Consider the following 64,484-nt stretch of genomic DNA (forward strand, 5'->3'; position numbering starts at 1 on the left):
CGACCCCAAGGACTGCAGCACACCAGGCTTCCGTGTCCTCCACCATCTCCCAGAGCTTGCTCAAACTCATGTCCATTGAGTCAGTGATGCCATCCAACCATCTCATCCTCTGTCATGCCCTTCTCCTCCTGCCTTCAATCTTTCCCAGCCTCAGGGTGTTTTCGGCTCTTCACATCAAGTGACCAAATTATTGCATCTTCAGTTACAGCATCAGTCCTTCCAGTGAATATTCAGGACTGATTTCCCTTAGGATGGACTGGTTTGCTCTCCTTGCAGTCCAAAGGACTCTCAAGAGTCTTTTCCAACACCACAGTTCAAAAGCATCAATTTTTCAGTGCTCAGCCTTCTTCATGCTCCAGCTCTCACATCTGAACACGACTACCAGAAAAACCATAGCTTTGACCTGAACTATACTTGACATATAACATTGTGTATGTTTAAGGTATTCGACATGATGATTTGAAATACGTATATATTGCAAAATGATTACCACAATAATGTTAGTCAACACATCCATTACCTCACACAGTTACCATCGTGTGTGTGTGTGTGTGTGAATGTGTGTGTGGTGAGAACATTTAAGACTTACTCTTTTAGCAACTTTCAAGTTTCAATACAATACAATTTCAATACAATACAGTATTGCTAACGACAGTCACCATGTTGTACATTAGGTCCCAGAAACTTAATGTATCTTATAACTGAAAGTTTGGACCCTTTGACCAACATCATCTATTTGCCTTACTCCCTAGCTCCTGGCAACCATCAATACACACTCTATTAATCCTTTTTTGTTGTTTATTTTAAGATTCCACGTGTAAGTGAAATCGTGTGGTATTTGTCTTTTTCTCTTGAGTGTATTTCACTTAGCATAATGCCCTTAAGTTTCATTCATGTGGTTGCAAATGGCAGGATTTCTTCCTACTTATGGCTAAATAATATTCCACTGTATAAATCCATGTAGGACTACCCCAGTGGCTCAGCAGTAAAGAACCTACCTGTAATACAAGAGACACAGTAGGATCCATGGGTTTGATTCCTGGGTCAGGAAGATCCCCCGGAGAAGGAATTACAACCCACTCCAGTATTCTTGCCTGGAAAATCCCATGGACAGCCCATAGAGTAGAAAAAGAATCAGACACAACTTAGTGACACACGCACACACACATATATACATTTTCTTCATTCATCATTGACAGGTTGTTGACATGTGTTATGAATTTGCAAATTAACATTTATAAAGTAGATCACATAGACATGCATGTGCATGCTCAGTCTTGTCCGACTCTTTGGTTCTTCTGTCTCTGGGATGTTCCAAGCAAGAATAGTGGAGTGGGTTGTCATTTCCTCCTCCAGGGGATCTTCCCAACACAGTAATTGAACCTGCATCTCCAGTGTCTCCTGCATTGCAGGTGGATTCTTTACCACTGAACCACCAGGGAAGCCCATCACATAAGATGTGGAATCAACCAATATGGTAACACAAGATACTGCTGAACTCCACACAGACACAACAGATGTACAGCAATTTTCTTTAAAAGAAATTCAGAAACTATCTGAGTGATTCCTAAACATCGGACAAGTGGGAAAATACCCATGCTGAAACTGGTAGGAAAGGCTGAGACACACTTTCACTATAAACTCCACCTCCATCACAGTACCGAACAACCAAGAGGAAACTCGCAAACACCAGCTTCTTCCTGAAGAAGGAAGGGTTTGGACTTCACATTTAGCACCCCCTCTTTTAAGACTCCCGCCCAAGAAATGGGCCCCCAAAACACCCAACTCTGAGAGCCCATCGGGCTTGCATACCTCAGACCCAAAGACTGTAGCAAACAGAAAAGAAATTGTTAACGGGCAGGTGAGCACTTGCCAACCCTATTCCCTCAGGACCCAGTGCAGAGGAAGCTGGCAAAACAGCCTTCTCACAGTTTCTCCCTGGAAGCAGTTAAACTACTTTCTTTACCAGCTGCTGCTTGAGAGTCCAATCTTGGTAAGATACATGTTTCTAGGAATTTATCCACTTCTAGGCTATTCTATTCATTGGACTATAACTTTTCATAGCAGCTTCTTACAGTCCTTCGTATTTTTGTGGCGTCAGTTGTAATGCCTCCTATTTCATTTATAATTTTATTTGAGTCCTCTCAAATTTCTTGGTTAGTCAAAAGTTTTCCAGTTTTGCTTATTTTTTAAAAAACCAACTCTTTGGTGATGGACAGGGAAGCCTGAAGTCCATGGTGTATTAAAGAGTCAGACACGACTGAGCCAAAAAAAAAAAAACCAACTCTTAGTTTCACTGATATTTTCCCTGCTGTCTTTCTAGTCTCTTTCATTTATTTCTGTTTTAATATTTATTATTTCCTTCTTTCTGTTATCTTAGGGCTTAGTTTGTTCTTTTCTCTAATTCTTTGAATTTAGGTTGTTTGAGATCTTTCTCTTAATGTATATGTTTATCACTATAAAATTCCCTCTTAGAACTGCTTTTGCTATGCTCCATAAGTTTCAGTAAGTTGTGTTTCCATTTTCATTTGTCTTGACATATTTTTTATGTCCAGGGGTGTGTTAATTTCCACATATGTGTGAATTTTCCCATTTTCCTCCTGCTATTAACTTCCAGTTTTATACCACTGTGGAGAGAACAAATGCTTGACATGATATCAATATTCTTAAATTTGTTAAGGCTTGCTTTGTGACCCAGCATATGATCTCTGCTGGAGAATGTTCCATGTGTGCTTGAGAAGAATGTGTATTTTTGTGGTCTTGGGTGGAATATTCTATATTTTGTTAGGTCCATTTGGTCTACAGTGTTATTCAGGTATGCTCTTTCCTTATTGATTTTCTGTCTGATTGATCTATCTGGGGTGATTATAGCATATGGATAACTGAAATGACTGACAGCATTATCACAAGGGATGGCAAGACTGACTTGAGAATATACTCTTATAAAGTGGAGCAGTATAGTGTTATTTGAAGGTGGACTTAGATTATTTTTAAATGTATATTATAATTCCTAGGGCAACAATGGAAAATGTGTTTTTTAAATATTGAGATCAAGAGGAAATAAAATGGAATCAATCAAAATTCTCAAACTCATGAAAATCAGAAAAAGATGGGTGGGATAACAATGAACAAATGTAATGAATAGAAAACAGTTTACAAAGATGATATATTTTAATACAACTATATCAATAATCACTTTAAATATGAGTGGTCTACACACCAGTTCTGGAGAAGAAAATGGCAACCTACTCCAGTATTCTTGCCTGGGAAGCCCATGGACAGAGGGGCCTGGCAGGTTATAGTTCATGGGGTCACAAAGAGGTGGACATGACTGAGCACACATGCGCACATTTTAGTTAAAAGACAGAGACCTTCAGACTGGATTAAAGAAAACTAGACCTAACTTTATGCTGTCTACCAGAAACATACTTTAAATATGTGGTTTTTAGCAGCTAAGCCATGTCCAACACTTGTGACCCCATAGACTATAGCCCGCCAATCTCCTCTGTCCATGGGATTTCCCAGGCAAGAATACTGGAGTGGGTTGCCATTTCCTTCTCCAGGGGATCTTCCCAACCCAGGAATTGAATCCGGGTCTCCTGCATTGCAGGCAGACTCCTGCACCGTAGGCGGATTCTTTACCAACTGAGCTGCAAGGGAAGCCCCCACTCAAAATATAATGACTCAGAGAAGCTGAAAGTAATGAGATGGAAAAGAAACACCATGCTAACACTAATCGAATGATAATATCATATACTGTACCACTTGTCTATTGCTGTATTCTGAACTACTTCAAAATGTGTTTGCTTAAAGCAGCCATCATTTAATTTCTCACAGTTCTTTGGGTCAGCAGCTTGAGCAGAGCACAGTATGGTTGCGCTTCTGGTCTCTCCCGGGCTCACTCTTGTGGTTGCAGCCTGGTGGCTAGAATGACTGAATGATCCAAGCTAGTTTCACTCACATCTGGCAACAGCCAGATGAGCAACTATCAGCAAAGTAACTTAATCCGTTAGGACTATTTACTTTTCTTCAATTCTACAATGGAGCATTTAACCTATTAAAGATATCACTATAGTCCCTGAAGATAAAAAGACAAATAAGACATCAGTTCACCACCTAGGCTGGTTGATAGATACAGGAGAATGAAATGAGAGATGAGTCTGGAGTGGTAAATAAAGAGAACCAAATCAAACATGGCCTTGTAAGTTACATTAAGGAATTTCTGTTTTTTTTTTCTCTAAGACTAAAGGTAGAGAGATGTCCTTAAAGATCTTGAAGTAGGAAAAACTTTTTAGGTGAAGGTGCAATTTGTCCTGGGCCTTAAAGACTGTGGAAATGTATTAGATGTCAAAGGATAACATGAGAGAAATGGGATTTAGAGAAAAGAAGAGGCTCACTGTGTACATGACCTAGAGAATCTAGAAGGAAATGGTGAGAAATGAGACCAGAAATCTAGGATCAAATTGGGGGTGACCTTTAAAAGAAAATAGTTGAGGCTTGTGTTGACTTGGAAATGCCCGAAGTTATTCCAAGTCAATCTATTGTACTACCAGCTGTTTGTCTACTTAGCGCTTGTGGTTCTCTTTGTAAAAACTTACAGTGACTCAGGGGACTTCCCTGGTGGTCCAGTGGTTAAGAATCCACCCGCCAATGCAGGGGACACAGGTTTTAACTCTGGTCAGGGAAGATTCCACATGTTGAGGGGCAACTAAGCCCTTTTGCCACAACTGCTGAGCCCATGAGCTGCAGGTACTAAGCCCATGCATCCTAAGCCCATGCACTGTGCTTTGCAACAAGTGAAGCCACCACAATGAGAAGCCCACGCACCACAACTAGAGAGTAACCCCACTTGCAGCAACTAGAGAAAGCCTGCACAACAACGAAGACAGAGCACAGCCAAAAATAAAAACAAAAAGACTTACAGTGACTCACAGCTGCCCACAGGAACACTTCCCAGTCCAAGTGTGATAGTTTTCTATATCCTTCCTGCTCTTCTACCCTGATGCAGAATCGGCAGAGAGCCAAAATTAACCTTCCTCTCCTTACTCCACCTGTGCCCATTTTTCTCTTGAAGTTCATTCTTCCTTCATAGCCCTGAGTATTTATTTGGGTGTTCAGGGCTTCCCTGGTGGCTCAGATGGTAAAGAATCTGCCTACGATGCGGGAGACTCAGGTTTGATTCCTGACTCAGAAAGATTCCCTGGAGAAGGAAATGGCTACCCACTCCAGTATTCTTGCCTGGAGAATTCCATGAACAGAGGAGCCTGGTGGGCTCCAGTCCATGGGGTCACAAAGGGTCAGACAGGACTGAGCAACTAACAGTTATGTTTAAGGTCAGAAGGCCAATCTGTTCTGTGGGCATTGTATGATATCAGCTTGGTAATTCAGAGGATGTTGAGATGGGCCAAGCAGATCATCTTGAGAATGAAGGACTTATTGCTGGGAGTATTGTCAGCAGATGAACCTCAGCTGTCAGCCCTCTTAAGTGCTGCTTCAGCTTAAAAGAGAGTTGCTTCACCCAAGGTCACCTCTTCTAAAGGGTAGCCCATATCCAATGACTGGATGGACTCAGAGGATAAAAGTTCTCTCCCATCCCCCTTTCTCCAACAAGAGACAGCACTAGTGGGCCATGCTAGCTTCAGAGCTCCCTGCGGGGAAAGCGGATGTCTTTGTTGAGAATGCATAGCAGTCCATCTTCTCCCTCTGCCCAATCCTCTCAAGATCACTTCCCTGTAAGCCTCCTGGACACTCCTCTCCCTCTCAGAGCCTGCTCCTCAACTGGGACATTGGGAAATACTTCCTGAATGAGCAAATGAATGAATACACAGAAGGATAAACCCTATACCAATTTGGGAGGGGAACTAGAGAGGGGGATTCCTGTTGCCCGAATTGTTAAATATTTCCTAATTAGTTAAAGGGTTGTAGGTGAGTTCGATGGACAAGAACTTGGGCAAACTCCGGGAGATAATGAGGCACGGGGGGGCCTGCTGTCCTGCAGCCCATGGGGTCACAGAGTCAGACACGACTGAGCGCCTGACCAACAACAATATGAAGTCTAAATAACACTGTTACAACTCTCTAGTGTCTGGTCTTTTATTTGTTTTCTACATACTGACCCAAATTGCTTTCTCCAAGTGGAAAAGTTTTCGTTAGGAATGTCACCTTTGATGACCCGCTGCTCTTGTTTGCCTGAACAGGTTAGAGAAGTTCTACCGCTAAAAATATATGAAAGAATTCTGGTTTGTGTTCATTTCATTGATATTGTTCTGTTTTTTTTAATTGGGTAAATTTTTATATTTTTTTTAAAGTTTTATTGGAGTATAGTTGATTGATGATGTTGTGTTAGTTTCCGGTATACAGTATAGTGAATCAGTTACACATTTACGGGTGTATGTGTTCAGTCACTCAGGAATATTCGACTCTTTGCAACCCTACGGACTGTAGTCCACCAGGCTCCTCTGTCCATGGGATTCTCCAGGCAAGAATACCAGAGGGGGTTGCCATTTCCTCTTCCAGGGGATGTTCCAGACCAAGGGGTAGAATCCGCACCTACTGCATTGCAGGCAGATTCTTTACCGCTGAGCCACTGGGAAAGACCCACATAAACATGTATCCACTCTTTTTTAGATTCTTTCCCATATAGGTCATTACAGAGTATTGAGTAGAGTTCCCTGTGCTATACAGTAGGTCCTTATTAGTGATCTCTTTTATATATAGTAGTGTGTATATGTCAATCCCAATCTTCCAATTTATACTTCCCCCTATCCCTTGCCCCTGGTAACTATAAGATTGCTTTCTATATCTGTGACTCTATTTCTGTTTTATAAATAAGTTCATTTGTACCATTTTTTAAGATTCCACATACAAGTGATATTATTGATGATATACTTAATTCAGGATTATTTCATGCTGTATTACTAAATTTCTCCCAAAATATAAACACTAAGTAGATTCAATATTAAGTATTTGTATGCTGAGGAAACCCAATATTCAAAAAACTGAAATCACGGAACCCAGTCCCATCATTTCGTGGCAAATAGATGGAGAAACAATGGAAACAGTGACAGACTTTATTTTCTTGGGCTCCAAAACACTGCAGATGGTGACTGCAGCCATGAAATTAAAAGACGCTTACTCCTTGGAAGAAAAATTATGACCAACCTAGACAGCATATTAAAAAGCAGAGACATTACTTTACCAACAAAGGTCCATCTGGTCAAAGCTATGGTTTTTCCAGTAGTCATGTATGGATGTGAGAGTTGGACAATAAAGAAGGCTGAGCACCGAAGAATTGATGCTTTTGAACTGTGGTGTTGGAGAAGACTCTTGAGAGTCCCTTGGACTGCAAGGAGATCCAGCCAGTCCATCCTAAAGGAAATCAGTCCTGAATATTCATTGGAAGGACTGATGCTGAAGCTGAAACTCCAATACTTTGGCCACCTGATGTGAAGAACTGACTCATTGGAAAAGACCCTGATTGTAGGTGGGAGGAGAAGAGGACGACAGAGGATGAGATGGTTGGATGGTATCACCGATTTGATGGACGTGAGTTTGAGCAAGCTCTGGGAATTGGTGATGGGCAGGGAAGCCTGGTGTGCGGCAGTGCATAGGGTCTCAAAGAGTCAGGCACGACTGAGCGACTGAACTGAACTGACGCTGAGGAAAATGTACACATTTTTAAAATCTCAGTGATAGCTCAGTTGGTAAAGAATTTGCCTGTGATGCAGGAGACCTCAATTCGATTCCTGGATTGGGAAGATTCCCTGAAGAAGGGAAAGGCTGCCAACTCCAGTATTCTGGCCTGGAGAATTCAGTCCACGGAGTCGCAGAGTCAGACACGACCGAGCGACTTTCACTCACTAGTCAACATTTGGCCACTAGGTGTCATCACAGTTCTAGCTTTAAAAAAATATATATTTTATATATATGATATATATCTGTGTGTGTATATATATAAATTATCTCCTTAATTTCTCTTCATGACGGTTCATTTTTAGTGTATAGAAATGCAAGAAATTTCTCTGTGTTAATGTCATATTCTGCAACTTAATCAGATTCATTTATGAGCTCTAGTAGGTTTCTGGTAGCATCTTTAGGATTTTCATGTCATCTGCAAACAGGGAGAGTTGTTTTTTTTTTTTTTTTTCCAACTTGGATTCCTTTTATTTCTTTGCTAGGACTTCCAAAACTATGTTGAATAAAAATCATGAGAGTGACATCTTTGTCTTGTTCCTGACCTTAAAGGAGATACTTTCAGCTTTTCACTGTTGAGTGTCATGCTAGCTGAAGGTTTGTCATATATGGACTTTATTAAGATTAAGGTAGTTTTCTTTTATGTTCACTTTCTGGAGAGTTTCTTTTTTCTTTTTATTTTTTTAGTATTATTTCTAATTATATTTGTGTTTTAAATGGATCATGTATTCAAAGGGTTCAAAATACAAAAGTTATTTAAAAGATACAGAAAGTCTCCCTCCCATTCAGTTACAAGATAATATTGTATCATTTAGCATCCTGTATTGCAAGTAAGTTTAAGGCCATTTTGATTCCTATTCCTCTGCAAATGGCTTATATATATATATATATTTTTTTTTTCTTTCCTTTCTTTTTCTTTTCTCTCTGAAAGCTTTAGGATCTTTACTTTGTCTCTATTTTCTGGAATTTCATAATGCTATGCCTTCATGTGGGTCTATTTTCTTCCACTGTGGTAAATATTCAGTGGGCCCTTTCAATCTGGCAACTCATATCTTTCAGTACTGAGGTGTTTTCTTTTTAAGTAATTTCATTGATCATTTATCCCTTTCTGCTTTCTCTCTCATCTCTTTCAAGATCATCCACTATTCAGATTGGTCCTCAAAGTTTCTTGCCTTTTCTCTTTTTTCTTTCTACCTTTGTCTCTACTCTAATTTGGGGAAATTTCCCCCATCTTCATCTTCCAGTGCTTTTGTTGCCATTTTTCATTTCTGACTTCATATTTTTAATTTCTAAGAGGCTTTTATTTTCTTTGTATCCCCCAGTTCTTATACCATGGATGGAACATATTCTTTTTCAGCTGTGAGGATATTAATAATGCTTATTTGTTAAATCTTCTCCTTGCAGAGTTTTTGATTCTTCCAGATTAATTCTTTTCACTCCATTTTAGAGGGTTTCCTCAAGTATCTGCTAATTCTTGGTTGAAAGTGAAAGTGAAGTCGCTCAGTTGTGTCCGACTCTTTGCGACCCCATGGACTGTAGCCTCCTCTGTCCATGGGATTTTCCAGGCAAAAGTACTGGAGTGGGTTGCCATTTCCTTCTCTGAGAGTTTCTTTTTTAATCCTAAATGAATGTTGAATTTTGTCAAGAGCTTTCTTCTGCATCTATTGAAATGATCATATGGTTTTTAATCCTTCAGTTTGTTGATGTGGTTACCACACTGATTGATTTGCGGATATTGAAAAGTCCTTGCATCCTTGGAATAAATCCTACTTGATCATTGCATATGATCTTTTAAACGTATTTTTGGATTCAGGGTGCTAATTTTCATCACTTATATTGGACTGTAATTGTCTTCTTTTTGTGGTATCTTTAACTTGTTTTTATATCAGGGTGATGGTAGCCTCATAGAATAAGTATTCCTTCCTCTGAAAATTTTTGGAATAGTTTCAGAAGAATAGGTGTTAACTCTTCTCTAAATGTTTGCTAGAATTCATCTGTGAAGCCAACTCTTTCTGGACTTTTGTTGCATGGGATTTTTAAATCAAAATTTCAATTTCAGCTGTTCATATTTTCTATTTTTTCCTGGTTCAGTCTTTTACTTTTCTAGGAATTTGTCTGTTTCTTCCAGGTTATCCATTTTATTGGTATATATTTGCTTGTAGTAATTCTCTTATGAGGGCTTCCCAGGGGCTCAGTGATAAAGAATCTGCCTGCCAATGCAGGAGATGTGGATTAAATCCTGGGTCAGGAAGATCTCCTGGAGGAGGAAATGGCAACACACTCCAGTGTTCTTGCTTGGAGAATCCCATGAGCAGAGGAGCTTGGCAGACTACAGTCACGGTGTTGCAAAGAGTTGGACACAGCGACTGAGCATGCACACACTGTCTCTTATGATCCTTTGTATTTCTGTGGTGTCCATTGTAACTTCTCATTTTTCATTTCTAATTTTATGGACTTGAGCACTCTCTCCTTTTTTCTTGATCAGTCTGGCTAAATGTTTATCAATTTTGTTTATCTTTTCAAAGATAAATTGGGTTTTACATTTACATTACATTACAGTTTTACATTTTAAAAAGATGGAATTAACCAACTGACTGGAAGTAACTAATAAAGTATTTGTTCAGTTCAGTTCAGTCGCTCAGTTGTGTCCGACTCTTTGAGACCCCATGCACTGCAGCACACCAGGCTTCCCTGGTTCATCACCAACTCCCAGAGCCTGCTCAAACTCATGTCCATCGAGTCAGTGATGACATCCAACCATCTCACCCTCTGTTATCCCCTTCTCCTCCTGCCTTCAATCTTTCCCAGCATCATGGGCTTTTCCAATGAGTCAGTTCTTCACATCAAGTGGCCAAAGTAGTGGAGTTTCAGCTTCAGCATCAGTCCTTCCAATGAATATACAGGACTGATTTCCTTTAGGATTGACTGGTTAGATCACCTTGCAGTCCAAGGGGCTCTCAAGAGTCTTCTCCAGCGGCACAGTTCAAAAGCATCAATTCTTCAGTGCTCAGCTTTCTTTATTGTCCAACTCTCACATCCATACGTGACTACTAGAAAAACCATAGCTTTGACTAGACGGACCTTTGCTGGCAAAGTAATGTCTCTACTTTTTAATATGCTGTCTAGGTTGGTCTAACTTTTCTTCCAAGGGGCAAGCGTCTTTTAATTTCATGGCTGCAGTCACCAGCTGAGGTGACTTTGGAGCCCCCCCAAAATGAAGTCTCTCACTGTCTCCACTGTTTCCCCACCTATTTGCCATGAAGTAATCGGATCAGATGCCATGATCTTAGTTTTCTGAATGTTGAGCTTTAAGCCAACTTTCTCATTCTCATCTTTCACTTTCATCAAGAGGCTCTTTAGTTCTTCTTCGCTTTCTGCCATAAAGGTGGTGTCATCTGTGCATCTGAGGTTATTGATATTTCTCCCGGCAATCTTGATTCTAGTTTGTGCTTCCTCCAGCCCAGCGTTTCTCATGATGTACTCTGCATATAAGTTAAATAAGCAGGGTGACAATATACAGCCTTGATGTACTCCTTTTCCTATTTGGAACCAGTCTGTTGTTGCATGTCCAGTTCTAACTGTTGCTTCCTGACCTGCATACAGGTTTCTCAAGAGGCAGGTCAGGTGGTCTGGTAGTCCCATCTCTTTAAGAATTTTCCAGAGTTTGTTGTGGCCCACACAGTCATAGGCTTTGGCATAGTCAATAAACAGAAGTAGGTGTTTTTCTGGAACTCTCTTAATTAATAAGCAATTAATGTTAAATCTAATGAGTTTATTAAATCTCATGATTTTTCATTTCATTAGAGATTTAATAATGTATTTTCATTGTTAAACTGTCATACATTAAGCATTCATATCAACTAGAGGAAATTCTTTGTAAAATACAATTTTAGGACATTTAGTTTTTCTTCACAGCAGATCACATGGAGAGGAAGTTTCTTCTAACCATGACTGGAGAATCTTGTGCTAAGTCACTTCAGTTGTGTCTGACTCTTTGTGACCCTATGGACCATAAGCCACCAGGCTCTGCTGTCCATGGGATTCTCCAGGCAAGAAATACTGGAGTGGGTTGCCATTTCCTTCTCCAGGGGATCTTCCTAACCTAGGGATTGAACCTACGAATCTTATGTCTCCTACCTTAGCATGTGGATTCTTTACCACTAGTGCCACCTGGGAAGCCTTGGCAAATGGAATGGGAGGCTAAGGCTGAAAGAGGACACAAAAGCAGTTGAATTATTGCCTTTTTAGAGGCCTAGAGCCAACTATAGAGATTCCCAAGATTTGGATTTAGATATAGGATTCCCAAGAATCCCAAGGTCATTTTTATGACCTCTCTCTGTCTTAAATTCTTTTAATTCTCACAACTTCTATAAAGGAAGTACTTTTATTTCCTCCATTTTACAGATGGAGAAGCTGAGACACTGAGAGGTCAAAGCTACTCAAGATCATACATGAGCTGGCAGAACCAGAATTCAAGACAGAGCACATCCCCGAGGGTAGCATACTATATCTTTGATGAAAGCCTAGGCAGTGTTTTCAAAATGTCATGGTACCTTAATTCCTTCGTCAAAGTTGTTTATAATCTTTTTTTTTTTTTTTTAGTGAAAATCACTCAGTCAAGTCCGACCCTTTGTGACCATATGGACTGTGGCATGGACTGTAGCCTGCCAGGTTCCTCTGTCCATGGAATTCTCCAGGCAAGAATAGTGGAGTGGATAGCTGTTCCCTTCTCCAGGGGATCTTCCCAACCCAGAACCTGTGTCTCTTGCGTCTCCTGCATTGGCAGGCAGGTTCTTTACCACTGTGCCATCTAGGAAGCCCAGACAGTCTATGGGACCCCTTTAAGGACCCCATTCCTGAGCTCACACACAGAGATTCAGTCCTGCAGAGCTCTGCCACTGGGCTTTTTAATCATCACCCTCCATTTCTGGCCATAAGCACTGAAGAAGCAATATCTTCTGGCTTATTCACCTATACTTTCTAGCACAGCACCTGGAATTCATTCTAAGGGATTCTCGATCTTTCTTCCATCACCTGTAAAAATAAGAAAGCCGGAAGTAGTGGCAGGAAGAAAGCAACACAGACTGAAGTAGGAGTAAAGACACGGCCGAATGTGGCTGGGGAAATGACAACACATTTCTGTCCTGCTTTTTCCACCCTCTATCTGCACCTGGCACCCACATGCCTCATCCTTGCCATTCCTTAGGGGAGGAGGTGGGAAGAGAGAGACCCTGAGGGGGATGGTTTAGGGCATGAGGAAGATGCTGAGTTACATGGCCCCTCAGGGGTCTCTTTGTCTCATTTTATAGAAATAAATACCACTGCCCAAGTTCTCTTTCTTTGAATTTCAGATTTCTCATTTCATAGCAGGGACCCAGGCCTGGGCCAGACTTGAAGAGCCAACACCTCTACATCTGCATCTCTATTCCTACCCAACGGACCTGAGGACACAAAGCGGGAAGGAGATGGTGGGATGAATTGAGAGAGTCGCGCTGACATATATACACTATCGTCTGCAAAGTAGATAACTAGTGGGAAGCTGCTGCATAACACACGGAGCCCCACCCAGCTCTCTGTGATGATCTAGAGGGGTGGGGGGGAAGGGGGAGGGGGGGCAGGGGTGGGGGAGGGGTGGGGGACGGGTGGGGGAGGGGTGGGAGGGAGGCTCAATAGGGAGTGGGGGGTATATATATATATCAGATATATATATTTATCAGCCAGAACAATATATATATACACATATGTATGATTTGTATTATTGTACAGCAGAAATCAACTGCCCAGCTGGGCTTCCCAGGTAGCTCAGTGGGTAAAGAATTCACCTGCAATGCAGGAGGCACAAGAGACGTGGGTTTGATCCCTGGATCAGGAAAATCCCCTGGAGAAGGTCCTGGCAATCCACTCAAGTATTCTTGCCTGGAGAATCCCTTGGAGAGAGGAGTCAGACAAGCTACAGTCTGTGGGGTCACAAAGAGTCAAACAAGACTAAGCAACTAACGCGCACAGCAGAAATCAGCGCAACATTGTAAAGCAATTATCCTGGAATTTAAGAGAGAGAGCGAGCCAGCACTTCCGGCTGAAGCCAGGAGCTTAACAGTCTAGGTATCAAACAAGGCCTGGCCAGTGAGCTTGTCAGCTGTCCTTCCTGTGACCCTGGGCCCTTTGGTTTGATTGGCATCATAGAAAGAGCACTGTGACAGTCCTGTCACTGCAGCTCAGCCCCCTTGGGCCTTGATTTTATTTGCCCTCTAAAGAAGGCTCAAGGAATTCCTACATCAGCTTTGTGAACATCAGGGTGGAAACGGTATTTTACCTATTATTGCCTACAGAAGCCTTATAACCTTAGTTATGAAACAGAAGCTGAAATCTCACAAAACAGGATACAGTTGACCTTTACCATTTGAGAAAAAGAAGAATGAAACAAGACATTGATTGGACTGGTTTGAACTGACTTTTGGAGCAAATGTAATATTAACAGTATTGATTTTTGTGTTTACCAGATGGCTTTTAAATATTTGTCAGGAGTGAATAAACTGCTCTGTGTCATTTTTTAACTCAGCTATCTACTACCTGGTCAGATTTAGTTGCTCACGTTTATTTTAGTTAAAATTTCCTTTGGGCCAATTACTTAGAAATATGCCCTCTCTCCCTAACCAGGCTGGTTATCACAACTCTGTTCTCCCTCTCTGTGCCTGCCTGAACCTGTCATCAGGGTCCTTAGCACAGATCCTGGTGGACTATGAAATTCCACAAAATGAAGGTGCAGTCTAAATAACTGAGAACATTCAAAGACCTACATTTTCTCATTTCTATTAAATTTGATAATGTAAATTAATATAAGCCATTGAAATAAATAGCAAATTTGAATTGAGCGAAATCATACTTTTAGAAAAGTATATATCCAAGTCTTTGGTGTATATGCTCAGTTGTTCAGTTCAGTTTTCAGTTCAGTCACTCAGTCGTGTCTGACTCTTTTCGACCCCATGGACTATAGCCCACCAGGCTACTCTGGCCATGGAATTTCTCAGACAAGAATACTGGAGTGAGTTGCCATTTCCTTCTCTAGGGGATCTTCCCAACCCAGGGATCGAACCCACATCTCCTGCATCTCCTGCTTTGGCAGGTGGATTCTTTACCTCTGTGCCACCTAGGAAACCCACTATGATATATGATATTGATGATGAAATATCATCATCAACATCATATCTATATTCTGTAGACATAGACTGGCTCATATTTCTACTTCTGTTATTAATTACAGTTTGAGATCCTCCTTTACCGTCCAGGGATAATGATCATAGAGCCAGTCAACAATTAAAGATTAGTAAACCCTCCCAGTTACATACCAATAGTCATGAAGATTTTGAACTACTAAATGATTGTATTGTAAATAAACTGGAAAAAAATGCCCAAGTTTATTTACCCAATTCTGTTATAGTGGTTATAGTGTAGATTACTTCACACTTCAGATGGGTAATAAAGAGAACTGTGCTTATCCAAATAGGACACAACCGCCAAGTAACCCTACAGGCTTTAATTAGTTTTCAGATTGGCTGCTGTTGGTGGGGAGGGGTGATGATTAGGTGGATTGAAGACTCCTGAGCTATTGATGTTTTATGTAGGTTTTCATCCAAAGTAACCACTGGGCCATTTCCTACTTCTTCCTCTGCTAACTCTTTAGAAAATTCCATTGAGGTCTGTACTTGTGCATTTAGATAAAGGATCAAGATTCTTTTAATAAATCAATGTCAATATTATAGTTAAAGGTTACAGAATTCCTCTTTGACACTGATTTTCAATTACCTGACTTTAATTGATATTTTATTAATGTGTGAAAGAGCTGCTAATGACAAAAGTATTTCTTGTCTTACACATGACAAGGAAAAATTGCAAAAAATAAAAAACAAGGAAATGCTAAAAGCACACACATTGTCTGTATCTCCACAGACCTCTCCAGGAGATTTAGTTACCCTGTAGGTGGTAAGCTGTTCTTATCATTTATAACTTATCTTTGTTTATTTAATGTTTGAGGGAAGATTGACAAAGTCTTTCATTGCATGCAGAATAGATTAAGAGAGACTGAAAAGCAAGAATCAATAGTATTTTTTGACTGATTTGAGGTGGAAGGTGGTGGAAAAGCAAAGAATTAAATATGACTCTAAGCATTTATGCCTACTGCTGAGCAGGTAGATAGACAGGAATGTGTTTTCACTCCTTAAATCATTCATTCACTAATTCATTCAAACCACCCTTACTGAATAATTTCTGAGATCAACACTGCATCGGTTACTGAAGAAGCTTTTGACAAGCTCTTTGTAAGTCTGCTATAAAATTGAGAAGGAAAGACTTACCTAATGTGAAACACTTAAGTAATAATTGAAGGAAATAGGTATAAACAAAATTGACTAATGCAAGCATGAAGTAATAGGAGAATACAAAAATAGGACCAAAGTGGATAACGGTACTGTAACTGAATTTCTCAGAAGATGTAAAACTAAACTGGTCCATAAACCCAATTGACAACCAACATTAGTTACACCTTTATGATGAGCGATGTCACGGGCTAGGTATGGTAGAGGATACAAAAATGGACAGGCCATGGACTCTAACTGGCAGGAACCTTATAAACTACAATATAATTTACCTGGTAATACAAAGCTTCAATTATTAAGTGTGGGGAGTAATATGTAAGTAAAGGGTCACTGAAGAGCCAATGAGGAAGAAAGGAAAAACAATGGGGCAGGAAAGGGGAATTTCAGAGTTTCTCAGAGCTGGTGTTAAACCAATAATGGAGTGAAAAGCCTTTAAGGCACAAACAAATACATGGAAATGAGACAGTGCCTCCTAATGAACCTGTTGTTGTTCAGTTGCTAGGTCATGTTCAACCCTTTGTGACCCCATGGACTGCAGCAGGCCAGGCTTCCCTGTCCTTCACCATCTCCTGGAGCTTGCTCAAACTCATGTCCATTGAGTCAGTGATGACATCCAACAATCTCATCCTCTGTCTCCCCCCTCTCCTCCTGCCCTCTCAGTCTTTCCCAGCATCTTTCCCAGGGTCTTTTCCAATGAAACCTGAGAAAGATCATTAGGATCCAGCAGTGATGTGTTAATTACAGAGAAGAAAGGGTAGAGCAGAGAAATGGAGGAAAAAGAGCAAAAAATTAAAAACATAATAAAAGACAAAGGAATCCATAAGGGAGTAGTGGGGAGCAATTTGGATGAGGAAATGGATATAAGTTGTTTTGTCAGATTCAAGGAAGTAAAGAAGCAATGAGCTGTGGGTCAGAGTTCAGGGGGAGAGGTCCAGAACTTATCTCTGAAATGGTGAACCCCCTAGTGGCAATTAGCCTACAGTCCATCTCCATCAATATCCATCATCATGCAGACGCTCATTTACGAGATGCTCTGTATATCTTCTAAATGGGCCCAAACTTCCATGCTTCCCACCTTCTTCTTTTTTTTTTTTTTACAATGCTTTTATTTTACAGTTTTATCAGATAGAGCCTTTCACAAAGTATTTTGAGGGAGCGGCAGAAGAGGAGGAAGGACATGGCGGGGGGGGGGGGAAGCTCAGCTCACTTGTCTGCTCCACTAGCACACGTTCAGTGGGACCAGGGTTTGGGTTTTATTTTCACATTCACTTAAATGGTATATTTGAAACTGAAAGTGCTGTCACAAGATAGGCATTTGCCTTTGCATCTCCCACACAAATCTGGACGGTGGGATTTTTCCCCACCTTCTTAAATCACCCAATTGGCCCCTGGGAACAGCACCACAATCATCAGAGAGATTTTCTTTACTGTTGCTACTCAATCATGTCCAACTCATTGAGACCCCATGGACTGCAGCATGCCAGGTTTCCCTGTCCTTCACCATCTCCCGGAGCTTGCTCAAACTTATGTCCATCGAGTCGGTTATACCATTCAACCATCTCATCCTCTGTCATCCGTTTCTCCTCCTGCCTTCAATCTTTCCCAGCATCAGGGTCTTTTCTAATGAGTCAGTTCTTTGCATCAGGTGGCCAAAGTATTGTAGCTTCAACTTCAGCATCAGTCTCTTCAATGAATATTCAGGACTGATTTCCTTTAGGATGGACAGGTTAGATCTCCTTGCCGTCCAAGGGACTCTCAAAGAGTCTTCTCCAACACCACACTTCAAAAGCATCAGTTCTTTGGTGCTCAGCCTTCTTTATGGTCCAACACTCACATCCATACATAACTACTGGAAAGACCATCGCTTTGACTAGATGGACCTTTGTCAGCAAAGTAATGTCTCTGCTTTTTAATAAGCTGTCTAGGTTTGTCATTGCTTTTCTTCCAAGGAGCGAGTGTCTTTTAATTTCATACCATATCCTGCCAGTTACCTGGTATCTAATAGACATTTCCAACAGCATGGTCCAAGCAGAGGTCTTGATCCTTAGCTCCCCCATTGCCACCACCAAAATCATGCTGCTATCAAACCTTCATCTAAATAAAAAGTTCCTCATATACTCAGCTGGTTAGCCAAAAATCTAGGCTTCATCTTATATTCCTTTCTGTCTTTTATTTCTATAACAGGTGAGCTATTTCAATGCCCATGTTATGTCCTAAAATTGACCATATCTCACCATTCCCACTGCTACATTATCCATGAGTCCCTCTTCCCTGACCTACACCCCTACACCCCTACTAGGCATTTGTACCTGCCTCTTACCTTGACCCTAGTTCCATCCTCCATCTAGTCATCAGATTGATCTTGTGAAAGGGTCCATCAGGATGTTTCACTCCTCTATGGGAAATCTCCAATCTAGCACAAAATACAATTCCCTGCCATGCCGCCAAGCCCAGGGAGCCCCACTCATCACTCGCATTGAATCTCCTACATCGCCTCCTTGGGGTCCTCAACCCAACATGCAGCTTAGGCCTCTCTGCAGTCACTGTTTGCTACATTGCCTCATTTTATTGCCTTTAGAGAACATATTGGTACCTGGCATATCTCAAATGTTTACTTTTTAAAAAAAATTATGTATTTATTCTAACTAGAATGTAAGCATCTTGAGAGCTTTTTCAAGTTCATCATGTGTCCCTATAGTCTACAATAAGGCCTGGAACATAGAGTATGCTCCAAAAACTTTTTTTGCCTGACTGATAGTGATGAACGAATCAAGGCTCTTGGTTATAACTTTAAATAATTGATCTTAAACAATTTCCTACCAAAACTGGATTACAATGATCCCAAACATATCAAATAAAGTCCTATTTCAGTTCTTTCCATCTCAATGATGGGTTTTTTTGTTTGTTTGTTTTGTTTTGCTTTTTTGATGTGGACCATTGTTAAAGTCTTTATTGAATTTGTTGCAATACTGCTTCTGTTTTACGTTTTTGGTTTTTTGGCTACAAGGCATATGGGATCTTAGCTTCCTGACCAGGGATCGAACCTGCACCTTCTGCATTGGAAGCTGAAGTCTTAATCATTGGACTTCCAGGGAAGTCCCCCAGTGACTATCTCAACGTGAGAAGATGATACAGCCTCATGGAATTTGGTGCCTTGAATACCACAGTCATTGTCTTCTCCTCTTGCCAGTCTCATTAGATTTTCTTTGCCTTATTCCGATGACTTAGTCATTCTCTGTACATTAACATCAGGGAAAGTTAAGTATGAATTTAGTTCTAACATGAAGATAAAGACTTGACCAAAATCATACCTGATTGCCTTTCTCATTCACTAACCTTATTTATTTAGGAAAGGGAGTTGTTGAAGTAGATTTCTGTGAGTGTTTAATTTTGAAAAAAAAAAATCTGAATTGCATAAAGTCCAAAGGAATACATTTTATTCATAACAAGTATGTCTATAGAGAAGACTGATCAAAATCTAATGGTTACTGAATTGTGATAAACTTGCCACAAAGACTCCAAAAGTTACCAAAAATGATTAACAATACATTGAGATACACAATCAAAGTGTTTGAATTAACTAACTCAATCCCTGGCTTTGCATTTATAGCTCAGAGTCATATACAGTACACAGTTTTGATTTTCCATTTAGCCTTGAATTAGATAATACGGCCAAGGTGTAAACAACATACCATAGATATTCAAAACTTGTCTTTTGTCATTTAGGTAATAATCCTAAAATAAGTTCACTGAAATTTCATTAGAATGTCCTCTAGGCTAAACCTACAGAATAATATTCATTACAGGAGAAAATTATGGAAATTGTATTAATGCTAGAAATGCTTCTGGGAGAAAGCCTACATATTCAAAATACTGTAAAAAATCATAAATAATTCAAGGAAACATACTTTTCAAAATTGAAAAGTAAGACATTTTGTAATTTGACTTTATTAAAGATAAAGAAAGTACTGGAATGTCAAGCCAGTGTGAATTTAAAGGTAAAGAATATTTCTTCATTCTTGATCCTCACTAATATACCAGACTATCATTTAATATAATCTATTAGGAGTTCTCTCCTTAATAAAATGATGTCTGTCATTGTATGACACTGGAGAATATTTTTACACAGACACTGGGGAATGTTGAAATAAAAAATGTTTGTCTAGAGGTCATGATGGTCTAAATAGGCAGAAAATAATTTCTTGTCAGACATTTGTTATTTTGGTTAACCCCACACCTCTTTTGCTGTACATTAATGCAGATTATAGGACACCCACAGTAATATTCTATCTCTAAATAAAAGCAATCTCCTTGTCTTATGAACAGCCTGAAAGCAGACATATAATTCAGCCATGCAAAACTGTATGCTTCCTTTTATTACTAATTATCTATCCCCAAATAGGCTAATAATTGTCTCTCACACATGACACTTTTTCATAAGGTGTCTGTTTTTTCACTGCAAGAAATATCTGCTTTCCACACTGGTGAAAAATATTTATGTATTCCCCAAGCACTGCCTTGCATAAAATGGAAATTGGTTTCATTTCCCATTTATATTAAGAGTAATCTCCAAAGTGTTTTGCTAGTTCACTATGCTTCATTTTCTCTGTGAATAGTTCATCAAATACTCTCTTCTGCTTTGAAGTGAAGTAGTTTATCCAATCACCCACTGCCCCTGAAAGAAATCAGACAAGAACCAATTTAAATGTATAGCATGTACAAAAGGAAGCTGTCAGATTTATAAGAAAATGTGAATAATTTTATCTCTTGCTGCTAAGATGGTGGGGGAACTATTCTTTTCTTCACTTGCTTATCTGTTGTTTCTAACTTCTTCAGTAATTGCATATTAATTTGTATAGCTTAAAAAGTTATTTTTTAGAAAGGAAAATAAAAATATATAAATATCCTAGGTTATACTATAGCAGGCAAAGAAGGATCTCACCTAAATTTAATACAAACAGAAAGCAGACAAAGTGGACACAATGATGTTTCATTTATTTTTCTACCTTTTCACCTCTGCAATCATAACAGGGCTGATAACATACTATAGGGGTGGTTCACTGGTCTCATTTTAGGAAATTTTCTTTTACAAAATTGGTTACAGAGAGTTAAAAACACAAATACCAAGTTACTTGTATGACACCCTTACTTTCAATATAAGATGTCCTGAAATTGAAATAAGACATACACGTCACATGGTCTTTCGGCCTATCCTGATTGTTGGAGTCACCCTCAAAGCCTTGGCCACCGCATCAACCCCATAAGACTGTCCTTCTCACCTCCATCACACACACGACACCAAACCTCCACCCTTGACCTGGTGGATCACCGTCCTTTGTTACTTTGGCCCCAGGCTTCATCCCTGGGGTCTAGTCTAGGTGCACTGGAGCTCAAAAACACATCATTTTATCCCTTCATTACAGATTGTCATGGGCTTCCCAGGTGGTGTTATTGGTAAAGAAGCTGCCTGCCACTGCAGGTGAGATAAGAGGCATGGGTTTGATCCCTGGGTTGGGAAGATCCCCTGGAGGAGGGCATAGTAACCCACTCCAGTATTCTTGCCTGGAGAATCCCATGGACAGAGGAGCCTGGCAGGCTACAGTCCATAGGGCCGCACAGAGTCAAACACAACCGAAGTGACTTAGCATGCATGTACACAGACTGTCTTATACTATTCTCTATAATCTTTTCTCTCCAACTAGCTTATACACTCGGTCAAGTTAGGGACGGTAACGCATTGTTCATGTGTAACCCTGCAGTACTGATGTTGATCACAGGGTGGGTGTCCAAAACCCACGGCTTGACTGAATGTCAGACAGTGTCACCTACAGCAAAGAAACAGGTAACAACCTAAGGAATTTTTGGTGTTCTTCATTCCTGGTTCAGAAGATTGAGTTTAAGAAGTAAAGCGGAACTCTTCTGTTTGGGGGAGAGGAAAAAGGAAAGAGAGTCGTATCAGAGATAGAAGATCCCAGAGTCAGGAAATGGTACTGCTTCTGAAACACATCATCAGTTGGGGCACTGGGTCAGCTTCATGAGATCAAGGTGCCTGGCCCTTAGAAGAGCAGTGCTATCAATTTACTTAATATCCTTTCATCCTTCTTGGCTCTCCTTTCTGGCTTCTTATATTAATTCACCTGAACCATTATTGTCTTTCTTTTTACATTTGACCTGATTTCTGTGTGCTTGGTTTCTGATCTATTCTTTTACTCTTTCTTCTACTTAAAAAAAAAATATTTAAAGAATAATATATAGGTTTCAGAAAATACATACCTATAAGCAAAAGAAGATGAAAATAAAGAAAATACACCCGCTCACATGGCTGATAGACTGGTTAGCATGCATTCTTCTAGATGCTTTTTTTTGCAAACATATATAAGCATATAAACTGCATTTAAAATCATACAATTATAATCTACTTTTCTCATTATGCTTTGACCATCTTCCAATATTACTATTTGTACACCTACAATGAAAGTTATCCTGAGTAGAAGAATACCGTTTGGATGCTAATCCTGACTCTGCCAAGCACTAGTGGTGTGATACTGGATAAGTTATTCAGATGCCTGGTGTCTCAATAAAATCACATGAACAGCATTCTAAAAGTCTGTTGCCAAGTTTTATATAAATCAAATAATGTTCCTGGCATAGAATAAGTGCTCAGTAAACACTGGCTATTCTTCATCTAGCATTTCTAGTTTTGGTGACTCCATCATAAACCCCTATATGAATGTAACTTAGTAGATTTAAATTTTTGATTAAATATATTAAGTGCCATTTAAGTGCATCCAAGGTTTTCATTGTTATAAGCAATATTGCAACATGCATCCTGTCCATACATATTTCTATATTCCTGTAATAGTCCCCCTATGTTTTAGTTTGTATGGGCCTTTGGACTTCTGACACTTATGTGAACAACTCTGTACCCTTCCTTGTCACCTTATCGCTGTGGCCACCATAGTAATTTTCTAGAATATCAGCTCCATTTCCGACTTCAAAGACAACTGCAGACACAAATTCTCCTCTGAAAAGTAAGGAATGGCTCTGTTAACCATGGAGTCCGAATCAATAACTTCAGTCATTTGGTTGAAATGATTATTTTCAGAGGATGGATTTCCCACTCACACCCACTCCATCCAGCCATTCAAGGAAAGAAGTGAGTGGTCTCTATTGACCCATCCTTGTGTATAATTCCTCATATAATCCTAGTTTACTAGTTGGCCTTCAGGGGAACTAGTCTCAGAGAGGCTCTTTCCACTGTTACCTGTAGTTTTTTTTAGATACAAAATAAGGAAACCACTTTTGGGAGAATTTAAAGGTGTTAGAATTACTGGTGCTAGCTACAGTTATGTTGATATGGTTTCACCTGGTGATATTTGCTAGGGTCACTAGTTGGCAAGTTAGAGATTAACTCATTAGAGTAAAACTTCTCAAGTTTTCAGGATAAGCCATGTGAATATTGAGTACTGCTAATCAGATCTCAAAGGGCAAAGATAAAAGACGTCAACAGAAGTACTGGACTAAGGATCAGAACTTCCTCATTTTTCAGCATTCTCTTTACCATGGTCCCTCCGAGTGATTTCCTGTTTCTCTCTACTCTTTTCTTCACGCATCCCTTTCTATCTTCTGTCTTCCCTTTATCATCTCTTCCTCTCTCCTTCTAACTCTTCTCCCCAACCTGCTTTGATATCTTTCTAATACTGTCCTCCATTCTTCCGCTTCTTAAGAGTGGTCCTTCACTTCTGCTCCTCTTATTTAATCTCTTATCTCTTTAACCTCCACCTCAGTGTGGTTTGCATCTCCACTGCTATAGAAACTGCATTCTCAGAATTCACAAACGGTAAACAAATGGTCATGTTTGACCCTGGTTTTTCTTTCTACTAATTCTGGCTGATCTCTGTTCTTGGCTTGTCTTGGGCTGTTGATGTCAGGGTTCTTAGGATTTCCCCCTTCTACCCATTCTTCACTAGTTCCTCCGACTCACCCTGAACGATTTTTACCTAATTCCACAGTCTGGTGCTGGCTCCTAAACTGACTTCTCAGCCGAGCAGCACCGATCAGTGGCTCACTGCCACCATCCAAATTGTGACCCTCAATGTTTCTTACCTGCACTGTTACCACAACCTCTTAATTGCACTTTCTGCTTCTGCTTTCACTCTATTCTAATCAATTTTCTACTCTGGTTCTATTTAATTTTCTAGCAAACAGGTCTGACTATGTCAGGTCCATCCTTAAAACAGCAAACAGACCTCATAGTGTCCATCAGAGATTTTACTCTCTGGCCATATTTCTCTCTCTCATTCTGCTTTATGTATCATCTACCACTTCAGAGTCCTTTGGACAGCAAGGAGATCAAACCAGTCAATCTTAAAGGAAATCTACCCGGAACTTTCGTTGAAAGGACTGATGCTGAAGCTGAAGCTCCAATGCTTTTGCCACCTGATGCAAAGAGCCAACTCATTGGAAAAGACCCTGATGCTGGGAAAGATTGAAGGCAGAAGGAGAGGGGAATGACAGAGGATGAGATGGTTGGATGGCGTCACTGACTCAATGAACATAAGTTTGACCAAAGTCCGGGAGCAGATGAAGGACAGGGGAGTTTGGGTGCATGGGGTCACAAAGAGAGGGACACCACTGAGCAAGTGAACAACCACCCCCACTTTAGCACATGGCACTACCTGCTCCTTCTAGGAGATACCACCTAATTCCATGGTGGTTCTGAGATTTTCTTCTGGCCATTAGCTCTTGATGCAATGTATTTCCTCCTGGCATTTTCCTCATAAAATCTTGCATATGCTCCCAGTTTCAGATCTGATCTCTTCACCTACTCTGCTAGGCAAACACTTTCTTCTTTACCCAGATAGATTCACATTTGCTGATATTTTACTAGCATAGTTGTCATTACCTTATATTACTATCTAGATTATGATCTACTGAATGACAGATCTGTATTTTATTCAATTTTTGAAACCTATTCAATTAATAAACCTAATAGTTTATTAATAAATATTGGGTAAAATTTTTAGAAAATAGTTTATTAATAAACATTTGGTAAACATTCGAACATAGTTTATAAGTAATAAATATTCCTTCCTCCTAACCCTCATTTTTGCAACTCTAAGGAAATTTTTAAATGAACCACCCAAGAGGACAAAAGTAATCTGCAAAGTTAAAACAGTATCTGGTCTATCAACACATGAGTTGGCCAGTATTTTCTTTGGGAGTAATTATAGGCTTGGTGGTAAAAGAATTTGCCTGCAATTCAGGAGACCCGGTTTCAATCTCTGGGTCAGGATGATCTCCTGGAGAAGGAAATGGCAACTCACTCAGTATTCTTGCCAGGGAAATCCCATGGACAGAGGAGCCTGGCAGGCTACAGTCCATTAGGTTGCAAAGAATCGGACACGACTTAGTGACTAAACAACATACACAGTTGAGGCAAAGAACAAATAAATGTGTGTGTTTTAGTAAGAAACCTGAATATACAGATGCAAAGAATTTTGTTTTTGTAAGTTATGAAAAATATGAAAAACGTTAAAACATTTTCTTCCCAGATCTGGATTAAAACACACAAAGATTTCAAAACAATTCCATATCCAGATGTACCCAAACTGTTTCTAAGTAAAATGTTAGGAATTCACAGATGTTTATGTCCTTCTCTCTCTGTTTCTGGCTTCCCAGGTGGCTCTGTGGTAAAGAATCCACCTACCAATGCAGGAGACACAAGAGATGAGGGTTCGACTCCTGGGTCAAGGAGATCCCCTGGAGTAGAAATGGCAACACACTCCAGTATTCTTGCCTGGAAAATTCCGTGGACAGAGGGGCCTAGTGGGCCACAGTCCATGGGGTCGCCAAGAATCAGACACGACTGAGCGCATGTGCACTCTGTGTTTCCAGGCAGAAGAATATCCCCAGATAACAATCCCAGCTTTTCTCTCCACCTCTTCCTTACTTCTGCAGGGCAAGTTGTTTGATTGGTGAGGTTGGAAAAATGCCCTGGTCACATCCATCAGCTCTTTTTTCTCTCCTGGAGAAAACATGTGTCCGGTACTGCTCTGTAGCACGCTCTGAGTATTCTGCACCAGCAGGGGTCAGGACTACCTTGGACTGGCTATGACCAAGTGAGCATGTTTGTAAACTTCAGGCTCCATCATGAGCAGTCACACTAGGCTGCAGACCTGAAGCACATTCTTCAAGTTGCTTTATCATTTCCATCTGTTTGACACCTGTGTCTCTTTCTCTCAGTTGGTTCTTAACTGGGCCTGGGAATCTCAACATCTGGAAAGAATGTAACTCAAGAATTTCACTTAATAAACCTCCACTGAGGGATAACAATGCACAATCCGCTGTGCAAGGTATGGGGTGAACAAAGGTGAAATGAGACATTAAAAATGGCAAAATGTAACTACTTCCAAATAGAAATCCAGGCAAAGCATTTCATCTCTGACTTACCTTTCCTAAATACCAGGTTCCTGTTAGAAGTAAGGGCGCAGATGGTGTGATTTGGATCACAATTTTCTTTGGCTGTGTTATTTTTCATTTCAGTGAATGATGTTTTCCAAACAATTTGATTAATCTCACTGTCAGTCACGTTTAAACCGAGGAAAGTAGTTATTTTCTTTATGTTTTTAGAAGGATCCTGAGCAAACAGCAAATAAATAAGTATACACAAAGTGTAACTCGTCAAAATATCAAATTCATTCTCTGAAATCTGAAAATGGAATTCATTGATTGATTTCCTGTTTCAATTTTACTTAAATTTTCATTGTTGAAATGGCAGAAAAGACTTACTTTCTTCATCTCTTCATAGGATATAATTAAAATGTTCTTAGCATTTTTGTGTTCTTCCCAGCTTAAAACATGATCAAACCAGGATCCATATACAACTAGGAGAAAAGTGAGTTGTTGTGTTAATATTAAATGTGTTAAAAAGCTTTCATTAAACATTATAGCTTTGCATCCCTGGGTTCTTCCCACTTCAGTGAAGTAGTCAATGTAAGGTACACACATACTAGACTCTGCAGTGAAAGAGTTTTCCTTCAGAGAGCTCAGTTTCACTATTTTAACTATTAATAAACACACTATTGTGAAATGAAGCTGGGTGGTCACCTATTTTAATTAAGCTGTGGTGTTTTTTTCTTATTTCTAGTAAATATTCTTTTACCATCAGAAGTGACAGCAGAACTAGAAAGATACATTTTTTCCCAAGAATTGTGTTCTGATACTTAATTTGGATCTTGGGAGAAATAGGGGAAAAAAATGAGGATTTATCATTTTATTCTTGTAAGGTGACATGCGTTTCATAATGATAAATTCTTAATACAAAAACTTTACAAACTTTCTCAAAAAATTCTATTCACAGTTCAAGGCTGAAAAATACAGTCTTAGGGATTTCTCTGTAGCTGATATGCTCTCTTTATTGTTTTGTTAAATTGACAGCCTTAAAAATCTCTAACGCTTGAAAGTAAAATACTATCATGCAAAATAAGCTCTAAGTGATGATGACTGAAAACAAACAGTGAGCAACTTCTCACCACAGAAAAGTTGACTAGCTTGACAATCTAAAGCATAAAATATAGTCATTTAAAATCCTACATATGGGACTTCCCTGGTGGTTCAGTAGTTAGGAATATGCCTTGCAATGCGGGGGGCAGGGGTTTGATCACTGGTTGGGGAACTAAGATTCCTCATGCCTTGGAGCAACTAAACCTGCACACCACTCCTACTGAACCCACACTCCACTAGTAGAGAGTTTGGGTGGGGCAATGTAAGATCCTGCACGATGACAGAACAAAGATTCCATGTGCCTCAACTAAACCTGATGCAGTCAAATAAATTAATAAATATTAAAAATAAGTGACTATGTGCTCAGTCATGTTCGACTCTGTAACCCCATGGACTGTAGCCCGCCAGGCTCCTCTCGTCCATGGACTATTTGAGGCAAGAATACTGGAGTGGATTGCCATTTCTTACTCTAGGGGATCTTCCTGACCCAGGGATAGAACCCACATCTCTTACGTCTCCTGCATTGGCAAGAAGATTCTTTACTACTAGCGCCAGCAAATGAATATTTAAAATAAATAAATTGACAAAATACTACATATACATATTTCCATGCCTCTGATGAAATAAAATTCAGTTTTTATGACAAGACAAAAATTTTAACATAAAATGCTTTCTCTGTCCATTCGGTTCTCCTCCCTTCCCTTTAGAATACATTGTGCTTCTCCATTCACCTGGCCTCCTTAGGTGGTAACATTCCTTCTTAAACATAAAGGGTCACAACTCCTTAGGAAATAATTTTCCTCCTTAATCTTTTAAGGGGTTATGATGACTCATAACCCACCACTCATATTGTACCTGTAGATCTGGATCGTGTCAACTGTCAATAATACCTAATTTGACATATAATCCTTGATTTCAAAACTGTGCTTTGACCTCTAAGGGGCAGAATAGTCATCAGAGCTTTCTGAAATAACTGTCTCATCAGTGATAATCTTCAGGCTGGCTTGAATGAAAATTTCCACTTCTTAGATTGACTGTTGATCAACATTTCATCAATATGCATGGTGTAGCTGGCAGGACACCAGAAAGTACCTGGAATCTACCTGAACCTGTACTTGGTATCGATGTGTATGCATTGAGCCCCTCTGGCTTCTTGGTACAGTTCAAATGTTCCGGTGCATTCTCCTGCTATTCAGATCTCATTGCTTTTAAGTGGCAATCCTAAAAATGTTATTGGAGTTGTTTTTTGCTTCACTGAGACTTGGAATCTTAAGGCATACCAGTGCATTTTTGGGGAAGGGACCAGAGGGGGCTTTGAGCAGGGAGCTCAGGAAAATGTAGGTGGCTGGGTTTTTGTTATATTTTATTTAAACTGATAAAAACAAAAACAAACAAGGTGGTGATGTATGTTTTAAACAAACCATTTGCTGGTAAAATGAGAGACAGAATTATTCAGCTCCGAAGAGCAAGGGACCTCTACTACAACCATTAAGTAAATATTATTCTTCCAGGGACACAGGACAAAAAGATGGGTCATCTTGTAGATGGTGATTTTATACTATTGAAAAGAAAACTGAGACACATATAAAAGTTGAACTGACCCACTTTGGAGAGCTAGACTCAGAAGCAGCATGCATCCAATGCATCACATTGTCCTCAGAAAATTAACCAGATCATATGTCATAAATAAATTAGGGTATCAAGTTGATAACGGGAAATTGTGCCTCAAAAGCCAAATAGCTCCCAAATGGACAGCCACCTGTAGGGATACCAGCTTGCAAGTATTTATTTAATTGTGAATTAAAGGAAAACCTGCCCTGAAATGGTCAAGATGGGGCTCTATTTGTCATTCCAAAACTGAGTTTTGTGGGCACAATTAGGAAAAGCCTGTAAAACATCAGTTTTTATCATGTCAGTCAGTCTTCTGGATCCCTACCTGCAAGGTTTACTTTCTCTTTTCTAAAAATTAGGTTAGCAGGGGGAAATATTTGTAGGGTTAGGGCTAATTTCTTGGATCCTCTGAATTGTAAAGACTTAGAGAGCTCCCATCTTATCCTTTGAATTGTAAAGACCTCCCTTGGAGGAGAGCATGACAATCCACTCCTATATTCTTGCCTGGATAATCCCATAGTCTAGGATAGGCCCCTGGACAGAAGGGGCTTGCAAAAAGTCAGACATGACTGAAGCAACTTAGCACAGAGAGCTCCCATCCTAAAATATCGCACCTATTTTAATTGATATGCAGAAGTCCCCAAAGGATTCACAATTCCAAAATAGCTTCAACTTGAGATTCTTTATAAAGAGTTCTAGGAGAGTCACCTTAAAAGGACTTGTATGATCAATTACACTTATGTAAATAATCAGGCCAAGTTTATCAAAACAGACTTATTTTGCAAATAATTGTGTCTTAATTTGGCTATGTTTGGTAGAAATGAGGGTAATTACTTTAGTAGAGATAAAAAAATATCATGTTTAATGGGCCATTAATATCTACTGTTGTTGTCATTAAGGTTTTTTTGTATTTACTACCTCTGAGATTTACTTCTCAGAGGGCTCCTTCTTGCTATATTACCATAAAGATTGTTTCTGAAACTTACTATCACAGTAATCCATTTTAGGATGAAGAACAGATACCCCATGACTTGTAACCAGGACATTATGCATACTGGAAAAGTCAGGTAAAGGAACATTGATAGTCATGATGGAAGGGGCCCAATCAGCCCTTCTCTCCCGAAAGAACTGCAGATCCTATTTCTGACACCTGCCTAAGACCATCACTACCAGACCAGGATGAGAAGACAACATCTGAAGTAGGCAGCTGAACCAAGATGCCACACCAGGTTGGTATACTAATTACTTTGATAGTTGTTCATACTTTTACTTATGAACCAAATATATTTCTTCCTTGGACTCAACTGTTTGCAAGTTTCAAAGAAATCAATCCAGTTGCTGGGTTTGTGGCCAACTGCCTATGTCCAATACTCCTATTTACCCTGGTGGCTTTCTCTTCTCCAAGGTTCTACCTGGATGGCTCTTACAAATTTTACTTTAGGAGGAAGAGACTCTATGCAAGCTAATGCTACTGCCAATATCACTGAGTGAGGCTCTCCTACCTGGCCAATTAATGACACTTGTTCTGAATCTGGTTGTAAGTACTCCTTTACACTAGATGTTAAATGTTGGGTAGCAGTGGATTTATGGAACACGTTTGGGCTTGGCCTTCCCCTGGTTAATTAGGAAGATGCACAGTTGATTTCCCCTGGGCTCAAGGTCACCTATAGGAAGCCTTGGAAATAGCCCCTGCCAATCTGCCTTTAATGCAAGCATGCTGGCATTAAAGCATCAATCAGCTTTCCAATGGTATGACCATTTGGCTGTGATACTCTTTCCTTCACTTGGAAGGGAAGATATGATTAATCACATAGAGGCTTTAACAAAATTTACTCAGCAAGCTCTGAATGATAGTAATCAAATCATTAGCTTGCTCAGTTTGGAAGTTTCCACGATAAGAAAAGTGGTCTTACAGGATTGCATGGTCCTGGATATTCTAACTCCTTCTCAGGGGGAAATGTGCTATAATACTGAATATTGGGTTTATACCTGATAAGTCTTATGTGACTTGTCTTATGACACCTGAAGAATCAATTTTCCCCTATAAAAGATCCTTTTCCTGATCTAAGGAAAATACTAGGAAAACGGTATGGTTTAGGAGGGTTTTGGCTTCAGTCTTTACTAATGACATTGTTACTCCTATTGGCAATTTTGACTACTGTTTGTGTAACTTATAAAGTTATCACCAGCTCCTATAAAGTTAATAATATCTAAACAACTTGAAACTGTTTTTCATATCTACAGCTCTTTATAAAGTAATGAACATACACATGGATGCACATGCAAGGCAAAAATTGGCATTAAGTACTATGGACAACTGGGAACTGACTATTACCCTTTGCCATTTATGTTACAAGTACAACCTCCTAAAAGGAAAAATAGGACCAGGCTATTAAGATTTGATATCAAGGGACACAGTGGACTCAGGCTAGGTAAGCAACTACCCTGGCATCAAGGGACCAAATATTTGGTCACCTAATGCTTTCTATAAAAAAATTAATGGTCAAGACTCACAGACTTAGAGAATGAACTTATGGTGGTCAGGGGGAAGGGATAGTTAGGGAACTTGAGATGGTCACGTATACACAGCTATGTTTAAAATGGATAACCAGCAAGGGCCTACTGTATAATACATGGAACGCTGGTCTATGTTATGTGGCAGCCTGGATGGCAGGGGGTTTGGGGGAGAATGGATACATGTGTATGTATGGCTGAGTTCTCTCACTGTTCACTTCAAACTATCACAACATTAATTGGCTATATTACAAAATTTAGCAATACAAACTTTAAAAGTTCAAAGAAAAGAAAAAGATACATGTTCAGAGAATAGCCATAAAAAAATAACGATCAAAAGCACGACATTGGTGAAATAAAGCTCATATTTTATGGTAAGACAAGAAAACTTTAAACATAAAAGTTTGCCTGTTTGGGCCTGCTCTCTCCCACTTAGAGGGTATTGTGCCTCTGTATTAACCAGACATCCTTAGGAGACACTGTTCCTTCTTAATCTCGTATGAAATCATGATGATTCATGACTCACTTTGTACATGTAGATCTGGGCCATGTAAACTTTCTATTACACGTCATTTGACATATCAGTCCTTGTCTCAGAACTTATATAACTGTGCTTTGACCTCAAGCAGGTGGAACAGTCCTCAGAGCTTTCTGCAAGTCTGTCTCCTCGGATTTAATCCTCGGGTTGACTTAAGTAAAATTTTCCATTTTTTCTTAGGTAGACTATTGATTAATTTTTGTCAACATCTCCTTATCATCCAAAGATTTAAGACTAGCTCAGTCTTGGCTTCCCCAATGGCTCAGTGGGTAAAGAATCTACCTGCAATGCAGGATACACAGGAGATGCGGGTTTGATCCCTGGGTTGGGAAGATTCCCTGGAGGAGGAAATGGCAATCCACTTCAGTATTCTTGCCTGAAAAATCCCATGGACAGAGGATTCTGTGGGCTATATAGTCCATGGGGTCAAGGAGAGTCAGACATGACTGAGTGACTAAGCACGCACAATGCCTCAATCCTAAAAGAGCTATATTACTAGCAATTTCCTGAAGATTTGCTGACTGCTAATTCATTTAATCAACATTTATTAAGTTATTAGTGTCTGCCAGACATTGTGATATACATTTAGAACATTAAATCTTTGATTAAATTGAAGTACAACAAACTCTAAGCTAACTGCAATTTTTCATAGCTTCAGCTCATGAGGAAGCAAAGGGCAAAAAAAATAACTATAATCTATTTTTAAAACAAGAATTTCCAAGACTACAGTAGTATCATTAGAGTATCAGCCCAATTTTCTACTCTATGGGCCCTAAAGACTGTGTAATAATAATGGTGCTAAGAAGAGCTTCCCTGATACAACCTTCAGTTATTAGCAATCTCATTGCTATTTCAGTGACTTACATAATACTTTATCTTAGAATTACCCAAATTACCATATCAGTGATAATAGTTCATCTTCTGAGAATGGCCAACCTTTTCCCAGACACAAAACACATGTAGGAGGAAGACTGATTTTCTCTCAAACTTAGGAAGTCCCTAGAATCCTAGACTATGCTTATAGATTCAATCTGTCTCACCTCCTCTCCCCAGCAGCTACAAGCCCAGCCCTGGTGATAAATGTCACCTCCTAGAGTTGCTGGGGCTTCCCAGGTGGTTCAGAGGTTAACAATCTGCCTGCCAATGCAGGAGACATGGATTCAATCCCTGGGTCAGGAAGATCCCCTGGAGAAGGAAATGGCAACCCACTCCAGTATTCTTGCCTGGGAAATGCCATGGACAGAGGAGCCTGGCAGGCTTCAGTCTGGGGGTAGCAAAGAGTCAGACACAGTTTAGTGACTAAACAACAACAGCAGAGTTGCTGAGGCTATGAAAGCTCCCAATACTTTCAGGAGAGCCTATACTTCTATTACCAAGAAGCTGAGAAGGGACACAGACCCAGCGTCATACCCAGTGATTAGGTGTAATTGACCTTGTCCATTATGGTTTTTCTGTAGGAAGCGTATTCCAACATGCCCCAGATAGATTTAAGAATCAACTTTGCATAATAGCCTGATCATAATTTGAAAGCCAGCTATTCTACTATTGACTAATTAATTCATTCTTCACCCTGTTCCAAAAGGATGTAAGGCAGCCAAAAGAATCTAAAGAAATTGGCTGCTTGTGGCGTTGTTACTAATATAGGAAATTACAGTTTTAGTTTATATTTTAATCAGAATCCTCATTGTCTAGGTCATTAGCAGACCTCTGGCTTTAAAGAAAATACAGTTTCCAAAACACATTTGAAATCTTCCTTAACGCGAAATGTTTTTCTGCACATTCTTCACGTAATACAGAATTATTCTATCTCTTCCTGGCCTTAACATATGCCAGGATGGCACTTCTGCTATCCAAAATTACTCACTCTTCTAAAATGCTCCTGAATAGAAGTTGCTCTTTCTCAACCAATCCAAGTGTCTTAGGGTCTGGAGAGTGAGTCATAAACCTCACTGCTTCCTACCAACTTCTAGAACTTCTCTCTCCTAAAGAATCCGAGCTCCTCTGGGACTCATGTTTTTTAATATACTGCTCTTTCCATCCTTGTCTCGGTCAGAAATCAACCTTCCAATCTCTCTCCTACAGTTACTCAAGATTCTGATTTTAGAGCAAAACCTTAATGGGTAGCTTTTACAATCCCCTACTCTGACCTTTTTCTTTTTCTCTTCATTTTCTTGCTTTTATTTATTCCCTCAACAACCGACTTGCCAATACCTTCAACTTTTTTGCCCCCTTCCTGTTTATTTCAATCATCAAAAAACACCCAGTGTTAAAATGAAGCAATTCCTCCTCTTGTCTTCTCTCTTTGCTGCTGAGTTCTGCTGGAAAATTTACACAACTCTGTTTATAGACTGCAAATTTATTTTTCCAGCCTTAAAGGCCCCAAGTTTGCCCAGCAAACCTATTTGTTCTGCATTAACACATTCTCTTATTCTTCACCCCAGCTATTTCAAACCTCCCACATTCCCTGCAAACCTTGTGCCCCACTCTTACATCCTGTTATAATGAGGCTCTTGGTTACCAGTTTCTAGAAAGCACTCTGATGACAGATAACTGTGGAAAATGAAACTTGCCTAGATGAAGTGGCCTAGGAAATATAAAGTTCTAATATAAAACTGGAGAAGGGACTATAGGGGAAAAAAGGAAAATACTAATATTGCATTGAGATATTAATCTGTTGGGATATTGCCAGAACACAATTTATAGTTATTATATAATCTGAAAACCTAAAGCATATTTATAAACTGAAAGAGAAAATTTAATGATTAGACAAATGTGTAGTTATGTATATCTCCACTATCCTATCTGCTCATATCATGTGTATTTATATTTATGGTTTGGAGTTGGGTCCAGGGTATTTTGATGCCTCAGCTATAAATTAATCTTTCTAGGTAAACATCTACTTGTAACATTTCCACCCTAGTGTGAAACTATGTGAGTATTTGTGTGTTTAAATGTCTATGTCTAATAGAATCAGTGAATAGATTTCTACAACAAACTTTAGCCTCTAAATAATTCTACAAAACAGATAATTTTAAAAATCCTATTCTGTGTTAGGAGTCTGAACCTCAGAATAGCTAAGCTACTTGTGCAAAGTTATATATGGAATAAAATATAGTCAGGACTTGATCCCAGTTCTACTGTCTCCATAGCTTGTTTTTTCTACTACATCATGTCATTTGCAAGAGAAATAACCCTCTCCTCAAAAAGTAACTGAAGAACATCCTTGAAACTCACATACATATAACCACTGCAAAATGATAGAGATGTGGCCAAGTGAGCACTCATGTAATGGTGACAGAGGTGGAGAACCACAGTCTACAATAGTTGGAGATGAACACAGCTTTTCTTTTCTTAAAGAAATGCAGACTCACGATCTGTTTTTCAAATATTATTTACGTATTTAAACTCTGCTTATTCCAAAAATAGAGTGGAGGCAGAGTGAGGCATGCTAACAATCTTCAAATATTTAGAGGACTATCAGGTGGAAGATGAATGAATGATCAGAGAGATAGTTTTGTTTGTTTTTTTTTCCAGATGAGTTATGACTCAGTGGTCAGAGCAAAGATTTTCGGAGTTGACGCTTGACTTAAGTCTCTGCTCTCCTCCTTATTATTTATGCATCTGTGGGAAAGGTATTTGGCTTACCAAAGTCTTCATTCTCCTCATCTGTAAAGTGAGGGTAACAACATCTATCTCATGTTTTCTAGTGAGGATGACATGAGATTGTGTTTGCAGAGTACCTAACCAAGTGTCTGCATCACATGGTATGTGCACAATCTAGATCACATGGGAAAATTTTTAAAAACATCTTAGCAATACCAATATTGAATGTGCTGCTTTGGGGCCGTAGTAAGGGGTACGAACTTATCAAGGTTAAGAAGTTCAAACTTAGCCTCAAATTTTGGGGGGTGTTGTAAAGGTGCTTCAAACATCAGGTGGGTTTTTAAACCAGATGACCTTTACTATACCTGTCATTTCTGAAATTTGAGGATTCTACCAAATATGTGCCAATAGATAGGGAACAAAATAGAAAGAGGAGTTGAAACAGTGTGAGCATAATATGTTCTTCCATAGCAATTATCACAAAACAAAATATTAAACCTTGGTGCTGGTGAGTTTCCTATGTCCTCATGTTAAGTTACTCTTGCTGTGGCCTCTCTTAAATTAACAAGCAAAAGCTTGACAATTCGCAAGTAAAATAGTGAAATTAGTAATTAAGCCAAGTGAGAGATAAGATCTTCAGGGACTATACCATTTCTAAATTGTGTCTCTTCTGGATTCTTCATCTTCTTACTATATTATTTTTGTTTAATCAAATCCCTGAGATGTTTTCAGAATAAATTACTTTCTTCCAAGTGTCAAGATGGCAAATTCTTTCACATATTATAGCTGGGGCGTTGGGAGTGTGTGTGTGTACTGTTTGACATGATTTATTTTCCATGCAGGTATATGTAAGGCATGTTTCAAGCTACCTGTCTAGATTTCAGCTGTAAATCACTATACTTCAATCAGTGAATAATTACTTCAGGGAACAGACTGAGGGTATATGAGGAAAAAATGCTTGATCAGAATTAATTTCTGTTTCTGAAGACATGAAAACCAGCTAATAAGTCATCGCTCATATGTTCTACCCCTTGGTAATAAGAAAAACTATGAAGAAACAAAGTGAGAAAGAATTTGCATAGAAGAAGCAAAAGAATAATCTATTCGAATATATTTCTGAAAGTAGGCTGTTAGGATTCACTTGAACTTTTGGAAAATGCTTTCATCTTGAGTGAAGATATTCTCTGTATATTATGAATAAAAATCACTGTTATATTTACCATCTCCTTTTAGGAACAGCTCAAAAAATTCATGCCAGGTTTCAATGCTAGGGAGATTAGGGTTATCCCTGTAGTAGTGGAAGAATGAAACAGCTATATCTTTTGGATTCCTAACGATGTAGATAATCTGTTAAAAAAAAAAATCAATTTATTTTTGTATGGAAGTAGCCCCAAGACAAAGCATTTCCTAAAAGAAAGTAGCAGCCACACTGACCTATGCAAGTCACAACTTTTTGGTAGCTTCAGCTGATTATTAAATACAGACTTAGATACAAGAGTGTCTCCAAACTGAAGGTGCATAATAATCATCAAGGGATCTTGTTAAAATGCAGATTCTCACTCAGAAGTTCCAGGATGAGGCCTGGCATTGTGCATTTGTAGCAAGCTCCCAGGAGATGTTGACGCTGCTGGCCCACTGACCAGACTTCTTGAATTTATGTGCTAAAATTTGATCCTATCTTTTCAGGGGTAGACTTGAGAAAGTCCTCCTCAGGTGAAGGACAAGATTAATATTTTAATATCCATGTATGGCAAAATATGATTTACGTATAAGAAGATTTCTTACAAATTATCCATATTTATAGAAAGTAATGTTCTGGAATTCCTTTTTCTACAATTAAATCAGTTAAAGAGTAAGGAGTCTGAGATACCTTGCCAATTTATACAAATACTGCAACTGCAATTTAATTTGATTCAATAAATATTTATTTAATAACTGTTGTATGTCTGGCTCAGCTGGTGAAGGATCCGCCTACAATGCGGGAGACCTGGGTTTGATTCCTGGGTTGGGAAGATCCCCTGGAGGAGAGAACGGCTACCCACTCCAGTATTCCAGTCTGGAGAATTCCATGGACTGTACAGTCCATGGGGTCGCAAAGAGTCAGACACAACTGAGTAACTTTCACTATTGTATGTCAGCTAGTGTACAAAAACATTCCAGAGCCAAGGAATAGAATAATGAGCAAGACAGAAATGATTCCCGCCCTCTCAAAACTTGCAGTCAAGTGAGAGAGAGAGAGAGAGAGAGAGAGAGTGTGTGTGTGTGTGTGTGTGTGTGTGTGTGTGTTGCACACACTCGGTCATGTCTGACTCTTTGCGACCCCATGGACTGTAGCCCACCAGCTCTTCTGTCCACAGAATTTTCCAGGCAAGAATACTGGGAGTGGGTTGCCATTTCCTCCTCTAGGGGATCTTCCTGACCCAGCCAAGTGAGGGAAACAGATAATTAAATCCACTTTTGACAGTGCAGTGTTATGAGGGTTACAATAGTGAAATACAGAGAACTATAGCAGCATATAAAAAACCTCTGGAAGCCAATGTGAGAAGCCTGGAGATAATAGGACTGTCCCCAGTCAAGGTCACCATTGCATGAGTGAGTACCAGATACTCTAACTTGCTTTTTAATTGAAAATCAGGGAGGACATATTTGACTTAGATAAGGAAGTGTTTACTGAGTCATTTTTTATACACAACTATCTTTCCCTACTGTGTTCATAGTCCAGGTATTGTGACCCTCATTAACAGCACCTGCTCCTCTTTACTTGAAAGATACACAAAGACCACGACAGGCAGGAATGAAGAGCCACCTTTACCCCCGCAGTTATCTTCTCTTCGTCCCAAGAGATAATCATGGAAGAACACAACAACTCAGGCTTCCTCTAACTACACAGGCTTCCTGGGCAGATTCACAGAACCCCAGGGCCCAGACACCACAGTTAAAAATTGACTGCCTTAGCAAGAAGGAATAAATGGCAGAATTTTAAGACTTAGACATCCAGGTGGAGACTTTATTTCTTGGTAAAGAGAATAATTTTTTAGGGACTTTGGAGAACTCTTCCTTAAAGCTACATGTCAGCAGATCTAGTGGGAGGGACAGTGCAACCCATTAACACATATTTCACCAAAAAAGATTAAAAGAAGGTGTTCATGTACAATGAAGAATGTAAGTGCAGTGCATATACAAATATGAAATCACTATGTCATACATCTGAAACTAACATACTGTTATATGTCAATTACACTCAATAAACACACACACACATTATGAATGTATCCTAAGAAATATAAAAATTATTGGGGGGGAGGTTAAGAAATATGAACAGAAGGTAGAATAGTACTCTGGAGAAAAAATTAAATATTAACTGAATATTTTAAAAATTAAATTTCCTTAAAAATTGAAAATCTATTTAAAAAATTAAATATTAAGTAAATAGCATGTGACACAGTGGTAAAGAACTTGCCTGCCAATGCAGGAGACACAAGAGATGCAGGTTTGATCCCTGGTCCGACAAGATCTGTGGAGAAGGAAATGGCAACCCACTCCAGTATTCTTGCCTGGAGAATTCCATGGACAGATGAGCCCCGGTGGGCTACAATCCATGGGGTCACAAAGAATCAGATACAGCTGAGCACACACATGGTGTGAAATGGGCTGAAAATATAAATTTCACGCAAGAAAGTTTGGAAACATTCAAAAAGAGAGTCAAATGTTAGGAAGAAAATATAGGAGGCCAAGTAAGGTTGAGAGCTGATAGAGAACAATGGGAGGAGGAACTTAACTATCTGTCCAGCCCTACAGGGGTACTTAAGGCTTGCCCACCCTCCAAGCTCTTGGGGCTCAGTCGTCAGCAACAGAAGACAGGTCATTGCCTTGGCATTCCAGGGACAACCAGACAGTCTCAGTCCCCATTAAAGGGTGGCAATGAAAGGATCATACCTTCAGGCTGTAGCGTTACTGTGGTGGTTTTAAATGCACCCAGTTATAATCCTGGAGAAGGGCATGGCCCCCCACTCCAGTATTCTTGCCTGGAGAATTCCATGGACAGAGGAGCTTGGCAGGCCACTGTCCATGGGGTGCAAACAGTCAGACACATCTTAAGCGACTGAGCATGCACACACACATACACACACCTTTTCTGAGTTTTGGCTTCTTTGCTTATAAGAGGAAAAATAGCTACTCTTGTCACTGTTGTAACGTTTATAAAGCACAACTTAATCTCCGGTGGCATTTGTTATCAGTGTTATTGCACTGCCTTAAGGGTTGTCAAGTGTACCAGACTCCTTTTCTACCCAAATCTCTCTCTCTTAGATAGTCTGTTTGAAATGAAAATGCTCAATTCAGTCAAATTGTAATCAGCTTAGTATACTTTCACCTTTTCTGATAGATTTGCTTGGGATAAACACAAACTCCATGGCATTTACCTCTCCTTGTGTTACTTTTATTTGAACTGGAGAGTAGATGGTATACATGGAGACATTGTGGGCATAGAGTTATAATCATTGGAAGATCTGCTTTGATGTATGCACATTTGGTAGGTTTATTTATTTATTTAAGAATATGACTGACATTGTTTAAAAGGCATCATTACTGGGAAATTGTTTACAGTGGACACATGACCTTGCTTTACAAATTTTATCCTCTTTTTTTCTGATCCTGCATTTCTCCATGAAAACAAATTTTGATAAGAAATACATGAAAATAGAAAAAACCTTTTAAAATTAGAAGTAACTTTTAAAATAATAATGTGAGGACTTTAAAAATGGCTTGAGATAACTATTCTTCAGTGTTTTAATTACATTTTACTTTTTATTCTTTCCCATATAATCTTTTGCAAAAATGATAGATAGAATAATTAAAATAATATTACTAGGGCAGTTTTTCTTTCTCTAGACATCAATATTTAGAGAAAATGACTCCAACTAGATTCAGAATAGAATAAGACATTATCTAGCATAATTACAGTTGGCACACTAATGTCATACTCAGATTTTTATGAGCCAGATACTGTGGTAATACCTATATACTCATTTTCTTGTTTAATGTTCATCACACTTTGTGAGATGAATACTATTATCCTTGTGTTAAATGAGGACACCAAAACTCAGAGAACATCAGCAATTTTCAAAGGTCACACAGCTTGAAAGTGACACAGCAAGATTCCAAGTTCAGTTTGGTGTACTCCCGAGCCTCTGTCCGTAACCACTGAGCTTACCTTGCACTGTTTCTGTTTAATATTCATTGGTAGCATGCTGTAGCTCAAATGCGTTGGAATAACTCTCCTCTCACAGTATGTTTTTAGTTCTTCGAATTTAGAAATGTCTCCCAATTCAATAGGAGGTGTTAGGGTAAGTCTAGCATTGGGAATGTTCTCAATGACTTTTGCAATCCAGTGAGTGCCTTCATAAGAAAATAAAATGAAATGCATTTTTAATCAAATGATACTCAAAATGAATATAGAAAATGAACATGAGGTTATAAAAGCAATGAATACATTAGTTTTACTATAAATAGTTATCACCTCGACACACAGATAAACCTGTTGGAACATTCGAGATGTTAGTTCCCTTTACAGGAAGAATCACATTTTAAAGATCGTGAAGAGTGATGAAAGCTGTATATGCTGTTTCCTCAGCCTGAAACACTCTTCCACGTTACCACTCACTTCCAGCACCTTCTCCAATTCGCAAACACGCAGATCTTTTCATTCATGATGCCTGCTGGTGCTGCAAGCTCATACATCTTGCTCTTCTAGAAACTGCCTTCTGAGTCCCCAGTTCCCTCTTCTAATTGCTCACCCTCTCTGCCTCTCAGAAGCAGCACACATCAAAATAGAGTTGTATTCATGTCTATCTCCCTAGCTCCCTGCTGAAAACAGACACAGGATCTTGTTTTTGTCTGCATGCAAATACACAGCAGTTGTGCAAACAAAACATTTGAACAATGAACGAATGCTATATCCAAACATCAAGGAGATGCAAATTTACTACCATGAAGTCTGGAAGAGATACCACTCTATCTTACCGAAAGCAAATGAGGATACGCTCCAGGGGTGTAGACTGTCGAAAACTGGAGCAGAGAGGTAAAAGTCTGGGTGGGGAGGATGTTTTGCTAATTTGAAAGCAATGTTCCAAATTGGTTTAAATGAGGCTTAGTTTCCATTTATCTCATAATTCCAGTTAGATACAAGATTAACAAATTTATAGTTGAATAAATATTTAAACAGTGCTCTAACATTATGTTTTAAATTTAAGACTACTTTAGATTATGATGTTAATAGTCTTAAATATGTATAACAGTCATATAAATGTAACTATATAGTAATGATATTTGCATTATTTTAATTAAATATACTGATTTATTCTGATAAGAAGAGAGAATACACAGTTTTGTGCTGCTGAAGGGGACCTCCTGGCAGCTAATGGGAAATGCCAATTTATAGGCAACAATAAGTCCAGGGACTTCCCTGGTGGTCCAGTGGTTAAGACTCTAGGCCCCCAGTGTAAGGGGCCCAAATTCCATCTGGAGATCTAACTCCCTCATGCTACAACTAGATCTAGCATCTGGGAACTAGATCCCTCATGCTACAACTAAAAATATTCCCTGTGCAGCAACTAAGATTCAGTGCAGCCAAATAAATACATATTTAAAAAATATGTCCAGTTGAAGCCTTATATATAGTTCTTTGTATATGGTATAAATTAGCCACTTGTTCTTATCAGCCCAGAAGAAAACAATTATTTATTTACAGATCAATCATTAAGTACAAATTGAACAAAAACTATTTATTTATCACTATGCCTGGCTCAAAGTATGAAGAGATCTTTATAATGTTACAGATACTATGCTTATTATATATTAATGTCTGTATGTCTTTGTGAATAAAGTCAAAACAAAATGTACGAAAGCTCTAATTTCTCCAGTTGAATTTTCTCAAAGCACATTTTTTTGACTTTCTAGTATCAAATTTTTTCATGAAAATAAGCATTTAAGATACTTTAATTTCCAGTGGAAAAATTCTGAAAAGTAAATGTTTGATAAAACTTATTACATGTATTATCATTCTTGTATATCTACATTTTAAAGATACATTGAAATAAACTTTACCAGATTTTGGATAGGAAACCAGAAACACATCATCCTCTCTTGCCTCAAAAGAATCCAGGGAATTTAGAAGTTCTTCTGAAGACATGGTAGAAAAGATGACTCCCTTGAATTTATGAAGAACACTTGACTGGCTCTTGGATGACATCTTTCATCAAATCAATTGAAAAGTATTTACTAAACACTAACTTTACACAAGGCACAGAGCAAGTGTGGTCCTTGATTTTAATCCCAGCTCACTAGCAATGTAATCACTGAGCTGACATCCCAATTAGAGGATCATATATATACCTTTTGCAATTCTTGACAAGCGTAATTTTTAAATGATAACTGAGCCAAAGTCTACTGTGAAAATGATGTTATTGGAATGTTACTGATAACACGTGTTATAAAATATTCCCTCCAACTTGACTCAGACAGTTTACATACACAGCTACCAAGGTAAGAGTGTAATCATTGATATGAATCAGCCATAGAGTTACACGTATTCCCCATCCTGATCCCCCCTCCCACCTCCCTCTCCACCTGATTCCTCTGGGTCTTCCCAGTGCACCAGGCCCGAGCACTTGTCTCATGCATCCCACCCGGGCTGGTGATCTGTTTCATCATAGATAATATACATGCTGTTCTTTCGAAACATCCCACCCTCACCTTCTCCCACAGAGTTCAAAAGTCTGTTCTGTACTTCTGTGTCTCTTTTTCTGTTTTGCATATAGGGTTTATGACAAAACCCACTGAAATGTTGTGAAGTAATTAGCCTCCAACTAATAAAAAAAATAAATTAATTAATTAAAAAAAAAAGAGTGTAATCATTACATTAAGGGACTAAGGTTCATCAAATCCTTGGGCCTAAGTAAGGTGAGACTTTTAGTGGCTATAATGGATTATATCATTGTGGTAATGTCTGGAAAAATTGAACTTCTTCTGGTTAATATTAGCACACAGTAGAGGAAGCAGCTGGTATTGCATTTCAGGAAGAAAAGAGGAATAGAGTAAGAAAATACAATTTTTTTGAGGAATTGGCAGGTAAATCTGTGATGAAAGAGAAACCTTATAGGAACTATTTTACATAAAAAGTACTAAAGATACCGTGGGAATAAGGAAACCCAAGTTAAAAAAGTATCTTGAGTTTTGATGTACATAGGAAGTTTTGGTTAAACTAAATAAACTCTTGTCTGAGTCATTCTTAGCTTTTGTCACCAATATTGTTATATTCTGGATTCAGTTACACATGGCAATGAAATGCCCAGTTACTTCATTGAACCATAGTTGAATCTCTTTGCTTGTCTAAACTTTAAAAAGAAATGTACACAACAAGGAAATAATCAGCATTTTAGCTAAGCACAAAAAAAGTAGAAGTCAATTGTTGAAGAACTAATTGAAGAAGAAAGATATAAATAATAGTAGCAGAAATAAAAATTTAAATGATTATACACCTAAAAATTCCTCAAAAAAACACAAAACCTATAAATGATTAAAATGAATATGTAGGGGACTTCCCTGGTTGAGAATCCATCTTCTGATGCAAGGGGCACAGGTTAGATCCCTGGTCAGGGAACTGAGATCCCACATGCCATGGGGCAACTAAGCCCACAAGCCACAACTAAAGAAAAGGCCCACGTGCCCCAAGGAAAATCCCTGGTGCTGCAACAAAGACCCAGAACAGCCAAGAGAAAAAAGAAAAGAAGAATATGTAAACTGATCATGCAATGCTGCTGCTGCTGCTAAGCCACTTCAGTCGTGTCCGACTCTGTGCGACCCCATAGACGGCAGCCCACCAGGTTCCCCCATCCCTGGGATTCTCCAGGCAAGAATACTGCAATACCTGGAAGCAAACTGTATTTGTGTATTGTAGCAACAACCAATTCAAAAATAAAAACTGAAAACCAATACTATTTACAACATGAAAAACTAAATCTCTAGAAATAAATCTAATAAGACATAGAAAAGACATTGAAAACTGTAAAGCATTAATGAGACTAATTAAAGAAGACCTAAGTAAATGAAAAAATAAATACAATATAAAAGGTCAAAATTCTCCTAATTGGTCTATGAAGTCAATTTAGTTTGATCAAAATCCTAACAGGCTTGTGTATGTGTGTGTTTGTGTCTGTGTGTGTGTGTGCGCGCATGTGTGCAAAACTGACAAGATTTGTATGGAAGTGCAAAGGGCCCAGGAAATCTCTTAAAGAACAAATCTATAAGACATATATGATTGGATTTCAAGAATTACCAGAAGACAGCACTAATGAAGATAATGTGGCCTGAGCCCAGTGCTGTAAAATAGTTCAATGGAACAAAGAGTACAGAAGATCCACACATAAATGTTCATTTGATTCATGATGAAGATGCAATTCAGTGAGGGGAAAATGGTCTTTTTTAGTGAATGGTGCTTATTCAATGGGATCCATCTTGGGAGAAAGAATGAATCTTACCTCTTAACATATTATAAAGAAAAATTTAAGATGGATCATAGAATTAAAATGAAAAGAAAAACCTGTGAGGAAAAAAATACAGGAGAATATCTTCATGATCTTTGGGAAGGCAGAGACTTTTTCATGACACAGAAAAGAACTATCCATTAAAGAGAAAAATTATAACTTGACTTCATTAACAGCCTTTATGGATTACAAGTTATCATTAAGGAACTTCCTTGGTGGTCCAGTGGTTAAGAGCCCACCTTGCAATGCAGGGTACCCAGGTTCAATCCCTGGTCAGGGAACTAAGATTCCACATGCCACAGGGCAACTAAACCCGGGCGCAGCACCTAAAACTTAACAAGCCAAATAAATAAATACATAAAATTGCCACTTAGAGTGTAAAAAAGGCAAGGCTACAGACTGCAGGAAAATGTTGTTTTATATATATATATATATTCAACACTGTACTCACTTTTAGACTCTTTAAAGAACTCCTACTAATCAATTAAAAGAAATCAAACAACTCAACAGCAAAAAGTGAGCAAAAGACCTGAATAAGCCTTTGAAAAAGCATTCAACATTATTAGTTGTTGAGGAAAAGAAAATTAAAATTAATACCAAAGGTGAGATTCACTTCCAGAATGTCAGTATGAAGGGTTTTGTGGATCCACTCCCTGAAAAAACCACCATGAATGGTGGCAATTATTTTTCAAAATAAATAAACATTTAAAATCTCTAGAAATTGCCCTAAAAGCATATAACAAATGAACAGTTATTCAAGAAAAATGCACTGAATCTTCATAAGAACAGTGAGACTCTATCACACTTGAGCAACAATCTGCTGCCTACTACCACTACCCCTTCCAGCTCAGCATCAAGGCTCTATTCCAAGGACATATGGCCAAGAGGATGGGATTTCCTCTCCCCTGGCTTCCAGGCAAGAATTTGAAAAAAATGAAATCTCTAGGTTACTTCCCCAATACTTCCTTGGGATGAGCAAGCCACATTTCTCATTCTCCCCAACTCTGTTTTGCAGAGGCTAAATTCCAGATGACTGTAGCCAAGAGGTTTAGGGCTTCCTTCCTCCATTCAGTTCCCACTCAGGGTGTGGAGACACTGCTGCTGGTGTGTCCGGCTAAAAGCACTGGGGCCCTGGTTGCCTATGGCCCAGTTTGCTCCCAGGTCAGAGGTTCCACATTAGGAGAAGAAAGCCAAGCAGACCAGGGGACTTTCATTACTTACCAAGGGCCCTGCTCGCAAACACACACCCACACAAACTGTGTGTCACTCCAAGAGAAATGTCCTTGGAGTGTCCTCACACCCAACTCCAGATTAAATGGTTCAGATATTATTTTTGACCAGAGCATGAGCCTAGACATGAGGACAAAGAGCTATGAAGCTCTCCCTGAAGAAACTGACTCTATTTAGGAAAGAATGAAGGGGAAATCAAGGATAAAATTGCTCTAGAAACCAATAGAGATTTTTGTGGCAAGAAACTAAGAGGAAGCTAGTAGCTCCACAAAAGCAATAAAATAAATTGTAGGCTAACTTGTTCACCTAGAGAAAACCAGAGCAAGAGGTTTAAAAAAGTCTCCTGGATAACCTGGTCACATGCACAAGTGGCCCAAATTTAACTGGATTAGACTGTGGATCAATTCATATACTGAGGCACTGTTGAAAACAAACGAGCAATCAGTCCTGAAGTCTAATAGTTGGGTGTGACGCCAACAGAGGCAAAGAGCTTAACAGAAAGATCAAGAAAAGAGACAGTCAAAAAGAGCCCTTCCAAAACCACTGTCATTCCAGAGTCCACCATGCCTAAGCATGCACCCTCTGAGGAGTGACATCAGAGAATGTTCAAACAATACTATAAACCAACTTAATTAAATGCACACCTATACAGCACTTTACCCAATAACAGCAGGATACATGTTCTTCTCAAGTACACCTGGAACACCACCAGAGCAGTACAAAGTTCTCCTTATTGTAATGACAACAAAGCAGAGTTTTCAAGTTGTCTTTTACATTTGGCAGTAGACTGGGTAGATATATATTGAAGAAAATCTAGATGGTAGAACAACTTGTAATTCTGATGATTTTTGTTGTTTTCTCTCTGGAATGATGGGATATATTCTGATGAGACCAGAATTTCTTTGTGCACTGAGTTTAGATTTCAGTTTTATCTTTGTTGCAACCACACTGTCTTGAAAATATGAAGAATTCAGGAGCCCAGTTATATAGAGAGGGCATTTTTTAAATTACTTAGAGAAATCTGCAAGTCCATTTCATATTTTCAAAGAAAGCCAACATAGGAAGAATCTATTTTTAATTTTACAATGAATCCTACATGTTTAAAAACATAGAATATGCCTGAAAGAAAAACAACTCTTTTGTTTCCTAAATATAAGTAATATGTTTTTATCAGAGAAATTATAAAATGTTAAAAAATAAAATTATCTCATTATTTTATCACCCAAAGGTGACAGCTAAAAGTTGATGTACCCCATGAGACTTTTTCCTATTGATATTTGTAATATATGTATGTTTACAAAAATGTTACCATTCTTTTTTTGGCAATCTGTTTGACCAAACTATAAATATATCACTATAAATATGAACAATATACAGTACATATAACACACTATAAATATGAAAATTGCAGTGTTTATTAGAGACTCAGTATTCTGTTGTATAATGATGTATTTAATCAATTCTTACTATAGAATCTTCATTTCTAATTTTTTGTCATAACAAATTAAAAAATCTGAATAGACATTTCACGAAAGGTATACAAATGAATGATAACCACATGAAAAGTTGCTCAACATTATTAACCATCAGTGAAATACAAATCAAAAGCACAGTGAAGGATGGCTTCACACCACCAGGATGGCTATAATAAATAAGACAATAATAAATGATGACAACTTCTGGAGAGCATGGAATCCTCAGACACTGCTGGTGGGAATAAAAAATGGTAAATTGCTTTGGAAAATAGTTTGGCAGTTTTTTAAAATGGTAAACATACAGTTATTATATAATACAACAATCCCACTCCCAACTATATACCCCAAAATGAAAACACGTGTCCAAATGCAAGTTTGTAAACAAATGTTCACAGCAGCATTATTGACAATAGCCAAAAGTGAAAACCACTCAAATGCAGAGTTGTGTTTCTTTTGAGGGTTGTGGGGAGAAATTCCATTTCCTTGCCTTTTCAGCTTCTCTAGACTTAGCTCATGGCCCTGTATCTGAAACATTTTTCCCCTCTGTTTCTATTGTCACATCATTTTCTCTTTAACTTTGACCCCCCTCTTATTTCTATAGGTGTACTCAGATACTTCAGAATAATTTCCTCATTTCAAGATCCATAACTTAATCATCTCTTCAGTCTCTTGTGCTACATAAGGTAATATATCCATAGGCTCTGAGGATTAGGATATGGACATCTTTGGGGGGCTATTATTCCATCTATTACACTATAAAGTGGAATATTATTCAGCAATGAAAAGAAATTAAATACTGATACAGGCTTCACTGTGAGTAAACATTGAAAATGTTATATTAAGTGAAAGAAACCATTTGCAAATGGCCAAATCTTACAATTCCATTTATATAAAATGCTGAGAATATTCAAATTTATAGAAACAAATGTAGGTTAGTGGTTGCCTTCAACGGAAGCTGAAGGGAAATGGGGAGTGACTACTAATATGTAGGGGATTTCTTTTTTTGAGATGATAAAATGCTCCAAAATTGATTGTGACATGCTTGCACAACTTTGTGAATATACTATTAATATAAACCATTGAATTGTGCACTTCAATGGGTGGATTCCAGGATATGTGAGTATATAAATAAACCTGTCATATTAAGAAAAGCAACTAGTATTATACAATCCTTCAGAATCTCTTGTCAGCAAAATATAAGAATCCTAGTTGATTCATATCCTTGCCAGAATGTGATATTGTCATACTTCACTGGCAAGAGTATATAAATTGCCTACAAATACATTGGAAAAGTGTTTGGTAGTATTCCATTTGTCTATTGCTGGTAACAAACCACCATGAATTGTAGTGACATAAAAGCAACAGTCTGTTCTTTCCTAGGTCCACCGGTTGACCATGTTCAGTCACTCTCAGATGGTAGTTAAGTGCTGGATTTTTCTGAAGACCTGACTGAGCCTGACATAGAAAACAGTATGTTCACATGGCTGGCAGTTGATTCTGGCTGTCAGCTGTGAGTTTAGCTGGGGCTTTCTACCAGAGTGCTTGTATGTGGCTTTTCCGTGTGGTTTGGGCTTTTTATAGCATGGCAGCTGGATTTGGAGAGAGCATTCCAAGAGTGAGCCTTCCAAGAGACCAAAGCAGTAACTACAAGGCTTCTTATGATGGACTCTCAGGAGTCATGTGGCAGCACTTCAGCTACATTCTTTAAGCTACACAGGGTCAGCCCAGACTCAGTGAGAAGAGGACCACAGGGCACTTGAATACTGGAAGATGAGCTCTTACCATCCTCCTCTGACCTCCGTGTCCATTTGAAAGCAGCAAAATGCTTTCAAAACCTTCTCAAGATCTCCAAATCCTCATTCTATTAAGTCATCAGGGTCAAGCTTGAACTCTATGATCTCATTACCTAAATCGGATATAGACATGACTGGAGCTCTCCTGAAGGTTCTTGAGTATAGCACCTAGAACACAATTCTCTCAATTCTGAAGACTTGTGAATTAAAGAGACAGGTTATCTCCTTATACACACCCAACATACAGTGGAAAGACAGGGAGAAGGTACCTGTAGGAGACATTTCTACTTTAAAAGCACGTAACTGTCAGTGAGTTAGAGAAATTCTGCTGAGTTTGGTACTCCTCTCTACGAGTGATTCTCTGGGGCTCTAGGCTCTGCCTTCTTCAGTTCAGTCGCTCAGTCATGTTCGACTCTTTGCGACCCCACAAACCACAGCACGCCAGGCCTCCCTATCCATCACCAACTCCTGGAGTCCACCCAAACCCATGTCCATTGAGTCAGTGATGCCATCCAGCCATCTCATCCTCTGTCATCCCTTTCTCCTCCTGCCCCCAATCCCTCCCAGCATCAAGGTCTTTTCCAATAAGTCAACTCTTCGCATGAGGTGGCCAAAGTACTGGAGTTTCAGCTTCAGCATCAGTCCTTCCAATGAACACCCAGGACTGATCTCCTTTAGGATGGACTGGTTGGATCTCCTTGCAGTCCAAGGGACTCTCAAGAGTCTTCTCCAACAACACAGTTCAAAAGCATCAATTCTTTGGCACTCAGCTTTCTTGATAGTCCAACTCTCACATCCATACATGACCACTGGAAAAACCACAGGCTTGACTAGACAGACCTTTGTTGGCAAAGTAATGTCTCTGCTTTTTAATATGCTGTCTAGGTTGGTCATAACTTTCCTTCCAAGGAGTAAGTGTCTTTTAATTTCATGGCTGCAATCACCATCTGCTGTGATTTTGGAGCCCCCCAAAATAAAGTCTGACACTGTTTCCAGTGTTTCCCCATCTATTTGCCATGAAGTGATGGGACCAGATGCCATGATCTTCGTTTTCTGAATGTTGAGCTTTAAGCCAACTTTTTCACTCTTTTCTTTCACTTTCATCAAGAGGCTCTTTAGTTCTTCTTCACTCTCTGCCATAAGGGTGGTGTCATCTGCATATCTGAGGTTATTGATATTTCTCTTGGCAATTTTGATTTCAGCCTATGCTTCCTCCAGCCCAGTGTTTCTCATGATGTACTCTGCATGCAAGTTAAATAAGCAGGGTGACAATATACAGTCTTGACATACTCATTTTCCTATTTGGAACCAGTCTGTTGTTCCATGTCCAGTTCTAACTGTTGCTTCCTGAGCTGCATAGAGGTTTCTCAAGAGGCAGGTCAGGTGGTCTGGTATTCCCATCACTTTCAGAATTTCCCACAGTTTATTGTGATCCACACAGTCAAAGGCTTTGGTATAGTCAATAAAGCAGAAATAGATGTTTTTCTGGAACTCTCTTGCTTTTTTGATGATCCAGAGGATGTTGGCAATTTGATCTCTGGTTCCTCTGCCTTTTCTAAAACCAGCTTGAACATCTGGAATTTCATGGTTCATGTATTGCTGAAGCCTGGCTTGGAGAATTTTGAGCATTACTTTACTAACGTGTGAGATGAGTGCAATTGTGCAGTACTTTGAGCATTCTTTGGGATTGCCTTTCTTTGGGATTGGAATGAAAACTGACCTTTTCCAGTCCTGTGGCCACTGCTGAGTTTTCCAAATTTGCTGGCATATTGAGTGCAGCACTTTCACAGCATCATCTTTCAGGATTTGAAATAGCTCAACTGGAATTCCATCACCTCAACTAGCTTTGTTTGTAGTGATGCTTCCCAAGGCCCACTTGACTTGGCACTCCAGGATGTCTGGTTCTAGGTGAGTGACCACACCATCATGATTATCTGGGTCATGAAGGTCTTTTTTGTATAGTTCTTCTATGTAGTCTTTTCATTTCTTAATATCTTCTGCTTCTGTTAGGTCCCTACCATTTCTGTCCTTTATTGAGCCCATCTTTGCATGAAATGTTCCCTTGGTATCTCTAATTTTCTTGAAGACATCTCTAGTCTTTCCCATTCTATTATTTTCCTCTATTTCTTTGCACTCATCACTGTGGAAGGCTTTCTTATCTCTCCTTGCTATTCTTTGGCACTCTGCATTCAAATAGGTATATCTTTCCTTTTCTCCTTTGCTTTTCCCTTCTCTTCTTTTCACAGCTATTTGTAAGGCCTCCTCAGACAGCCATTTTGCTTTTTTGCATTTCTTTTCCATGGGGATGGTCTTGATCCCTGTCTCCTGTACAATGTCATGAACCCCTGTCCATAGTTCATCAGGCTCTCTATCAGCTCTAGTCCCATAAATCTATTTCTCACTTCCACTGTATAGTCATAAGGGATTTGATTTAGGTCATACCTGAACAGTCTAGTGGTTTTCCCTATTTTCTTCAATTTAAGTCTGAATTTGGTGATAAGGGGTTCATGATCTTAGCCACAGTCAGCTCCTGGTATTGTTTTTGCTGACTGTATAGAGCTTCTCCATCTTTGGCTGCAAAGAATATAGTCAATCTGATTTTGGTGTTGACCATCTGGTGATGTCCATGCATAGAGTCTTCTCTTGTGTTGTTCTGAGTTCTTGGTTTTACACTCTGAGCTCTAAGAGCTGAGCATGTTTCTCAGGTTGACTCATTCTTGTAGGAGGTTGGAGGTTATAAGAGCTCTTTTTCTTTTGAACTGTCTCTGTTCCTGAAGTCCTAGTAGGTGGTTGTTTTTGTTTGTTTGTTATTTTATCTTTCCAATGCAACGCTCTTGGAAAATGGTGTAAGCTTTCTGTGATTTTTTTGTTGCTCTGCCTGTGAGACAAAAAGGCACACCCCAAAATATCTCCCAGATAGGTCACATTCTTCTTTGGAATGAGGAACGGAATGCTTTGAGATGATGTCTTTGAGATTCTTAGAAGACTTTTTATCTAGCAGATAAGGCCTGAGAGTCATGCTCTTAAGATTCACAAAAGTCCATTGTCTATGAGGTATATGGGGCACGCAAACATTCTATCTTTCTGAGTTATCAGCAAAAGATCTTACAGTCACATCCTAGACTTCATCTTTACCCTGAGACCATATTTTGCTGATAGTGCCAAAGATGTGATCTTGTTCTGAGGTCATTTCTTATGCTGAGAACCTTTTGCTAGCTAGAAACACTGTCATGGGTCTTATTTCATAAATTCTGATTAAAAAAAAAACTGGATAGTTCCTTCTTTACTTCAACTCTCTCCTGTTTTTACTATAGACACTAGAAGAAACCACTATCACTTTCAAATTTTGCCTGAAATTCTCCTTAGCAAAATTATATGTTTGTTAAGAACTCTTATTTTCCAAATTTATTCAGTGGATGGTATTCCTAGTATTTCTGCCATATATCCTCTCTCATCTGGACTCCAATAATAACTTCCTCACTGTCTCTCACAAAAGTTTGATAACTGTTTCCTTATGCTCTGTCAAGCTTCTTCTCACTGTCTAGTCCCCAAATCAATGTTACATGTTTTAGGTGTTTGTTACAAAAACACCTCACATATAGGTATTTGTTTCTATTTCATTATATATTTCCTGACTAACAAACAACTACCAAAAAGCAGCACTTGAAAGTAACAGTGTAATCTCTCAGGGTTTTATGATGTTATGGGCTCAGCTGGGCAATTCAGATTTGGAGTCTTTCATGGAAGCTGGGACTAGAGTCACATGACAACTGAGTTGGTCATCCAAGATGGCTCCCTTACATGGGTAAGAATTAATGCTGTCTGTTGGCTGAGAGCTCATCTTAGACTGTCTACCAGATAAACTTACCTCCTTCCCACTTGCCTTCCTACTCTTGCTTCTCTTTATTTTCTTCTCTCTTTCCTTCCTTCTCCTGCCTCTCTTTTCTTTCTCTCTCTTCTTCCTTTTCTTTATTTCTTTCTTCCTTTCATTCTTTCTCCCTTCCTCTTTCTTTCCTTCCTTTCTTTCTATTTGATACTTTGAGACTTTAGTCTTTTCGGTGAGGAAATCTGAGACAAGAGAGACCTCATCTTTGTGTCTTGACTAGATGTCAACAATTTGTCAGTAAATGTGTTTCTGGCCCACAGGTGCAAAGCATGGTACATCTCCCATCACTAGTAGGTTTGTGCCACATGGGGTCCCTAAAGCTTGGTTTGAGACCTAAGGCTATAAAACCACAAATAAGTGATGGGTAATTATAATCCATCAGCAAATAGCCAGAAAGAAGAAAAACAAATAGAATACCCAGACTTGGAAGAACTTTGTGGATTAGAACTGCTGGAAGAGATAAGTGACAAATTTAGAAAATAAATAATCAGAGCATTTAAGGAGATTCTATTAAAACCTTTTTAAAAAGATCTTTAGAAATGATTCACAATCACAAAAGTTGGCAAGTGATTCAAAGGAGAGATTGGTTCTTTATGAATGCCCAACAGGTAACCTATAAGAGCCACTCAAAGGAAAATCACAAAACATAGAGCAAAACTTAAAAGAAATAAAGCAAAAATAATATAAATGGAGCATAGATACAGGAGGCATAACATTTTATTACAAGACGTAAGAGAAAAAATAGACATATTTGCCTAGGTAGAAAATAAATGTTTAATGAGGAAAGATATTATAAAAATAAATCATGTAGGAAATCAATCCTGAATATTCATTGGAAGGACTGATGCTGAAGCTGAAACTCCAATACTTTGGCCACTTGATGCGAAGGACCAATTCATTGGAAAAGACTTTGATGCTGGGAAAGATTGGGGGCAGGATAAGAAGGTGGTGACACATATATATGGAATTTAGAAAGATGGTAATGATAACCCTATATGCAAAACAGAAAAAGAGACACAGAAATACAGAACAGACTTTTGAACTCTGTGGGAGAATGTGAGGGTGGGATGTTTCAAAAGAACAGCATGTATACTATCTATGGTGAAACAGATCACCAGCCCAGGTGGGATGCATGAGACAAGTGCTCGGGCCTGGTGCACTGGGAAGACCCAGAGGAGTCGGGTGAAGAGGGAGGTGGGAGGGGGGATCGGGATGGGGAATAAGTGTAAATCTATGGCTGATTCATATCAATGTATGACAAAACCCACTGAAATGTTGTGAAGTAATTAGCCTCCAACTGATAAAAAAATTAAAAAAAAAAAAGGTGGTGACAGAGGATGAGATGGTTGGATGGCATCACTACCTCAATGGACATGAGTTTTAGCAAACTCCAGGAGATAGTGAAGAACAGGGAACCCTGGCATGCTGCAGTCAGTAGGGTCAAAGAGTAGGACACAACTTAGCAAATGAACAATGACAATGGGAAAAGATATCATAAATTACATGATAAATTAAGATAATATAAATTATTTCCAACTGTAGGATGACACAACACCCCATTCCAGTATTCTTGCCTGGAGAATCCTATGGACAAAGAAGACTGGTGGGTTACAGTCCATAGGGTCACAATGAGTCAGATGTGACTGAAGTGACTCAACAAGCATGCACGCAAACTGTTTCCAAACACTATGGCAGATAGTGTTTTTATCTATAATAAAAGGACTTAAAATTGATTTTGAAAACGAAAACTTGATAAAAATATGAGACAAACTACAGATCCAAATCAAAGTAAATATATAATAGGAGCCTTACTTTCATCAATAAGGAAATGGCTATATTAACTTGGATATAGTCATACAGTAAAAATATCATGATACCATTAAAAAGATACATCAAAGGTATAAGCATAAAAAGAAATATCATAATATGATCCCATTTTTATAAAGCAAGCAGTTCCCCCAAAGCCTTACATTTCTATACATGTATTATGGGTGGGTACACATATGTATTTGTCTGTATATGATAATATGAGTTAGAGAAAGACACAAACATTTATGACACATGGATGTTATGACTGCATAAGAAGAAAGAGGTAATAAAAAAGATCAAGAAGATTGTTTCTGAGAAAAACAGCAAACATGATATGGCACAAATTATGTAATTACATAGACATACACTTTGGCCACGTGATGTCAAGAGCCTGATGCTGGTAAAGACTGAAGGCAAAAGGAGACATGGGAAGCAGAGGATGAGATGGTTAGACAGTATCACCGACTCAATGGACCTGAATTTGAGCAAACTCCGGGAGATGGTGGAGGACAGGGACACCTAGCGCGCCATAGTCCATGAGGTAGCAAAGAATTGGACATGACTTAGTGACTGCACAACAACAACAATAAATGTGTACCTATATGCAGAAAGATATATATAAAAGGAGATGCATTAAATTTTATAGATAATTACCTCAGGCTGGAGGAATTTCAAGTATAATTTTCTTACATACATGTTAATAATCATTTGAATTTTATTTTTATGGACAATATCCTCACATCTTCAAAAATGTGGAGAGGAAGACTAGATAAAACTTTAATGAACACATCTTGAGATAGAAAAGGGCTGAAAGGATGCCTGGTTGACCATCAGCCAGAAATATGCTTTGATGTAGCACTGGATGTCCTGCAAAAGAGCCTTGATAGCTCAAGAACTGAAAGTTGACTGAAAGAGATCTAATAGTATGGGAAGGAAAAGCCCTTCCAGCATCATACAGACAGGAATGCCCTCCTCCTGCCTGAGAGAGGGTCAGGGCCCTTGTGGGTGTGACGACTGGGTATCAGTGTGTGTGACGGTGATGACCAAGAAGTGACAACTGCCAATAGCAACACATGTGCAAACCCTTAACTCTGCCCTCATTTCCTCTCCTTCCTCCCATAATCCCTTGGGGCCAGAAGGGGGCAGACCATCATCCATAGTCATCTTGTCTGGATATCTGAGGGACTTCTGAAGGAAGTCTGGGAAGGACTGGTTGGGAAAGTGAAGAAGCTAGTCTTGTTAGGCTTTAAAAAAAAAGGTGGGAGGAGAATATTAAGGAAAAGTTTACGTCTTCTTTCAAAATGATAAACTGTTCACTAGAATACATCTTAATGAATAATTCTGTTTTCAAGGTCGAATGTGGAAAATGATCTTTTATTTGCTTTCTCTTGTAACATTGCATAATTCCCTTTTCCTACCTCTAGGAGTACTGAGGTAAAGTCCGTGCGTTTGGAAATTCAAAAGAGGAAAGTATAGTAATTATTTTAAAAAGTTACCAAATATTTCAAATATTTTGGTAATATTACCAAAATGTTACCCACCACAACAACTTCCATTTACAGTGAACTTATTATATGTCAGACACTGCAGTGTTCTATATGCACATCCTTACAACAACACTATTTACAAGAAATATTGTTAAACTCAAGTATTTTAGTGAAAAGAAACAGACTCAAGGGAATTAAGTAATTTACTTAAGAACACACTTAGACTATCACAGTCAGTGGTAAATATGATTAGCTTGAAAACATCTGCTCTTAACCACACAGAATGTGTCTGTGTGTGTGTGCCCATGTGAAATAGTCCTTCTGCTCTCACTTGCGTGAGAGTGTGTGCCTATGTGTTGTGTACTAATGTATGAGTAAAATGTCTTCATTTGTCTGTAAATATTAGAAGTTTTTATCTGATATTTAATGTCCTAGTAAATCCCCTACATGTGAACCTTCTTTGCAAACTTTCAAAGATGAGAATGTGCGTTTGCATGTCCAAACATGGAAGTTAAGTCATGTGTCTGGTATACATCATCATGTGCATACGTCCCCTACAAGTGGTTGCACTTCTGTGTACTTCATTATATAGTACTGTGTAGGGTACAGTAGTACAGTATCTTTATTTCAAGCCCAGGACATCTGGAAGCAGGCAAAAAATCAGTGGGGATGTAGCTTGTACCACTAAGAAGTGCCAAGTGACAAAATTTCAAAAGTGAAAATAATCAAAAGAGTGGATTGAGGTGAAAAGGTGATAGAAGTCACTTGTTCTTATAACATTGAACTCCATGCTATACAGCACAGGGAGCTTACTAATGAAGACCTGATGGAGTTAGAGGCCCAGAGGAAGGACAAAGAGAGACATGAAGAAGAAGAAGTAACTGAAGAAGCAGAGCGATTTACAATGCAGGAAATGGCAAGGGAATTTTTCTTATTAGTTTCTTAACTAATATTTCTTATTAGTTCTTCCCTGGTGGCTCAGCTGGTAAAGAATCTGCCTGCAATGCAGGAAACCTGGATTTGACCCCTGGGTTGGGAAGATCACCGGGGAAGGGAATGGCTACCACTCCAGTATTCTTGCCTAGAGCATTCCATGGACAGAGGAGCCTGGCGGGCTACAGTCTGTGGAACTGCAGGGTTAGACACGACTGACTAACATTTTGGGCTTCCCAGGTAGTTCAATGGTAAAGAATCTGCCAGCAATGCAGATTCTTTGCAGATGTGCAATGCAGATCTTCCCAATCCAGGGTTCAATCCCTGAATTGGGAAGATCCCCTGGAGAAGGAAATGGTAACCCACTCCAGTATTCTTGCCTAGAAAATCCCATGGACAGAGAAGCCTGGCAGGCTACAGTCCATGAAGTTGCAACAAGTCAGACATGACTTAGCGACTAAACCTCCACCGTTAGTTTTTGAATCACAGGACCCGAACAAAGAATGGTACCCGAAGGTTGCACCAGCTGTTCAGAATGCAATCCAATGCTACCATGATATCTATGATGAGAAAAAAAGAGCTACTACCCAGGTTTCACTGGATCATTTTTTCAAAAGGGTAGACAGAATTAAATTCAGCAAGGAACCAGAACCTGCGCCATCAACATCAGGCATGAATGAAATCAAAATTTGCCTTTCATCTCCTATTGCCAATGATTCTTCAGCTCTACCATCTCCCACCTCCTCTCCCTTCTCCAGTCAGTAACTCTTCTTGCCTGTTCACTGGATGCCGGCCTGTGTATCCAGCTGTTGTACTGGAATACTGTGCTTTTCCAGCTACTGTATTGTAAGATTAAAAATGCTTTATTTGTGTTTGTTTGCTTTTATGTATTATTTGTATAAAAAGTGCTATAAACCTATTACAGTATAGTACTATATAGCTGATTAGTATTAGTTGGGTACCTAGGCTAAGCTTGTTGGACTTACAAACAAATTGGACCAAAGAATGTGCTCTCAGACTCGCTTGAATGTAGGGGACTTATTGTAAATGAACTCTCTTCATTCTCTCCATTTCTAAAAGCAAGATTTGCATATCTGGGGCCTTCCAGAAGCCGAGGCATGATCCTCAGTAGGGAACTAAACCCAGGAGCCAATCCAGGCTCTGTGAAGGAGAAACATGGTGCTCTGGCAGCTAAGTGAAGGGAGACAGCATCTAATCAACAGTTAGTAATGGGTCCTGGAGAGGGTGGACTTTGACCAGGGCCTCAAAGATGGGAAGATTTTCACAAAGTGTAGGTGGGTAAAAAAAGCAGAGACATTACTTTGCCAACAAAGGTCCATCTAGTCAAAGCTATGGTTTTTCCAGTAATCATGTATGGATGTGAGAGTTGCACTACAAAGAAAGCTGAGCACCAAAGAATTGATGCTTTTGAACTGTGGTGTTGGAGAAGACTCTTGAGAGTCACTTGGACTGCAAGGAGATCCAACCAGTCCATCCTAAAGGAGATCAGTCCTGAATATCATTGGAAGGACTGATGCTGAAACTCCAATACTTTGGCCACCTGATGTGAAGGACTGATTCTTTGGAAAAGACCCTGATGCTGGGAAAGATTGAAGGCAGGAGGAGAAGGGGAAGACAGAGGATGAGATGGTTGAATGACATCACTGACTTAATGGACATGAGTTTGAGCAAGCTCCGGGAGTTGGTGATGGATAGGGAAGCCTGGCATGCTGCAGTTCATGGGGTCTCAAAGAGTTGGACATGATTGAGTGAACAAGCTGAGCTGAACTGATGTGGGTAAGGATTTTATTTAGAAAGGAGTTGTGGGGGAACTGAAGGAGGGAGATTTAGGCCTAGAGGACAGTAGCTGAGAAGTGCAGCTACAACAACTTGGGTTGGAGATAGAATAGGAGCAGCAGAAGATGAGGTTAAAAAGTCAGACTAGGTCTCCGCCCTGACAGTACTGGACCAAGTGAGGAGTGTGTTCTCACTCTGAAAAAGGATAGGGTCACAAATTCTCACTGCAACAGAGGCCAGGCAGGTAACGTAAGTGGGTGAAGAGGGCCAAGTATAAGACACAGACATACACTTAATTTATATTAAACACTTAGAAATTATCTTTACTTCCTTAAGCAAATATGTTGCTTTTCAATTATAATTTAAACATATAGCTTCTCAGGCTATCTTTTATCTTCTTATCTTTGAAAGTTACATGAGGAAAGAGAATATTTCTCCACTCTAAGAAAAACAACAGCACAAGCACACAAATCAGTAAATAACAAATCAGTCCCAGCATCAGGAATCAAAAAGGACAGTTGAGGACTTGGACAAACCGGAGTGGACCTGTTTTGTCTTTAGGAGGTACTCAACACTCAGCTCTTTAATGCCTCATGACAGCCTGGGCCTAGGACTTGCAGATCTTTAAGGTTTTCATGAAAAATCAGAAGTTCTGGTTTTGATGTAAAGTCATTTGATTGCTTAACAAAGGCTAAAAAGTTTAAAAACTGAGTAAGCCAAATAAGCAAAATATATATTCCATCTACATTAGAACTATAGGCTCCTAATTTGCACTCTTGCTTAGGAAATAATGCTTTTTGAACAGAAGGATAACACATATAGAATTTACTTTAGGAACATATCTGCTGGTCATATATGAAATGAACTAAAAGCAAAAGGAGAACTCAAAGCAGATAACCAGTTAAGGCATCTTTCAAAAAGCTTGGCTTGAAATGAGTAGGATGCTAAGGAAATGGCAAGGTGTTTCTAGGTATAGGACTGTGAAAGAGAGTTAGGATTTGGTAGCAGGATGTGGGGAGAAAGAAAAAAAGATTCTCCTTTTTTCTGGGAGAAAAAGGATTTCTCCTTTTTTCTTTCTCCCAGATTTCTCCTTTTTTCTTTCTCCCATGATGTTGATACCAAGGGAGGGTATGACCTCAAGACCTCAAGTGTTCCTGAACAGGAAATGTGAAGCAACAGGAACAGTAACAGCCAGAAAAAAATCAGACAAGAAGATTTCAGGAAAGGTTCAGAGGTAATACAAAAATGAAGCAAAAAGGAGTTTGGATGTCAGAGCTGCCTTGTGACACCAACATTTTTTTTTAATGTTTCCTTTTCTTTAAGGACACTTTTTTTTTTTTTTAAATTAATAAAGCAACAGCTGCTCCAAGGCCAGAGGCAGAAAATACTCTTCTGACATATTTTATCAAGCACTTCTAATGCACTAGACATTATTCTGACTACAGGAAATAGAATCTGAATATGATTGTAAAGTCTGTACTTTCGTGAAGAGAATTCTAGTTCAAGAGACAGATAATTTTTTTAAAAAACAGAAAATATCAAGTTATGATAAGTAAAATACAAAGAGAAAACCACAGTGATGCAGTACAGAATAACTAGGGGGTACTTTGATTTGGGTGGTCAGGAGAGGTTTCTCTAAGAGGGGCCAGTTTCCATTTTCTACATTCAAGAGGAGGTCCTCATCTAGAATCTAAACATGTACTGTTATATGAGTAAGTGAAAAGAAAATCACCCTGAGCCAAGGAGAACAGAGCCTGAGGAATTTGCTAAGAGAGTCCTGACACTGTTAAACTGCCTTCACTGGTAGGGAAAATTCTCAGCTGAACACAGATACAGCCATTATTCCAATGCAGTATTGGCAAGTGAAAATTGGTTTTTAATTTATTTGTTTACTTCATTGTTTTATTTTTCTCTCATGGAGTGTTTTCTTGCCTTTAATATAAATTGAGAGAGGTTTCTGGCAAAGATGGAGTACCTGGGAGTTGGCTTACTTTCCAACTTGAAACAAACCAGGCACAAAAGAACAAAATAGAAGATCTAAGAAGCAATAGGGCTTCCCTGGTGGCTCAGTTGGTAAAAGAATCTGCCTGCAAAGAAGGAGACCAGGGTTTGATCCCTGGGTCAGGAAGATCCCCTGGAGAGGGAAATGGCTACCCAATCCAGTATTCTTGCCTGGAAAGTCCCATGGACAAAGGAGCCTGGCGGGCTACAGTCTACGGGGTCACAAGAGTTGGACATCAAGAAGCAATAGATTTTTAAGACATTGGAGACAGGGGATGAGTAGTTTATCCTGCCCATATTACTGCATATTTCTTATTAAATGACTAAATTTAATTGACTGAACTAGGTCTCTAGTGAGAATGTAAAATTTTGTTATTACCATATTGTAAACAGTTTAGTCGTTTCTTAGAAAGTTAAACATTTCTGGGCTATCATGTAGCCCAGGCATCTCACATGTAGGTATAAGAATTGAAAACAAACATCCACACAAAGACGTGTACATACAGCTCATAGCAATTTGGTCTCTGATAGCCAAAGACTGAGAAACGAAGACAAAACAAAACAACACATGTCCATCAGGAAGTAAATGGAAAACATGGGAGAGCCATAGGAAGGAATAAACAATTGATACATGGGGCTTCCCAGGTGGCTCAGTGGTAAGGAATCTGCCTGCTGATGCAGAAAACATGGGTTGATCTCTGGGTCGGGAAGATCCCCTGAAGTAGGAAATGGTAATCTGTTCCAGTATTCTTGCCTGCCAAAATTCCATGGACAGAGAAGTCTGGTGGGCTACCGTCCATGGGGTTGCAAAGAATCAAATACAACTGAGCAACTGAGCATGCACACATACATGCAACTACATGGATAAATCTCAAAGTAGTTTTGCTAGATAAAAAGCCAGAAAATAAAGAGTATACATTGTGTGATCTTATTTATAGAAAATTCTAAAAAATGTAAATTCTTCTATAATAACAGAATATAGATCAGTGTTTGCCAGGGGTTGGAAGGAGGTGGGGATAGGCAGGAAGCAGAAGTACAAAGGTGTGCAAGGAATCTTTCGGGTATGATTAATATACTCATTATGTTGATTGTGGTGATGTTTTTCATAGGTGTGTACATATGCCAACTGTATACTTTACATATGTGCAATTTATTATATACCAATTGTACCTCAATGAAGCTGTTAAAATTATCAAGGAAAATATTTCAATATGTAGAACCTGACAATCAAAGATTACTGCAGACTCTTTCCTATTTAATGTGTGTGTGTAGTCAATATGAGGTTGGTCTTTACCAATGCTACTGAAATTATTTGATAAATCGTTTATCTTTACAAATTGTTTAGACTTTTTTATTTAGAAATTTGATTAGCAGTTTTAAAGTTAACAATGCCAAACTATTAGAAATATCATGTAATTGTGTTGGTGTCTTTCTTATCAGAGTTACTAGTTTTGCACAGCTAAAAATTATTTAATAAATGATGAGTATGCACTATAGTATTTCTGGGGGATAAAAGTATATCTGAAAATAAAACACAACAAATTGTTGTGGAATTTGAACCACAGTGGTTCTCTCTGGGCAAGAAATAGGAGTAAATTACATGGTTGATTTAACACATATCCCTATTGTTTTGATTTTTTTTTTTAATTAACATTGCTTTATAATCGCCAAAAAATGGATCTTTCCATTTTAAGAGAAGGCAAAAATCTTCAGGTAAAGTTCCTGACACAGTGTTTGGCACAAGATACTACTGCTATACCTCAGGTAACTGGCATCCTACCTGAGAACCCTGGGGCATCCTCAAAGAAACCCCAGTCTAGTTCTTAGGAAGGACCCAGAGACAAGACACAATGAACAGCCATTTCTTCAACAGCTACCTTGAAGACAGAGCCTTCATAGTCTGAGTGGATGTCTTTCTCCTATTTCTACTTCAGCCCTTTTCCACAAGTTTCTGTCCTTTGCAAGCTACACTTGTCTTCTCCACCGCCCCCGCCCAAAGGCAGTTGTCATAGATATACACAACCTTTGAGGGCACAGTTTGGAGAGGCACAGGACATTTGTAAAAGTGGGACAGTGTCTCACCATAACCCATAAGGAAGTAGAACTTGTGTGGCAGGGCCCAGGTCACAGAATTCTACCTGCTCCGGTTGTTGCTGTTCAGTCGCTAGGTCGTGGTCTGATTCTTTGCCAACCCATGGCCTGCAGCACGGCCAGGTTCCTCTGTCGCCCACTATCTCCCAGAGTTGAGCAAACCTGATTAGCCCTGAGCTTTAGAATAAGCTGATTGGCCAGGCAGGCTGGGAAGATGCCCATCAGAAATTGGCGAAGGAAAACGTCTTCCACCGTTCGCTCTGCAGTGTGGTCCTCCCCATCCAAGTTACCTGTTTGCAGGGATGGCCAGTTTTCCCGGTGGGTGATGTGGCGAGGCGCGTGCCTCCTCGCAGGTCACTGGCTTGTCCCTCTCTCTCTCTCGCCCGCCAGAACTCGCCGTCTCGCGGTTCTTGGCGTCGGCCACGCGGGTGTGCAGGGCAGGCCAGAGACCCCGCAGCTTCCACTTCCGGGACACACATGGGCGCTGCCATCTTGGACCTTAAAGTTACTGGGTTTTTTTAAGTTTGTATTTTCAGTGGTTTAACATGCCCTTATTTTCTCTACCCTCCCAGCCTGCCACTCTCCCCACCTCCCTGTGTGTCATT

At 39.1% G+C, this 64,484-nt stretch overlaps 1 protein-coding gene across 1 annotated transcript; it reads right to left on the reverse strand.

Annotated features, from left to right (window-relative positions):
* Positions 1–19,493: 19,493 nt before the first annotated feature.
* On the reverse strand, positions 19,494–43,145 carry LOC122680182 (sulfotransferase 6B1-like). The gene is made up of 6 exons (XM_043881269.1): positions 42,940–43,145; positions 41,048–41,232; positions 37,056–37,182; positions 26,856–26,950; positions 26,517–26,703; positions 19,494–20,739 (listed from the first exon to the last, which is right to left on the reverse strand). The coding sequence occupies exons 1-6, from the start codon at positions 43,082–43,084 to the stop codon at positions 20,621–20,623; spliced, it is 858 nt and encodes a 285-aa protein (XP_043737204.1). The 5' UTR covers positions 43,085–43,145; the 3' UTR covers positions 19,494–20,620.
* Positions 43,146–64,484: the final 21,339 nt, after the last annotated feature.

This window comes from Cervus elaphus, chromosome 22, assembly GCF_910594005.1.
Source record: "Cervus elaphus chromosome 22, mCerEla1.1, whole genome shotgun sequence".
Taxonomy (NCBI): domain Eukaryota; kingdom Metazoa; phylum Chordata; class Mammalia; order Artiodactyla; family Cervidae; genus Cervus; species Cervus elaphus.

Coding starts and splice junctions, on each gene's coding strand:
- LOC122680182 (XM_043881269.1), bottom strand. CDS start 43,084: ATGTCATCCAAGAGCCAGTCAAGTGTTCTTCATAAATTCAAGGGAGTC. Junction 41,233..42,939: donor GGTTTCCTATCCAAAATCTG/GTAAAGTTTATT, acceptor TTTCTTATGAAG/GCACTCACTGGATTGCAAAA. Junction 26,704..26,855: donor CCTATGAAGAGATGAAGAAA/GTAAGTCTTTTC, acceptor CTGTTTGCTCAG/GATCCTTCTAAAAACATAAA.